Genomic DNA, 72,089 nt, shown 5'->3' with positions numbered 1-72,089 from the left:
ACCTCAGGTACATGAGGTTACAGCCTGGGCTACAGGCTAGGACCAGCATGTTCCTATTCTGGAACATCTATTAGGTAGTTCCTGGCACATATTTAACCACTCATAACATACTTTTATCATGCTGGCAATACAAACAAAGAATAAGCTGATATTTGTTGTGAATAAGGAGGTCTGTCTAGGGCAGTATTTCATGAAATACCATGCAGCTTTAAACAACACTGATCTGTGGTCTGTTATGGCTGTTATCAGCACAACATTGGGTGGCAGGTAGCCTCGTAGTTAGAGCGTTGGGCCAGTAACCAAAAGGTTGCTAGATCAAATCCCCGAGCTGACCAGGTAAAAATCTGTCGTTCTGCCCCTGAACAAGGCAGTTAACCCACTGTTCCTAGGCCATCATTATAAATACGAATTTGTTCTTAACTGACCTGACTAGATAAATAAAGGTTAAATAAAAAACATTTAATCAAGGTAATGAAATAATCAATAGATGTACAAAGACCATTTTATAAGGTACATTTGGGGACAATTTGATAAGCTGATCAGTCTCTTTGGTTAGTTGGTACATCATTAGGTTTGCTCTAAATGACTCTGTGTCAAAGGCCTGGTCATAGAGAGGCTTTTATTCTCTATTTTGGTCAGGAGAGGATGTGACTAGGGGGGGGGGGCATTCTATGTTCATTTTCTATGTTTTATATTTCGTTGTGGTTTGGCCGGGTGTGGTTCTCAATCAGAGGCAGCTGTCTATCGTTGTCTCTGATTGAAAACCATACTTAGCCTTTTCACACTGGGTTTTTGTGGGTAGTTCATTTCTGTTTAGTGTTTTTCACCTTGCAGGACTGTTTAGTGTTTTTCACCTTGCAGGACTGTTTAGTGTTTTTCACCTTGCAGGACTGTTTAGTGTTTTTCACCTTGCAGGACTGTTTAGTGTTTTTCACCTTGCAGGACTGTTTAGTGTTTTTCACCTTGCAGGACTGTTTAGTGTTTTTCACCTTGCAGGACTGTTTAGTGTTTTTCACCTTGCAGGACTGTTTAGTGTTTTCACCTTGCAGGACTGTTTAGTGTTTTCCCTTTGGTGTGTTTGTTAACTCAGTGTTCAGTTCAATAAAGAAATATGAACGCTTTCCACGCTGCGGTTTGGTCCGACTACTCTTCCTCATCCGACGACAAAAGCCGTTACACTGTGCTTTGCCCTTGTGTCCACATGTTAACACCAACAACCAGCTTTCCTCAGTTATCACAGCTATTTCTCAAGATGTCTGGTGTTTCAGTTCATTAACTGGTGTTTCAGTTCATTAACTGGTGTTTCAGTTCATTAACTGGTGTTTCAGTTCGTTAACTGGTGTTTCAGTTCATTAACTGGTGTTTCAGTTCTTTAACTGGTGTTTCAGTTTTAACTGGTGTTTCAGTTCATTCATTAACTGGGTTTCAGTTCAACTCAGTTCATTAACTGTGTTTCAGTTCATTAACTGGTGTTTCAGTTCAAACTGGTGTTTCAGTTCATTAACTGGTGTTTCAGTTCATTAACTGGTGTTTCAGTTCATTAACTGGTGTTTCAGTTCAAACTGGTGTTTCAGTTCAACTGGTGTTTCAGTTCATTAACTGGTGTTTCAGGTCATTAACTGGTGTTTCAGGTCATTAACTGGTGTTTCAGGTCATTAACTGGTGTTTCAGTTCAACTGGTGTTTCAGTTCTTTAACTGGTGTTTCAGTTCTTTAACTGGTGTTTCAGTTCTGTAACTGGTGTTTCAGTTCTTTAACTGGTGTTTCAGTTCTGTAACTGGTGTTTCAGTTCTGTAACTGGTGTTTCAGTTCTGTAACTGGTGTTTCAGTTCTTTAACTGGTGTTTCAGTTCTTTAACTGGTGTTTCAGTTCATTAACTGGTGTTTCAGTTCTTTAACTGGTGTTTCAGTTCTTTAACTGGTGTTTCAGTTCTTTAACTGGTGTTTCAGTTCATTAACTGGTGTTTCAGTTCTGTAACTGAGGTTTCAGTTCATTAACTGGGTTTCAGTTCTTTAACTGGTGTTTCAGTTCATTAACTGTTTTTCAGTTCTTTAACTGGTGTTTCTGTTCTTTAACTGGTGTTTCAGTTTAACTGGTGTTTCAGTTCTTTAACTGGTGTTTCAGTTCTTTAACTGGTGTTTCAGTTCTTTAACTGGTGTTTCAGTTCATTAACTGGTGTTTCAGTTCTTTAACTGGTGTTTCAGTTCTTTAACTGGTGTTTCAGTTCTTTAACTGGTGTTTCAGTTCTTTAACTGGTGTTTCAGTTCATTAACTGGTGTTTCAGTTCATTAACTGGTGTTTCAGTTCATTAACTGGTGTTTCAGTTCATTAACTGGTGTTTCAGTTCATTAACTGGTGTTTCAGTTCTTTAACTGGTGTTTCAGTTTAACTGGTGTTTCAGTTTAACTGGTGTTTCAGTTCTTTAACTGGTGTTTCAGTTCTTTAACTGGTGTTTCAGTTCTTTAACTGGTGTTTCAGTTCATTAACTGGTGTTTCAGTTCTTTAACTGGTGTTTCAGTTCTTTAACTGGTGTTTCAGTTCTTTAACTGGTGTTTCAGTTCTTTAACTGGTGTTTCAGTTCATTAACTGGTGTTTCAGTTCATTAACTGGTGTTTCAGTTCATTAACTGGGGTTTCAGTTCATTAACTGGTGTTTCAGTTCTTTTAACTGGTGTTTCAGTTCTTTAACTGGTGTTTCAGTTCATTAACTGGTGTTTCAGTTCTTTAACTGGTGTTTCAGTTGTTTAACTGGTGTTTCAGTTCTTTAACTGGTGTTTCAGTTCATTAACTGGTGTTTCAGTTCATTAACTGGGGTTTCAGTTCATTAACTGGGGTTTCAGTTCATTAACTGGGGTTTCCAGTTCATTAACTGGGGTTTCAGTTCATTAACTGGGGTTTCAGTTCATTAACTGGTGTTTCAGTTCATTAACTGGTGTTTCAGTTCTTTAACTGCTGTGTTCAACTGGTGTTCAGTTCTTTAACTGGTGTTTCAGTTCTTTAACTGGTGTTTCAGTTCTTTAACTGGTGTTTCAGTTCTTTAACTGGTGTTTCAGTTCATTAACTGGTGTTTCCGACCTTTCTGTTAAAATTGGTGTCTGTCTGTTGGATGTTTTATTTACAAAAACAACAAGGATAATTTACTTATTTTATTGATAGACCAAAACAGAAATGACAGCTGGTGTTTATTTGTTGTGTTAGAAAAGTTATTTCCATGGTGTCAGAAAACGTGTGGATCTAGAGCCTGCATGCTGAACAAGGCCCTGGACTAATAACTGGCAGCTTTAGCGTCAGTCGCCAGCATGGAGAATGTTATTCATTATTCATGCTCATTAAATTCTGGGCTTCATATGAACAGCGACTGCCAGCTTGATGCCAAACTGTGTTGGTTTTGTGATGTTCCCACTTGAGACCAGTCCTTTGGGGATTTAAATCCAGAACACCACTTCTGAATAACCAGCAGACAAACACAGAATCATTCTGCTTCCAGTTTCATTTGATCACATTTAACAAAATACACCTCTATTCTTTCCTTGAATAGGATTTGGAATTAATAAAACTGGCAGTGAGTTCTGTCTCTGTGTGAAAGGGATTTAGGGGAAATGGATCTGCTGTAATGTGTCATTCACATTTCTCTGTAATTCCTCCATACACCGTAGCTCATTGGTTGTTTCGCTAGAAAACGGCACTTGTCAACATACCCACTTTGTGAAATAGACCTCTGCTCCAACGTGCTAACATCCACCAGGTATTGCATCATATCCTATTCAACCCTCTCCTTCACACACATCTACTACAGCACTTAAATGGGCATCAGACCTGCCAGATTCTATGTAGAAATTTGGAAAACAAACTGAATCTCCCTTCACTTTAGCTACAGCAGACCAGTCCTTTGTTAGAGGAACAAAACAAACTTCTCCCTTCACTTTAGCTAAAGACCAGTCCTTTGTTAGAGGAACACTTGGAAAACAAACTGAATCTCCCTTCACTTTAGCTACAGCAGACCAGTCCTTTGTTAGAGGAACACTTGGAAAACAAACTGAATCTGCCTTCACTTTAGCTACAGCAGACCAGTCCTTTGTTAGATTAACACTTGGAAAACAAACCAAACTGAATCTCCCTTCACTTTAGCTACAGCAGACCAGTCCTTTGTTAGAGGAACACTTGGAAAACAAACCAAACTGAATCTCCCTTCACTTTAGCTACAGCAGACCAGTCCTTTGTTAGAGGAACACTTGGAAAACAAACCAAACTGAATCTCCCTTCACTTTAGCTACAGCAGACCAGTCCTTTGTTAGAGGAACACTTGGAAAACAAACCAAACTGAATCTCCCTTCACTTTAGCTACAGCAGACCAGTCCTTTGTTAGAGGAACACTTGGAAAACAAACCAAACTGAATCTCCCTTCACTTTAGCTACAGCAGACCAGTCCTTTGTTAGAGGAACACTTGGACTGTCATCCTCCAGACGTGTTAATACTCTGTGATGTCACTACTAGTCCTAAATGCTACATTGATATGATTCCCAATACATTTGAACATCTACAGCAGACAAGGGTTTAGATGGAGATTTGAGATGACTGTGACAAGTGGGACCTGGAATACATATGGAAACACTATAAATACAAAGCCATGTCCAATGTTTTACCAGTGCAGAGCATTTTAATAGAGACCTCTTAGATTCCTCATCCATTTAACGGCCTGGTGAAAAGTGGTTCTGACGGACTGGAAGCTATCACTTATCAGGACACAAAGCATGAGCAGCTAGGAGTCTCCAGCCTATTACTACTTCTGTCTCTTAGCCAGAATCCTGTAGAAAGATGACCTGTGACTTCCAGGGACTGCATAGAAGGAGGATTAATGCTATCCCATATGTCCCTGTGGGAGGACAGAATAAACTATACTATGAAACAAAGAGAAATGATGTAAAGAATGATAGCAAATTGTAAAAAAAAAAACTCTGGAACACCTTAAGTTACATTTTGGGTAAGAAGGCAAACTCAGCTCTATCATTCATTGAATCATATGGCTCATTCATCACAAAACCAACTGATATTGCCAATTACCTTAATTATTTTTTTTTATTGGCAAGATTAGCATTTATGCATGACATGCCAGCAACAGACACTGACACTACACATCCATGTACAACTGATCAAATTATGAAAGACAAGCATTGTATTTTTGAATTCTGTAAAGTGAGTGTGCAAGAGGTGAAAACATTTTTGTTGTCTATCAACAATGAAAACTTGGATGGATGGATGGAAATCAATGAAAACTTGGATGGAAATCAATGAAAACTTGGATGAAAAATGACTGAGAATAATAGCGGACGATATTGCCACTCCTATATTTAAGCCTACTAGAAATTGTGGGCCCTCAGGCCTGAAGGGAAGTAAAAGTCATTCCGCTACCTAAGAATAGTAAAGCCCCCTACTCAAATAGCCGACCAATCAACCTGTCACACACCGTTACTTTGACCAGATGCAATGCTATTTTACAGTAAATAAATTGAAACAGACTTGACATTTAAAAATGTATAAAACCAGCCTTTCAGCATCCCTCTGTTATAGCTTAACATAGCATCCTCTGTTATAGCCAGCTAGCTAACATTTAAAAATGTATAAAACCATCCTCTGTTAAATCCCTCTGTTATAGCCAGCTAGCAACATAGCCCTCTGTTAGCCAGCTAACATAGCATCCCTCTGTTAACAGCATCCATCCCTCTGTTATAGCCAGCTAGCTAACATAGCATCCCTCTGTTATAGCCAGCTAGCTAACATAGCATCCCTCCAGCTGCTTTCCCTCTGATCCGGGTGCTCGAGTTGGCTAAACTAGATAGCTGCATTTGCTAGCTTCACTTGGCACACTGTATCATCGGCATATTCAACAGCGTTTAAGAAATATATTACCTTCAACAGAGCCATCTTGTGATCAAGCCATCAATGTTTTGTGATTATTGGTGTCGTAAAAATGTTGGCTAACGGGCTAGCAATTAGCATGTTTGACATTTCAGTGGAAATATGACTTCTATCAGCTAAGCGCTTTAGCAAAAAAAATACATCCTGTATCATTGGCATACGGTCCCCAGTTATTGGCCACCTTACTATTTTCAATTACCAGATATATACCAGATATATACCAGATATATACCAGATATATCCATTTAATTTAGTTTAAAAAAGAGACACCAACCTCGTATCCGAAGTGTTTACTAGATAGTTGACTAGTTGACTAGTTGACTAGTTGACTAGTTGGCCTTCCGGTAAAAAGCAATGACTAGTTGGCCTTCCGGTAAGAAGCAATGACTAGTTGGCCTTCCGGTAAGAAGCAATGACTAGTTGGCCTTCCGGTAACATTTACATTTTACATTTAAGTCATTTAGCAGAGACGCTCTTATCCAGAGCGACTTACAAATTGGTGCATTCACCTTATGACATCCAGTGGAACAGCCACTTTACAATAGTGCATCTAAATCTTTTTAGGGGGGGAGAAGGATTACTTACCCTATCCTAGGTATTCCTTGAAGAGGTGGGGTTTCAGGTGTCTCCGGAAGGTGGTGATTGACTCCAGACTGTCCTGGCGTCGTGAGGGAGTTTGTTCCACCATTGGGGGCCAGAGCAGCGAACAGTTTTGACTGGGCTGAGCGGGAACTGTACTTCCTCAGTGGTAGGGAGGCGAGCAGGCCAGAGGTGGATGAACGCAGTGCCCTTGTTTGGGTGTAGGGCCTGATCAGAGCCTGGAGGTACTGAGGTGCCGTTCCTCACAGCTCCGTGAGGCAAGCACCATGGTCTTGTAGCGGATGCGAGCTTCAACTGGAAGCCAGTGGAGAGAGCGGAGGAGCGGGGTGACGTGAGAGAACTTGGGAAGGTTGAACACCAGACGGGCTGCGGCGTTCTGGATGAGTTGTAGGGGTTTAATGGCACAGGCAGGGAGCCCAGCCAACAGCGAGTTGCAGTAATCAAGACGGGAGATGACAAGTGCCTGGATTAGGACCTGCGCCGCTTCCTGTGTGAGGCAGGGTCAGTACTCTGCGGATGTTGTAGAGCATGAACCTACAGGAACGGGACACCGCCTTGATGTTAGTTGAGAACGACAGGGTGTTGTCCAGGATCACGCCAAGGTTCTTTTTTTTTAGCGCTCTGGGAGGAGGACACAATGGAGTTGTCAACCGTGATGGCGAGATCATGGAACGGGCAGTCCTTCCCCGGGAGGAAGAGGAGCTCCGTCTTTCTGAGGTTCAGCTTGAGGTGGTGATCAATCATCCACACTGATATGTCTGCCAGACATGCAGAGATGCGATTGCCACTCCACCTGGTCATCAGAAGGGGAAAGGAGAAGATTAATTGTGTGTCCCCTCTGCATAGCAATGATAGGAGAGACCATGTGAGGTTATGACAGAGCCAAGTGACTTGGTGTATAGCGAGAATAAGAGAGGGCCTAGAACAGAGCCCTGGGGACACCAGTGGTGAGAGCGCGTGGTGAGGAGACAGATTCCTCGCCACGCCACCTGGTAGGAGCGACCTGTCAGGTAGGACGCAATCCATTTGCGTGGGCCGTATCATCGGAGATGCCCAACTCGGAGAGGGTGGAGAGGAGGATCTGATGGTTCACAGTATCGAAGGCAGCCGATAGGTCTAGAAGGATGAGAGCAGAGGAGAGAGAGTTAGCTTTAGCAGTGCGGAGCGGAGCGCCTCCGTGATACAGAGAAGAGCAGTCTCAGTTGAATGACTAGTCTTGAAACCTGACTGATTAGGATCAAGAAGGTCATTCTGAGAGAGATAGCGGTAGAGCTGGCCAAGGACGGCACGCTCAAGAGTTTTGGAGAGAAAAGAGAGAAGGGATACTGGTCTGTAGTTGTTGACATCGGAGGGATCGAGTGTAGGTTTTTCAGAAGGGGTGCAACTCTCGCTCTCTTGAAGATGGAAGGGACGTAGCCAGCGGTCAGGGATGAGTTGATGAGCGAGGTGAGGTAAGGGAGAAGGTCTCCGGAAATGGTCTGGAGAAGAGAGGAGGGGATAGGGTCAAGCGGGCAGGTTGTTGGGCGGCCGGCCGTCACAAGACGCCTCCAGGATTTCATCTGGAGAGAGAGGGGAGAAAGAGGTCAGAGCATAGGGTAGGGCAGTGTGAGCAGAACCAGCGGTGTCGTTTGTACCTTGACTTAGCAAACGAGGATCGGATGTCGTCGACCTTCTTTTCAAAATGGGTTGAACGAAGTCATCTGCAGAGAGGAGGAGGCGGGGGGGAGGATTCAGGAGGGGAGGAGAAGGTGGCAAAGAGCTTGCTTGGAATTTAGAATGGTAGAAAGTGGCTTTAGCAGCAGAGACAGAGGCAGAGGAGGAAAATGTAGAGAGGAGGGAGTGAAAGGATGCCAGGTCCGCAGGAAAGACTTACTTTATGAGGCGAGTTTTCCTCCATTTCCGGCTGGCTGCCCGGAGCCCTGTAAGAAGCAATGACTTGGCTGAAATTCGTTAGCTATATTTCAGAGGTAAAACGTTGGATATTAAATGATGTGTGGTCTGTCGCGCAGGCACATTTTACAATATACAACATGTCCCACAAAATGTGTGTATATATATATATATATATATACTTTGTTGAAAACTTAAACTACATAAACTGCAATGGAAATCGGTGGTCAGTTAGCTAGAAGAGTATCTTTAGTCGCAAAACGTGGACCCGTTATTTTACAGTGCGTTTAAATGTTGAGCTCCAGGTGATTCAACCCTCCAACTGCTAGAGCGTGTTCAAAGTTATGTTGGGGGAAAATTTGTGAAAGTGAAAGTTTTAAAAAAACTACAACAATCTCATCCTCTTGCTCTCTCTCTCCTTAACTTGGGAAGAAATTAACTTGTTCAAACTGTTTAACTATTGTCAATCTTTCTCTTTGAGTCTACTCATCACATCGTATGCACTGCAGTGTTGGCTAAGCTTTAACTTATGCTTTTCGTACTAGATTCAATCTCTGATACTTTGATTGGGTGGACATTTTAATTTAATTGTACCTTTATTTTACTAGGCAAGACAGTTAAGAACAAATTCTTATTTTCAATGACGGCCTAGGAACAGTGGGTTAACTGCCTGTTCAGGGGCAGAACGACAGATTTGTACCTTGTCAGCTCGGGATTCATAACTTGCAAACCTTTGGTTACTAGTCCAACGCTCTAACCACTAGGCTACCCTGCCACCCCATGTCATTCCCCTGACATGTCAGTTCATGTTGCAAAATCTCTGATAGGTTGGACTTCCTCCGAAAGTTGTCATAATTACTCTGTAAGTCTATGGAAGGGGAAAGAACCATGAGCCTCCTAGGTTTTGTATTGAAGTCAATGTACACAGAGGAGGACGGAAGCTAGCTGTCCTCCGGCTACACCCTGGTGCTACCCTACAGAGTGCTGTTGAGGCTACTGTAGGCCTTTATTGCAAAACTGTGTTTTAATCAATTACTTGGTGACTTACTTTATGTAGTGTAGTTTTATCTAACGTTTTGTAATGTTTCACTAGGATGGTCCTCCCCTTCCTCCTCTGAGGATCCTCCACTGTGTAGTGGAAAGACTTCCAGTCTGATCCTGGTCGCTCCTTCATATACTCCTAATGTAGTGGAAAGACTTCCACAGTCTGATCCTGGTCACTCCTTCATATACTCCTAATGTAGTGGAAAGACTTCCAGTCTGATCCTGTCTCCTAATGATCCTGGTCACTCCTTCATATACTCCTAATGTAGTGGAAAGACTTCCACAGTCTGATCCTGGTCACTCCTTCATATACTCCTAATGTAGTGGAAAGACTTCCACAGTCTGATCCTGAGTAATTGTCTCTGGCCCCTCCCAGTTAGGGGAGTGATGAGCTCTACAGCAGAGTCTCACAACTCAATCGCTGGTTGAAAACTGTTTTCTGCCCCTCCCAAAAGATAGAATTTGTAGATAATTGGCCCTCTTTCTGGGACTCACCCACAAACAGGACCAAGCCTGACCTGCTGAGGAGTGACGGACTCCATCCTAGCTGGAGGGGTGCTCTCATCTTATCTGCCAACATAGACAGGGCTCTAACTCCTCTAGCTCCACAATGAAATAGGGTGCAGGCCAGGCAGCAGGCTATTAGCCAGCCTGCCAGCATAGTGAGTCTGCCACTAGCATAGTCAGTGTAGTCAGCTCAGCTATCACCATTGAGACCGTGTCTGTGCCTCGACCTAGGTTGGGCAAAACTAAACATGGCGGTGTTCGCCTTAGCAATCTCACTAGGATAAAGACCACCTCCATTCCTGTCATTACTGAAAGAGATCATGATACCTCACATCTCAAAATAGGGCTACTTAATGTTAGATCCCTTACTTCAAAGGCAATTATAGTCAATGAACTAATCACTGATCATAATCTTGATGTGATTGGCCTGACTGAAACATGGCTTAAGCCTGATGAATTTACTGTGTTAAATGAGGCCTCACCTCCTGGCTACACTAGTGACCATATCCCCGTGCATCCCGCAAAGGCGGAGGTGTTGCTAACATTTATGATAGCAAATTTCAATTTACAAAAAAAAATGACGTTTTCGTCTTTGAGCTTCTAGTCATGAAATCTATGCAGCCTACTCAATCACTTTTTATAGCTACTGTTTACAGGCCTCCTGGGCCATATACAGCGTTTCTCACTGAGTTCCCTGAATTCTATCAGACCTTGTAGTCATTGCAGATAATATTCTAATCTTTGGTGACTTTAATATTCACATGGAAAAGTCAACAGACCCACTCCAAAAGGCTTTTGGAGCCATCATCGACTCAGTGGGTTTTGTCCAACATGTCTCTGGACCCACTCACTGTCACAGTCATACGCTGGACCTAGTTTTGTCCCATGGAATAAATGTTGTGGATCTTAATGTTTTTCCTCATAATCCTGGACTATCGGACCACCATTTTATTACGTTTGCAATTGCAACAAATAATCTGCTCAGACCCCAACCAAGGAACATCAAAAGTCGTGCTATAAATTCACAGACAACACAAAGATTCCTTGATGCCCTTCAGACTCCCTCTGCCTACCCAAGGACGCCAGAGGACAAAAACCGTTAACCACCTAACTGAGGATCTCAATTTAACCTTGCGCAATACCCTAGATGCAGTTGCACCCCTAAAAACTAAAAAATGTCTCATAAGAAACTAGCTCCTGGTACACAGAAAAATACCCGAGCTCTGAAGCAAGCTTCCAGAAAATTGAACGGAAATGGCGCCACACCAAACTGGAAGTCTTCCGACTAGCTTGGAAGGGACGGCACCGGTGCAGTACCGAAGAGCTCCTTACTGCTGCTCGATCGTCCTATTTTTTCTAACTTAATTGGAGGAAAATAAGAACAATCCGAAATTCCTTTGATACTGTGGCAAAGCTAACTAAAAAGCAGCATTCCCCTAAGAGAGGATGACTTTCACTTTAGCAGTGATAAATTCATGAACTTCTTTGAGGAAAAGATTATGATTATTAGAAAGCAAATTACGGACTCCTCTTAAACCTGCGTATTCCTCCAAACCTCAGTTGTCCTGAGTCTGCACAACTCTGCCAGGACCTAGATCAAGAGAGACGCTCAAGTGTTTTAGTACTATATCTCTTGACACAATGATGAAAATAATCATGGCCTCTAAACCTTCAAGCTGTATACTGGACCCTATTCCAACTAAACTACTGAAAGAGCTGCTTCCTGTGCTTGGCCCTCCTATGTTGAACATAATAAACGGCTCTCTATCCACTGGATGTGTACCAAAACTCACTAAAAGTGGCAGTAATAAAGCCTCTCTTGAAAAAGCCAAACCTGACCCAGAAAATATAAAAACTATCGGCCTATACTCGAATCTTCCATTCCTCTCAAAGATTTTAGAGAAGGCTGCTTGCGCAGCAACTCACTGCCTTCCTGAAGACAAAACAATGTATACGAAAATGCTTCAGTCTGGTTTTAGACCCCATCATAGCACTGAGACGGCACTTGTGAAGGTGGTAAATGACATTTTAATGGCATCGGACCGAGGCTCTGCATCTGTCCTCGTGCTCCTAGACCTTAGTGCTGCTTTTGATACCATCGATCACCACATTCTTTTTGGAGAGATTGGAAACCCAAATTGGTCTACACGGACAAGTTCTGGCCTGGTTTAGATCTTATCTGTCGGAAAGATATCAGTTTGTCTCTGTGAATGGTTTGTCCTCTGACAAATCAACTGTACATTTCGGTGTTCCTCAAGGTCGGTTTTAGGACCACTATTGTTTTCACTATATATTTTACCTCTTGGGGATGTTATTCAAAAACATAATGTAAACCACTGCTATGGGATGACACACAGCTGTACATTTCAATGAAACATGGTGAAGCCCCAAAATTGCCCTCTCGCTAGAAGCATGTGTTTTCAGACATAAGGAAGTGGATGGCTGCAAACTTTCTACTATTAAACTCGGACAAAACAGAGATGCTTGTTCTAGGTCCCAAGAAACAAAGAGATCTTCTGTTGAATCTGACAATTAATCTTAATGGTTGTACAGTCGCCTCAAATAAAACTGTGAAGGACCTCGGCGTTACTCTGACCCTGATCTCTTGAAGAACATATCAAGACCATTTCGCGAGGACAGCTTTTTCCATCTACGTAACATTGCAAAAATCAGAAACTTTCTGTCCAAAAATGATGCAGAAAATTAATCCATGCTTTTGTCACTTCTAGGTTAGACTACTGCAATGCTCTATTTTCCGGGTACCCGGATAAAGCACTAAATAAACTTCAGTTAGTGCAACACGGCTGCTAGAATCCTGACTAGAACCAAAAATTTGATCATATTACTCCAGTGCTAGCCTCTCTACACTGGCTTCCTGTCAAAGCAAGGGCTGATTTCAAGGTTTTACTGCTAACCTACAAAGCATTACATGGGCTTGCTCCTACCTACCTCCTCTGATTTGGTCCTGCCGTACATACCTACACGTACGCTACGGTCACAAGACGCAGGCCTCCTAATTGTCCCTAGAATTTCTAAGCAAACAGCTGAGGCAGGGCTTTCCCTATAGAGCTCCATTTTTATGGAACGGTCTGCCTACCCATGTCAGAGACGCAAACTCGGTCTCAACCTTTAAGTCTTTACTGAAGACTCATCTCTTCAGTGGGTCATGATTGAGTGTAGTCTGGCCCAGGAGTGGGAAGGTGAACGAAAGGCTCTGGAGCAACGAACCGCCCTTGCTGTCTCTGCCTGGCCGGTTCCCTCTTCCACTGGGATTCTCTGCCTCTAACCCTGTTACGGGGGCTGAGTCACTGGCTTGCTGGGGCTCTCTCGTGCCGTCCCTGGGGGGTGCGTCACCTGGGTGGGTTGATTCACTGTTGTGGTCGGCCTGTCTGCTGCCCCCCCCCTTGGGTTGTACCGCCGTGGGCGGAGATCTTTGTGGGCTATACTGGCCTTGTCTCAGGATGGTAAGTTGGTGGTTGAAGATATCCCTTTAGTGGTGTGGGGGGATGTGCTTTGGCAAAGTGGGTGGGGTTATATCCTTCCTGTTTGGCCCTGTCCGGGGTGTCCTCGGATGGGGCCACAGTGTCTCCTGACCCTCCTGTCTCAGCCTCCAGTATTTATGCTGCAGTAGTTTATGTCGGGGCTAGGGTCAGTTTGTTATATCTGAGTACTTCTCCTGTCCTATTCGGTGTCCTGTGAATCTAAGTGTGCGTTCTCTAATTCTCTCCTTCTCTCTTTCTTTCTTCTCTCGGAGGACCCTGAGCCCTAGGACCATGTCCCAGACTACCTGACATGAGGACTCCTTGCTGTCCCCAGTCCACCTGGCCATGCTCCTGCTCCAGTTTCAACTGACCTGAGCCCTAGGACCGTGCCCCAGGACTACCTGACATGAAGGCTCCTTGCTGTCCCCAGTCCACCTGACTGTGCTGCTGCTCCAGTTTCAACTGTTCTGCCTTATTATTATTCGACCATGCTGGTCATTTATGAACATTTGAACATCTTGGTCATGTTCTGTTATAATCTCTACCCGGCACAGCCAGAAGAGGATGGCACACCCCACATAGCCCGGTTCCTCTCAGGTTTCTTCCTAGGTTTTTGGCCTTCTAGGGAGTTTTTCCTAGCCACCGTGCTTTTACACCTGCATTGTTTGCTGTTTGGGGTTTTAGGCTGGGTTTCTGTACAGCACTTTGAGATATCAGCTGATGTACGAAGGGCTATATAAATAAATTTGATTTGATTTGATTTGATTTGGTCACTCCTTCATATACTCCTAATGTAGTGGAAAGACTTCCACAGTCTGATCCTGGTCACTCCTTCATATACTCCTAATGTAGTGGAAAGACTTCCACAGTCTGATCCTGGTCACCTTCATATACTCCTAATGTAGTGGAAAGACTTCCACAGTCTGATCCTGGTCACTCCTTCATATACTCCTAATGTAGTGGAAAGACTTCCACAGTCTGATCCTGGTCACTCCTTCATATACTCCTAATGTAGTGGAAAGACTTCCACAGTCTGATCCTGGTCGCTCCTTCATATACTCCTAATGTAGTGGAAAGACTTCCACAGTCTGATCCTGGTCACTCCTTCATATACTCCTAATGTAGTGTAAGGGAATACCCCTGTATTGGACAAAAATGAATGGCATGTCATTGGCATCGGACAAACCATATACACATTGGCCAATACCACCCACCGGCGTTGATTCATCCAAAGTGTATTGCAAATGCCATATGGTAATTGCCAGTTGTAACACTTTAAAAATTCAACAGGGGGCAAATGCGCTCCACCGGGTTTTTCATATTGGATATGTAACCCAAATTAATGTCCAAAAGTAAAATTTTGAAAATGAAATTTTTTTCAAAACTTATCACCCCTTAAAAAAGTGCTTTCTGGACCGCTTTTCAAATTCTTTCGATTTTTTTGTCAATTACACATGTGTAAGAACTGTATGAATATACTTTTGTCCAATTTTATTATCATAATTTTTTAAATTTTTTTATATGCGCATAAGGAATATGTTTTGTCCAATTCCAATATGATTTCATAGGAAGTCAAAGTCAAAAGTCAAAATGTCAAAATTTTGTAAAAACTTCACACACCCATAAAAAGTGCTTTCTGGACCGTTTTTCGAAATTCTTTCGATTTTTTTTGTCAATTACACATGTGTAAGAACTGTATGAATATACTTTTGTCCAATTTTATTATCATAATTTTTTAATTTTTTTTATATGCGCATAAGGAATATGTTTTGTCCAATTCCAATATGATTTCATAGGAAGTCAAAAGTCAAAAGTCAAAAATGTCAAAATTTTGTAAAAACTTCACACACCCATAAAAAAGTGCTTTCTGGACCGTTTTCGAAATTCTTTCGATTTTTTGTCAATTACACATGTGTAAGAACTGTATGAATATACTTTTGTCCAATTTTATTATCATAATTTTTTTTTTTTTTTTTTACATGCGCATAAGGAATATGTTTTGTCCAATTCCAATATGATTTCATAGGAAGTCAAAGTCAAAAGTCAAAAATGTCAAAATTTTGTAAAAAACTTCACACACCCTTAAAAAAGTGCTTTCTGGACCGTTTTTGAAATTCTTTCAATTTTTTTGTCAATTACACATGTGTAAGAACTGTATGAATATACTTTTGTCCAATTTTATTATCATATTTTTTTATATATTTTTTTTATTGTGCATAAGGATTTTTTTGTGGGCCAAATGACGTAAGAAACATCCTCGGATGGGGCCACAGTGTCTCCTGACCTCCTGTCTCAGCCTCCAATTTATGCTGCAGTAGTTTATGTGTCGGGGGGCTAGGGTCAGTTTGTTATATCTGGAGTACTTCTCCTGTCCTATTCGGTGTCCTGTGAATCTAAGTGTGCGTTCTCTAATTCTCTCCTTCTCTCTTTCTTTCTCTCTCGGAGGACCTGAGCCCTAGGACCATGTCCCAGGACTACCTGACATGATGACTTTTTGTCCCTAGTCCACCTGGCCATGCTCCTGCTCCAGTTTGCAATGACCTGAGCCCTTTCAGGACTGTGACATGAAGGCTCCTTACTGTCCCCAGTCCACCTGAAAGTTTCAACTGTTCTGCCTTATTATTGACCATGCTGGTCATTTATGAACATTTGAACATCTTGGTCATGTTCTGTTATAATCTCTGCCCGGCACAGCCAGAAGAGGACTGGCACCCCACATAGCCGGTTCCTCTCTAGGTTTCTTCCCTAGGTTTTGGCCTTTCTAGGAGTTTTCCTAGCCACCGTGCTTTTACACCTGCATTGTTTGCTGTTTGGGGTTTTAGGCTGGGTTTCTGTACAGCACTTTGAGATATCAGCTGATGTACGAAGGGCTATATAAATAAATTTGATTTGATTTGATTTGATTTGACATGCTCAAAATCCTGCAGAAATGCAAAATTGACTGGCCTGATGAACTGGGATGGCCGGGCAGTGATAGTTGTTCCTTTCCATCACTCGTTGTGTTGACTTCATCATGTCCATTTTGTGATGTTTTTTCACTATATAATCATATTGCAAGTGCACGTGCATTTGCAATATGTTTCAATGTGCATTTACCATATGAAATTTGACCTTGCTCAAAAATGCAAAATTGACTGGTCTGATGAACACAGGATGGCCGAGCAGTGATAGTTGTACATTTCCATCACTCGTTGTGTTGATTTCATCATCTCCGTTAGGTGATGTTTTTACACTATAGAATCATATTGCAAGTGCACGCGCATTTGCAATATGTTTCAATGTGCATTTACCATATGAAATTTGACATGCTCAAAAATGCAAAATTGACTGGTCTGATGAACACAGGATGGCCGAGCAGTGATAGTTGTACATTTCCATCACTCGTTGTGTTGATTTCATCATGTCCATTAGGTGATGTTTTTACACTATAGAATCATATTGCAAGTGCGCGCGCATTTGCAATATGTTTCAATGTGCATTTACCATATGAAATTTGACCTGCTCAAAAATGCAAAATTGACTGGTCTGATGAACACAGGATGGCTGAGCAGTGATAGTTGTACATTTCCATCACTCGTTGTGTTGATTTCATCATGTCCATTTGTTTATGTTTTCTCACTTTTGCAAAGTCACTGTGCATTTGCAATATGGTTCAATGGGCAGGTACCATCACGAATTTGTCATGCTATAAAATCCTGCAGGAATGTGAAATTGACTGGCCTGATGAACACAGGATGGCCTGGCAGTGATAGTTGTTCCTTTCCATCACTCGTTGTGTTGATTTCATCATGTCCATTAGGTGATGTTTTTCACTATAGAATCATATTGCAAATGCACGTGCATTGTTGTGCAACTGGTAACCCAAAAATAAAAATATGGTTGTAAATGCATTTACCGGTCATTCTGATATTAATGCTCGCTATGGGAACACAGGATGGCCGGGCAGTGATAGTTGTACATTTCCATCACTCGTTGTGTTGATTTCATCATGTCCATTAGGTGATGTTTTTACACTATAGAATCATATTGCAAGTGCGCGCATTTGCAATATGTTTCAATGTGCATTTACCATATGAAATTTGACATGCTCAAAAATGCAAAATTGACTGGTCTGATGGACACAGGATGGCCGAGCAGTGATAGTTGTACATTTCCATCACTCGTTGTGTTGATTTCATCATGTCCATTAGGTGATGTTTTTCACTATAGAATCATATTGCAAATGCACGTGCATTGTTGTTTCAATGGCATTTACCATATGAAATTTTGTAAATGCATTTAAATGCAAAATTGACTCGCTGATGAACACAGGATGGCTGAGCAGTGATAGTTGTACATTTCCATCACTGTTGTGTTGATTTCATCATGTCCATTTGTTGATGTTTTTACACTATAGAATCATTTGCAAGTGCTGTGCATTTGCAATATGTTTCAATGTGCATTTACCATATGAAATTTGACATGCTCAAAATGCAAAATTGACTGGTCTGATGGACACAGGATGGCCGAGCAGTGATAGTTGTACATTTCCATCACTTGTTGTGTTGATTTCATCATGTCCATTAGGTGATGTTTTTTCACTATAGAATCATATTGCAAATGCACGTGCATTGTTGTGCAACTGGTAACCCAAAAATAAAAATATGGTTGTAAATGCATTTACGGTCATTCTGATATTAATGCTCGCTATGGGAACACAGGATGGCCGGGCAGTGATAGTTGTACATTTCCATCACTCGTTGTGTTGATTTCATCATGTCCATTAGGTGATGTTTTTACACTATAGAATCATATTGCAAGTGCGCGCATTTGCAATATGTTTCAATGTGCATTTACCATATGAAATTTGACATGCTCAAAAATGCAAAATTGACTGGTCTGATGGACACAGGATGGCCGAGCAGTGATAGTTGTACATTTCCATCACTCGTTGTGTTGATTTCATCATGTCCATTAGGTGATGTTTTTTCACTATAGAATCATATTGCAAATGCACGTGCATTGTTGTGCAACTGGTAACCCAAAAATAAAAATATGGTTGTAAATGCATTTACCGGTCATTCTGATATTAATGCTCGCTATGGGAACACAGGATGGCCGGGCAGTGATAGTTGTACATTTCCATCACTCGTTGTGTTGATTTCATCATGTCCATTAGGTGATGTTTTTACACTATAGAATCATATTGCAAGTGCGCGCGCATTTGCAATATGTTTCAATGTGCATTTACCATATGAAATTTGACATGCTCAAAAATGCAAAATTGACTGGTCTGATGGACACAGGATGGCCGAGCAGTGATAGTTGTACATTTCCATCACTCGTTGTGTTGATTTCATCATGTCCATTAGGTGATGTTTTTCACTATAGAATCATATTGCAAATGCGCGCGCATTTGTATGTTTCAATGCATTTACCATAAAAATAAAAATTTGAAATGCATTTAAAATGCAAAATTGACTGGTCTGATGGAACACAGGATGGCCGAGCAGTGATAGTTGTACATTTCCATCACTCGTTGTGTTGATTTCATCATGTCCATTAGGTGATGTTTTTTCACTATAGAATCATATTGCAAATGCGCGTTTGCAATGTTGTGCAACTGGTTTACCATATGAAATTTGACATGCTAAAAATGCAAATTGACTGGTCTGATGGACACAGGATGGCCGAGCAGTGATAGTTGTACATTTCCATCACTTGTTGTGTTGATTTCATCATGTCCATTAGGTGATGTTTTTCACTATAGAATCATATTGCAAATGCGTGCATTGTTGTGCAATATGTTAACAAAAATAAAAATATGGTTTACCAATGAATTTGACATGCTCAAAAATGCAAAATTGACTGGTCTGATGGGAACACAGGATGGCCGGGCAGTGATAGTTGTACATTTCCATCACTCGTTGTGTTGATTTCATCATGTCCATTAGGTGATGTTTTTTTTACACTATAGAATCATATTGCAAGTGCGCGCGCATTTGCAATATGTTTCAATGTGCATTTACCATATGAAATTTGACATGCTCAAAAATGCAAAATTGACTGGTCTGATGGACACAGGATGGCCGAGCAGTGATAGTTGTACATTTCCATCACTCGTTGTGTTGATTTCATCATGTCCATTAGGTGATGTTTTTCACTATAGAATCATATTGCAAATGCACGTGCATTGTTGTGCAACTGGTAACCCAAAAATAAAAATATGGTTGTAAATGCATTTAAATGCGGTCATTCTGATATTAATGCTCGCTGATGGGAACACAGGATGGCCGGGCAGTGATAGTTGTACATTTCCATCACTCGTTGTGTTGATTTCATCATGTCCATTAGGTGATGTTTTTCACTATAGAATCATATTGCAAGTGCGCGCATTTGCAATATGTTTCAATGTGCATTTACCATATGAAATTTGACATGCTCAAAAATGCAAAATTGACTGGTCTGATGGACACAGGATGGCCGAGCAGTGATAGTTGTACATTTCCATCACTCGTTGTGTTGATTTCATCATGTCCATTAGGTGATGTTTTTTCACTATAGAATCATATTGCAAATGCGCGCGCATTTGCAATATGTTTCAATGTGCATTTACCATATGAAATTTGACATGCTCAAAAATGCAAAATTGACTGGTCTGATGGACACAGGATGGCCGAGCAGTGATAGTTGTACATTTCCATCACTCGTTGTGTTGATTTCATCATGTCCATTAGGTGATGTTTTTACACTATAGAATCATATTGCAAGTGCGCGTGCATTTGCAATATGTTTCAATGGGCATTACCATATGAAATTTGACATGCTCAAAAATGCAAAATTGACTGGTCTGATGGACACAGGATGGCCGAGCAGTGATAGTTGTACATTTCCATCACTCGTTGTGTTGATTTCATCATGTCCATTAGGTGATGTTTTTCACTATAGAATCATATTGCAAATGCACGTGCATTTGCAATATGTTTCAATGTGCATTTACCATAAATGAAATTTGACATGCTCAAAAATGCAAAATTGACTGGTCTGATGGACACAGGATGGCCGGGCAGTGATAGTTGTACATTTCCATCACTCGTTGTGTTGATTTCATCATGTCCATTAGGTGATGTTTTTACACTATAGAATCATATTGCAAATGCGCGTGCATTTGCAATATGTTTCAATGTGCATTTACCATATGAAATTTGACATGCTCAAAAATGCAAAATTGACTGGTCTGATGGACACAGGATGGCCGAGCAGTGATAGTTGTACATTTCCATCACTCGTTGTGTTGATTTCATCATGTCCATTAGGTGATGTTTTTACACTATAGAATCATATTGCAAGTGCGCGCGCATTTGCAATATGTTTCAATGTGCATTTACCATATGAAATTTGACATGCTCAAAAATGCAAAATTGACTGGTCTGATGGACACAGGATGGCCGAGCAGTGATAGTTGTACATTTCCATCACTCGTTGTGTTGATTTCATCATGTCCATTAGGTGATGTTTTTACACTATAGAATCATATTGCAAGTGCGCGCGCATTTGCAATATGTTTCAATGTGCATTTACCATATGAAATTTGACATGCTCAAAAATGCAAAATTGACTGGTCTGATGGACACAGGATGGCCGAGCAGTGATAGTTGTACATTTCCATCACTCGTTGTGTTGATTTCATCATGTCCATTAGGTGATGTTTTTCACTATAGAATCATATTGCAAGTGCGCGCGCATTTGCAATATGTTTCAATGTGCATTTACCATATGAAATTTGACATGCTCAAAAATGCAAAATTGACTGGTCTGATGAACACAGGATGGCTGAGCAGTGATAGTTGTACATTTCCATCACTCGTTGTGTTGATTTCATCATGTCCATTTGTTTATGTTTTCTCACTTTTGCAAAGTCACTGTGCATTTGCAATATGGTTCAATGGGCAGGTACCATCACGAATTTGTCATGCTATAAAAATCCTGCAGGAATGTGAAATTGACTGGCCCGATGAACTCGGGATAGCTGGGCAGTGATTCTGGTTCATCTCCATGGCTCGTTAGGGTTGATTTCAGAATGTCACTTTTGGTGATGGTCCCTCTCCGTTTAAACATATTGCTAATGTACAAAAGTCAACTAGCAAGTCAGTGTCCATCAGTCAATTAGATGTCATTTTGACACCAAACTGATACCAATTGACACCAAACCCACTTTTTCCAACTCATTTAGAAGCCAACTATCATATATGTCAGAGCAGGCCCATAATTCACAGCGCCTTTAGTTTAAAACATAATAAAAACGTAAAACACATAGTTACGTTCTAGCTGCGGGTCCAGGTCAGACATTATGTGAAGGCCTATGTGAGGCGACCCCGAATCCCGAGTTTCGGCTCGATAGGTCCTTCGGTGCCCGAGTAAAACCCTAATTGGTGCTGAAAATCCACTTTTTCCATGCCTTGCTATGGGGTCCTTGAATGAGCTATCGGACCGAAACGTTGGGGTCCGTCTCTATGGGCCGAGCCGGTTCCAATGCACCTAGTCTTGTGTCTCTGAGACTTTTCTAAATGTCGCCATTTTCGTAATGGTCAAAATGAATTGAAATCATTGCAAATGTACGAGGCTATTTCTCGGTCCGAGAACCTTCTAGAGCCACCTAACTCACCACGCACTATCGACCCGAGGTCTAGAACAGGTTTCTAAAGTTTGAACTCTAGGTCTGACGGTTCTTTTTAGCTCGAACAAAGCTAACTATTGGAGGCACTGTCTGTCTCTACAACCCCAATACGTCCCTCCTTCCAAGTTGTGTGTCTGTGTGATTTAGTTTTCCTTTGAAATTTTATGGGAAAAATGACTGATTTACAGTTCATGGGGGTTGCCTAATCACACATATGAAGTTTTGGACAGATCTGACTTTTTTAACCCCTCGAAACAGCCCCTGAGACACCAATTAAGGCACTTCCGGTTGGCACAGGAAGCTATAAGTCAACACATATCCTCACTGGGCTATGCTTTTACAGAATCCTGTGTTTTAAGTCCTTACGTTAAGAATTGACTGATTTACACAGGGTTGAATGCACTATGTCTATCAAACTGCAGGCAGGTAATGGAAAAACACTTTTAGGGTGATTTTAACCACTTCCGGTTGGTCCAGGAAGCCTAGAATCAACACAGGTAGACCTCATACTGGCCTGATGGACTGTTATCAAAGACAGGTTCATACGGCATTCATAACCCATATAGACTTCAGGTTGAATTTAGGGGTGCAGGCAATGTATTCCTATGGGGAGAGAAATCAATGCAAACTATTTGAAGTAAACACCTTCTTTTAACTATTAAGGGTTAATGCCACACGGTCAACGTTAGGCTTGCACGGATCGGAAGGACCTTAGGAACGTACCTGAGGTCGAATTGTGCTTCTCACCCTAACGGTTCTCTCACTGTCACCCAAAAGCAAATGACGTTGTGGGGCAGGCTTCATTTTGGGCCTACTTTTCTAATGGTCGCTGCGCTCAGACCGAGCGAGCTACGGTCAAGCGGGATATCTCGTTGAACTCGGCACGGCCTAGACATTATGTTTATGCCATTGCCTGCTCTCTGTGTCTTTGAGAACCACACTTTTTCACTCCATCCTTGCTGTGTGTGCGTGTGAGAGCTTTTCTTTGACATCTGTTGGGAGAGATGACTGATTTACAGTTCATGAGGGTTACCTAGTCACACATATGAAGTTTTGAAAAGATCTGACTTTTTAACCCCTCGAAACAGCCCCTGAGACACCAATTAAGGCACTTCCGGTTGTCACAGGAAGCTATAAGTCAACATATATCCTCACTGGGCTATGCTTTTACAGAATCCTGAGTTTTAAGTCCTTACGTTAAGAATTGACTGATTTACACAGGGTTGAATGCACTATGTCTATCAAACTGCAGGCAGGTAATGGAAAAACACTTTTAGGGTGATTTTAACCACTTCCGGTTGGTCCAGGAAGCTTAGAATCAACACAGGTAGACCTCATACTGGCCTGATGGACTGTTACCAAAGACAGGTTCATACGGCATTCATAACCCATATAGACTTCAGGTTGAATTTAGGGGTAAAGGCAATGTATTCCTATGGGGAGAGAAGTCAATGCAAACTCTTTGAAGTAAACACCTTCTTTTAACTATTAAGGGTTAATGCCACACGGTCAAGGTTAGGCTTGCACGGATCGGAAGGACCTTAGGAACGTACCTGAGGTCGAATTGTGCTTCTCACCCTAACGGTTCTCTCACTGTCACCCAAAAGCAAATGACATTGAGGGCCAGGCTTCCTTTGCGCCTTCTTTTTTTCAAGGTCGCTGCACTCAGAGCGAGCTACGGTCAAGCGGGCGTCTCGTTGAACTCTGCACAGCCTGGAGACTATGGTGATGCCATTTTTGTGTTGATTTCAGAATGCCATTTTGGTGATGGTCCCTCTCCGTTTAAACATATTGCTAATGTACAAAAGTCAACTAGCAAGTCAGTGTCCACCAGTCAATTAGATGTCATTCTGACACCAAACTGATACCAATTGACACCAAACCCACTTTTTCCAACTCATTTAGAAGCCAACTATCACATATGTCAGAGCAGGCCCATAATTCACAGCGCCATTAGTTTAAAACATAATAAAACGTAAAACACATAGTTACGTTCTAGCTGCGGGTCCAGGTCAGACATTATGTGAAGGCCTATGTGAGGCGACCCCGAATCCCGAGTTTCGGCTCGATAGGTCCTTCGGTGCCCGAGTAAAACCCTAATTGGTGCTGAAAATCCACTTTTTTCCATGCCTTGCTATGGGGTCCTTGAATGAGCTATCGGACCGAAACGTTGGGGTCCGTCTCTATGGGCCGAGCCGGTTCCAATGCACCTAGTCTTGTGTCTCTGAGACTTTTCTAAATGTCGCCATTTTCGTAATGGTCAAAATGAATTGAAATCATTGCAAATGTACGAGGCTATTTCTCGGTCCGAGAACCTTCTAGAGCCACCTAACTCACCACGCACTATCGACCCGAGGTCTAGAACAGGTTTCTAAAGTTTCGGAACTCTAGGTCTGACGGTTCTTTTTAGCTCGAACAAAGCTAACTATTGGAGGCACTGTCTGTCTCTACAACCCCCAATACGTCCCTCCTTCCAAGTTGTGTGTCTGTGTGATTTAGTTTTCCTTTGAAATTTTATGGGAAAAATGACTGATTTACAGTTCATGGGGGTTGCCTAATCACACATATGAAGTTTTGGACAGATCTGACTTTTTAACCCCTCGAAACAGCCCCTGAGACACCAATTAAGGCACTTCCGGTTGTCACAGGAAGCTATAAGTCAACACATATCCTCACTGGGCTATGCTTTTACAGAATCCTGAGTTTTAAGTCCTTACGTTAAGAATTGACTGATTTACACAGGGTTGAATGCACTATGTCTATCAAACTGCAGGCAGGTAATGGAAAAACACTTTTAGGGTGATTTTAACCACTTCCGGTTGGTCCAGGAAGCTTAGAATCAACACAGGTAGACCTCATACTGGCCTGATGGACTGTTACCAAAGACAGGTTCATACGGCATTCATAACCCATATAGACTTCAGGTTGAATTTAGGGGTAAAGGCAATGTATTCCTATGGGGAGAGAAATCAATGCAAACTTTTGAAGTAAACACCATCTTTTAACTATTAAGGGTTAATGCCACACTGTCAACGTTAGGCTTGCACGGATCGGAAGGACCTTAGGAACATACCTGAGGTCGAATTGTGCTTCTCACCCTAACGGTTCTCTCACTGTCACCCAAAAGCAAATGACGTTGTGGGGCAGGCTTCATTTTGGGCCTACTTTTCTAATGGTCGCTGCGCTCAGACCGAGCGAGCTACGGTCAAGCGGGATATCTCGTTGAACTCGGCACGGCCTAGACATTATGTTTATGCCATTGCCTGCTCTCTGTGTCTTTAAGAACCACACTTTTTCACTCCATCCTTGCTGTGTGTGCGTGTGAGAGCTTTTCTTTGACATCTGCTGGGAGAAATGACTGATTTACAGTTCATGAGGGTTACCTAGTCACACATATGAAGTTTTGAAAAGATCTGACCTTTTTAACCCATGGAAACTGCCACTGTGACACCATTAAAGGCACTTCCGGTTGGCACAGGAAGCTATAAATAAACTCATATCATGATTGGGGTATGCCTTTACAGAATCCCGAGTTTTAAGTCTTTACGTTAAGAACTGAGTTATTTACGGAGGGTTTAGTGAGTGTGTGTTATTTCAGAAAATCATAGAAAATCACAGAAATCTCGCAGAGCTCCGCAGCACACTTTAAAAAGATTCGTAAGAACAACCTGCAACTGGATCTGTAACCGTTGAAAAAAAAAACACCTATCCGTGAACATCACCAAGGTGTCGTTGTACGATTTCTCTTAAATGACGATAGATAAATGGCTGGTTCTTTTTTTTTATTGACACCGGAGGCTCCTTGACTTTGACGTGAAGTGGAAAAATAATTTCTCTATTTTCATTTTGGACCTTTAATCCCAGATAAATGGCCATAACTCAAAAACCGTTGAGGCCTAGACGCCATCTTGTTCGGGGCCAACTGCCCATTATGCCGCCCTACGCTCACCGAGTTTCGGCTTCTAAATATTTTCAGTTTTCGAGATAAGGCCCCGTCGTGAATTTGCTTATGCCCTCTTGTGGGAATTTCCGGGACATGGGAAAAATGACATAAATCTTATTATTTTTGTAAAACGGAAACCGAATGTCCGACAACGTTCATTTGATGACTTCCTGGTAGGTCCGGCCCTGCCGCTCGGCCCGACGCCGTCCGAATTTTACAAACGATTTCGGACGTCTAGTAAGGGACCGTACATTTGCAATATGGACTTTCTCACTAACCATACAGGTACTGCCGAATTCTTCCCTTAAGGTATGAAAAGACTTCCACAGTCTGATCCTGGTCACTCCTTCATATACTCTGTAGTGGAAAGACTTCCACAGTCTGATCCTGGTCACTCCTTCATATACTCCTAATGTAGTGGAAAGACTTCCACAGTCTGATCCTGGTCACTCCTTCATATACTCCTAATGTAGTGGAAAGACTTCCACAGTCTGATCCTGGTCACTCCTTCATATACTCCTAATGTAGTGGAAAGACTTCCACAGTCTGATCCTGGTCACTCCTTCATATACTCCTAATGTAGTGGAAAGACTTCCACAGTCTGATCCTGGTACAGTCTGATCGCTCCTTCATATACTCCTAATGTAGTGGAAAGACTTCCACAGTCTGATCCTGGTCACTCCTTCATATACTAATGTAGTGGAAAGACTTCTAATGTAGTGGAAAGACTTCCACAGTCTGATCCTGGTCACTCCTTCATATACTCCTAATGTAGTGGAAAGACTTCCACAGTCTGATCCTGGTCACTCCTTCATATACTCCTAATGTAGTGGAAAGACTTCCACAGTCTGATCCTGGTCACTCCTTCATATACTCCTAATGTAGTGGAAAGACTTCCACAGTCTGATCCTGGTCACTCCTTCATATACTCCTAATGTAGTGGAAAGACTTCCACAGTGTGATCCTGGTCACTCCTTCATATACTCCTAATGTAGTGGAAAGACTTCCACAGTCTGATCCTGGTCGCTCCTTCATATACTCCTAATGTAGTGGAAAGACTTCCACAGTCCGCTACGCTCGCTGCTGATCCAGAACAGGCGCTGACCTTTCCTTCTCTCCTCCCTCATCCCTCGCTCCTCTCCTCCCTCCACAACAGTCTGCCTTTCAGACTGAAAACCCCAGTTGACTGATCTTTGTCAGGGTGGGTTATGTTTTAATAGCAGACACTTCAATGGTGGTTCTGTTGAAAAGTGTCAGTAACATGAGGTCTAAGTAAACATACGGCCACTGGAGTCCCTTCATTCATCATGGCTAAGAGACAGACAAATATGTCCCAAATGGCTCCCTATTCCCTATGTAGCACAGTACTGTGCACTGTGGGCCCTGGTCAGAAATAGTGCACTAAATAGGGAATAGGGGACCATTTGGGCTGCAGCTCTGTGGCCCTCTGAAGATCAGCTCTGTGGCCCTCTGACAGAGATGGAGATGTTCTACATAATCCGTCATCTGCCTCCTGACACAGACCTGACTTCAACTCATCTGGAATAACTGTCCTCTGCAGGCGAGCCGGCCTGACACAGACCTGACTTCAACTCATCTAACCCTAACCCTGACACACTGCCAGAACACACAAACACATCACGTGTATTTTTATTTATTTTACCTTTATTTAACCAGGCAAGTCAGTTAAGAGCAAATTCTTCTTTCAATGACGGCCTGGGAACAGTGGGTTAACTGCCTGTTCAGGGGCAGAACGACAGATTTGTACCTTGTCAGCTCGGAGGTTTGAACTTGCAACCTTCCGGTTACTAGTCCAACGCTCTAACCACTAGGCTACTACATACTACATCTTATCATTACATTACCATCTGTCAACGTTTAGGACAGGAGGGCCAAAGAGCACAGATATTGAAAGGCCCCACTCCATGTTACCTAACTCACACTTTACAATGTCAACCTGATCACTAAACATCCCATGGAGAAATGTCAACCTGATCACTAAACATCCCAAGGAGAAATGTCAACCTGATCACTAAACATCCCATGGAGAAATGTCAACCTGATCACTAAACATCCCAAGGAGAAATGTCAACCTGATCACTAAACATCCCATGGAGAAATGTCAACCTGATCACTAAACATCCCAAGGAGAAATGTCAACCTGATCACTAAACATCCCATGGAGAAATGTCAACCTGATCACTAAACATCCCAAGGAGAAATGTCAACCTGATCACTAAACATCCCAAGGAGAAATGTCAACCTGATCACTAAACATCCCATGGAGAAATGTCAACCTGATCACTAAACATCCCAAGGAGAAATGTCAACCTGATCACTAAACATCCCATGGAGAAATGTCAACCTGATCACTAAACATCCCAAGGAGAAATGTCAACCTGGTCACTAAACATCCCAAGGAGAAATGTCACCCTGATCACTAAACATCCCAAGGAGAAATGTCAACCTGGTCACTAAACATCCCAAGGAGAAATGTCACCCTGATCACTAAACATCCCAAGGAGAAATGTCAACCTGATCACTAAACATCCCAGGAGAAATATCACCCTGATCAATAAACATCCCATGGAGAAATGTCAACCTGATCACTAAACATCCCAAGGAGAAATGTCACCATGATCACTAAACATCCCAAGGAGAAATGTCACCCTGATCACTAAACATCCCACGGAGAAATGTCACCCTGATCACTAAACATCCCATGGAGAAATATCACCCTGATCACTAAACATCCCAAGGAGAAATATCACCCTGATCACTATACATCCCATGGAGAAACATCAACCTGATCACTAAACATCCCATGGAGAAATGTCACCCTGATCACTAAACATCCCAGGGAGAAATATCACCCTGATCACTAAACATCCCATGGAGAAATGTCAACCTGATCACTAAACATCCCAAGGAGAAATGTCACCATGATCACTAAACATCCCAAGGAGAAATGTCACCCTGATCACTAAACATCCCATGGAGAAATATCACCCTGATCACTAAACATCCCATGGAGAAATGTCACCCTGATCACTAAACATCCCATGGAGAAATGTCACCCTGATCACTAAACATCCCAAGGAGAAATATCACCCTGATCACTAAACATCCCATGGAGAAATGTCAACCTGATCACTATACATGCCAAGGAGAAATGTCACCCTGATCACTAAACATCCCAAGGAGAAATGTCACCCTGATCACTAAACATCCCATGGAGAAATATCACCCTGATCACTAAACATCCCATGGAGAAATGTCAACCTGATCACTAAACATCCCAAGGAGAAATGTCAACCTGATCACTAAACATCCCAAGGAGAAATGTCAACCTGATCACTAAACATCCCATGGAGAAATGTCAACCTGATCACTAAACATCCCAAGGAGAAATGTCAACCTGATCACTAAACATCCCATGGAGAAATGTCAACCTGATCACTAAACATCCCAAGGAGAAATGTCAACCTGGTCACTAAACATCCCAAGGAGAAATGTCACCCTGATCACTAAACATCCCAAGGAGAAATGTCACCCTGATCACTAAACATCCCATGGAGAAATGTCACCCTGATCACTAAACATCCCATGGAGAAATGTCACCCTGATCACTAAACATCCCAAGGAGAAATATCACCCTGATCACTAAACATCCCATGGAGAAATGTCAACCTGATCACTATACATGCCAAGGAGAAATGTCACCCTGATCACTAAACATCCCAAGGAGAAATGTCACCCTGATCACTAAACATCCCACGGAGAAATGTCACCCTGATCACTAAACATCCCATGGAGAAATATCACCCTGATCACTAAACATCCCAAGGAGAAATATCACCCTGATCACTATACATCCCATGGAGAAATATCAACCTGATCACTAAACATCCCATGGAGAAATATCACCCTGATCACTAAACATCCCATGGAGAAATATCACCCTGATCACTAAACATCCCATGGAGAAATGTCACCCTGATCACTATACATCCCATGGAGAAATATCAACCTGATCACTAAACATCCCAAGGAGAAATGTCACCTTGATCACTAAACATCCCATGGAGAAATATCACCCTGATCACTAAACATCCCATGGAGAAATATCACCCTGATCACTAAACATCCCAAGGAGAAATATCACCCTGATCACTATACATCCCATGGAGAAATATCAACCTGATCACTAAACATCCCATGGAGAAATATCACCCTGATCACTAAACATCCCATGGAGAAATATCACCCTGATCACTAAACATCCCATGGAGAAATGTCACCCTGATCACTATACATCCCATGGAGAAATATCAACCTGATCACTAAACATCCCATGGAGAAATATCACCCTGATCACTAAACATCCCATGGAGAAATGTCACCCTGATCACTATACATCCCATGGAGAAATATCACCCTGATCACTAAACATCCCATGGAGCAATGTCAACCTGATCACGAAACATCCCAGGGAGAAATATCAACCTGATCACTAAACATCCCATGGAGAAATGTCACCCTGATCACTAAACATCCCATGGAGAAATATCACCCTGATCACTAAACATCCCAGGGAGAAATATCACCCTGATCACTAAACATCCCATCGATAAATGTCAACCTGATCACTATACATCCCAGGGAGAAATGTCACCCTGATCACTATACATCCCATGGAGAAATATCAACCTGATCACTAAACATCCCATGGATAAATGTCAACCTGATCACTATACATCCCAAGGAGAAATATCACCCTGATCACTAAACATCCCATGGAGAAATGTCACCCTGATCACTATACATCCCATGGAGAAATATCACCCTGATCACTAAACATCCCAGGGAGAAATGTCACCCTGATCACTAAACATCCCATGGATAAATGTCAACCTGATCACTATACATCCCAGGGAGAAATGTCACCCTGATCACTATACATCCCATGGAGAAATATCACCCTGATCACTATACATCCCATGGAGAATTGTCACCCTGATCACTAAACATCCCATGGAGGTGATTCTTATTTTCAATGTTCTCTTCGGTATAATTCTAGAACAATATTGCTGTTGTTTCTGTTCTTAGCCTGTGATTGGCTAGTGTAGATCGTAGCTAATCATAATGAAGGACTAGTCTGGTTAGGAGCTAGAACTGGTCTGAACTCAGTGAACTGGGACTGTTTCCCAACCAACAGAAAGACTGTGTGTTCTGCAGAATAAGATTATGTTGATGCAAACACACATTCATTTAACTAAATTCCCGTCTTTCCCCTCAAAGCATCTGCTAGCTCAGATCAAAAGCTTAACCTTGTGACCGTAGAAAATGATCTGACTGAGTTTGGTTTCATAAAGCAACGTTGAGTGGAGTGGTAGTTGAGTCCAGAGACTCTGGAGGGCAAATGGCTGACAAGAGAGAGAACTAAAGCCACATGTTGGGAGATTGAAGGGAATAAGTTATAACTTCTAATACAACAGCAGACAAATAACTCTCCAGTCACAGGGTTTAATACAAACTGTGTTCAACCTGACAACTCACATCACTGACTACAAATAACTCTCCAGTCACAGGGTTTAATACAAACTGTGTTCAACCTGACAACTCACATCACTGACTACAAATAACTCTCCAGTCACAGGGTTTAATACAAACTGTGTTCAACCTGACAACTCACATCACTGAATACAAACACTAACTGAAGCTCACATCTAAAACACACAGGTCATTAGTAGTCCATTAAGACGTCAATTAAGAAGTCAGATGACTTCGTCAACCATTTTGAAAAGAAGGTCGACAACATCCGATCCTCGTTTGCTAAGTCAAACGACACCGCTGGTTCTGCTCACACTGCCCTACCCTGTGCTCTGACCTCTTTCTCCCCTCTCTCTCCAGATGAAATCTTGCGTCTTGTGACGGCCGGCCGCCCAACAACCTGCCCGCTCGACCCTATCCCCTCCTCTCTTCTCCAGACCATTTCCGGAGACCTTCTCCCTTACCTCACCTCGCTCATCAACTCATCCCTGACCGCTGGCTACGTCCCTTCCGTCTTCAAGAGAGCGAGAGTTGCACCCCTTCTGAAAAAACCTACACTCGATCCCTCCGATGTCAACAACTACAGACCAGTATCCCTTCTTTCTTTTCTCTCCAAAACTCTTGAACGTGCCGTCCTTGGCCAGCTCTCCCGCTATCTCTCTCAGAATGACCTTCTTGATCCAAATCAGTCAGGTTTCAAGACTAGTCATTCAACTGAGACTGCTCTTCTCTGTATCACGGAGGCGCTCCGCACTGCTAAAGCTAACTCTCTCTCCTCTGCTCTCATCCTTCTAGACCTATCGGCTGCCTTCGATACTGTGAACCATCAGATCCTCCTCTCCACCCTCTCCGAGTTGGGCATCTCCGGCGCGGCCCACGCTTGGATTGCGTCCTACCTGACAGGTCGCTCCTACCAGGTGGCGTGGCGAGAATCTGTCTCCTCACCACGCGCTCTCACCACTGGTGTCCCCCAGGGCTCTGTTCTAGGCCCTCTCCTATTCTCGCTATACACCAAGTCACTTGGCTCTGTCATAACCTCACATGGTCTCTCCTATCATTGCTATGCAGACGACACACAATTAATCTTCTCCTTTCCCCCTTCTGATGACCAGGTGGCGAATCGCATCTCTGCATGTCTGGCAGACATATCAGTGTGGATGACGGATCACCACCTCAAGCTGAACCTCGGCAAGACGGAGCTGCTCTTCCTCCCGGGGAAGGACTGCCCGTTCCATGATCTCGCCATCACGGTTGACAACTCCATTGTGTCCTCCTCCCAGAGCGCTAAGAACCTTGGCGTGATCCTGGACAACACCCTGTCGTTCTCAACTAACATCAAGGCGGTGGCCCGTTCCTGTAGGTTCATGCTCTGCAACATCCGCAGAGTACGACCCTGCCTCACACAGGAAGCGGCGCAGGTCCTAATCCAGGCACTTGTCATCTCCCGTCTGGATTACTGCAACTCGCTGTTGGCTGGGCTCCCTGCCTGTGCCATTAAACCCCTACAACTCATCCAGAACGCCGCAGCCCGTCTGGTGTTCAACCTTCCCAAGTTCTCTCACGTCACCCCGCTCCTCCGCTCTCTCCACTGGCTTCCAGTTGAAGCTCGCATCCGCTACAAGACCATGGTGCTTGCCTACGGAGCTGTGAGGGGAACGGCACCTCAGTACCTCCAGGCTCTGATCAGGCCTTACACCCAAACAAGGGCACTGCGTTCATCCACCTCTGGCCTGCTCGCCTCCCTACCACTGACGAAGTACAGTTCCCTCTCAGCCCAGTCAAAACTGTTCGCTGCTCTGGCTCCCCAATGGTGGAACACACTCCCTCACGACGCCAGGACAGCGGAGTCAATCACCACCTTCCGGAGACACCTGAAACCCCACCTCTTTAAGGAATACCTAGGATAGGATAAAGTAATCCTTCTCACCCCCCTTAAAAGATTTAGATGCACTATTGTAAAGTGGCTGTTCCACTGGATGTCATAAGGTGAATGCACCAATTTGTAAGTCGCTCTGGATAAGAGCGTCTGCTAAATGACTTAAATGTAAATGTAAATGTAAGACATCAGAATGGATGTGATATGAAGCTCACATCTAAAACACACAGGTCATTAGTAGTCCATTAAGACATCAGAATGGATGGGATAAGAAGCTCACATCTAAAACACACAGGTCATTAGAAGTCCATTAAAGTCCATTATAAAAACCCAGACATACAAACATAGAATGCCCACCCACATCACACCCTGACCAAACACATAGAAACACAACACCTAGACCTACAACATAGAATGCCCACCCACATCACACCCTGACCAAACAAAAATAGAAACATACAAAGCAATCTACGGTCAGGGCGTGACACCTAGAGAGGTTTAAGAAATATTTAAGAAGAGCAATGTTGTAGTGGCATTGACTAAAAATACAGTAGAATATAATGTAGTATATGCATATTATTTGAGTAAAGCAGTATGTAAACATTATGTAAAGCAGTATGTAAACATTATGTAAACATTATGTAAAGCAGTATGTAAACATTATGTAAAGCAGTTTGTAAACATTATGTAAAGCAGTTTGTAAACATTATGTAAACATTATGTAAAGCAGTATGTAAACATTATGTAAACAGTATGTAAAGCAGTATGTAAACATTATGTAAACATTATGTAAACAGTATGTAAACATTATGTAAAGCAGTATGTAAACATTATGTAAACATTATGTAAAGCAGTATGGAAACATTATGTAAACATTATGTAAACATTATGTAAACAGTATGTAAAGCAGTATGTAAACATTATGTAAAGCAGTATGTAAACATTATGTAAAGCAGTATGTAACCATTATGTAAACAGTATGTAAACAGTATGTAAGCATTATGTAAACAGTATGTAAACAGTAGGTAAACAGTATGTAAACATTATGTAAACATTATGTAAAGCAGTATGTAAACATTATGTAAACATTATGTAAAGCAGTATGGAAACATTATGTAAACATTATGTAAACATTATGTAAAGCAGTATGTAAACATTATGTAAACAGTATGTAAAGCAGTATGTAAACATTATGTAAACAGTATGTAAACAGTATGTAAAGCAGTATGTAAACATTATGTAAACATTATGTAAAGCAGTATGGAAACATTATGTAAACATTATGTAAACATTATGTAAACAGTATGTAAAGCAGTATGTAAACATTATGTAAAGCAGTATGTAAACATTATGTCAACATTATGTAAAGCAGTTTGTAAACATTATGTAAAGCATTATGTAAAGCAGTATGTAAAGCAGTATGTAAACATTATGTAAACATTATGTAAAGCATTATGTAAGCATTATTTAAACAGTATGTAAACATTATGTAAACATTATGTAAATCATTATGTAAACAGTATATAAACAGTATGTAAACATTATGTAAAGCATTATGTAAACAGTATGTAAACATTATGTAAACATTATGTAAACTTAATAATAATATTATTATATATTATAAACTTAATGAAAGGGACAGGTGTTCCATTATTCAAGTGGACAGTGATTCCACGTCTATGTGCACTACCGTTCAGTTTGGAGTCACTTAGAAATGTCCTTGTTTTTAAAGAAAGCACATTTTTTATCCATTAAAATAGCATCAAATTGATCAGAAATACAGTGAAGGCATTGTTAATGTCGTAAATGACTATTGTAACTGGAAACTACTGATTTTTAATGGAATATCTACATAGGCGTACAGAGGTCCCTCCCGTCTTCAAGAGAGCGAGAGTTGCACCCCTTCTGAAAAACCTACACTCGATCCCTCCGATGTCAACAACTACAGACCAGTATCCCTTCTCTCTTTTCTCTCCAAAACTCTTGAGCGTGCCGTCCTTGGCCAGCTCTACCGCTATCTCTCTCAGAATGACCTTCTTGATCCAAATCAGTCAGGTTTCAAGACTAGTCATTCAACTGAGACTGCTCTTCTCTGTATCACGGAGGCGCTCCGCACTGCTAAAGCTAACTCTCTCTCCTCTGCTCTCATCCTTCTAGACCTATCGGCTGCCTTCGATACTGTGAACCATCAGATCCTCCTCTCCACCCTCTCCGAGTTGGGCATCTCCGGCGCGGCCCACGCTTGGATTGCGTCCTACCTGACAGGTCGCTCCTACCAGGTGGCGTGGCGAGAATCTGTCTCCTCACCACGCGCTCTCACCACTGGTGTCCCCCAGGGCTCTGTTCTAGGCCCTCTCTTATTCTCGCTATACACCAAGTCACTTGGCTCTGTCATAACCTCACATGGTCTCTCCTATCATTGCTATGCAGACGACACACAATTAATCTTCTCCTTTCCCCCTTCTGATGACCAGGTGGCGAATCGCATCTCTGCATGTCTGGCAGACATATCAGTGTGGATGACGGATCACCACCTCAAGCTGAACCTCAGCAAGACGGAGCTCCTCTTCCTCCCGGGGAAGGACTGCCCGTTCCATGATCTCGCCATCACGGTTGACAACTCCATTGTGTCCTCCTCCCAGAGCGCTAAGAACCTTGGCGTGATCCTGGACAACACCCTGACGTTCTCAACTAACATCAAGGCGGTGTCCCGTTCCTGTAGGTTCATGCTCTACAACATCCGCAGAGTACGACCCTGCCTCACACAGGAAGCGGCGCAGGTCCTAATCCAGGCACTTGTCATCTCCCGTCTTGATTACTGCAACTCGCTGTTGGCTGGGCTCCCTGCCTGTGCCATTAAACCCCTACAACTCATCCAGAACGCCGCAGCCCGTCTGGTGTTCAACCTTCCCAAGTTCTCTCACGTCACCCCGCTCCTCCGCTCTCTCCACTGGCTTCCAGTTGAAGCTCGCATCCGCTACAAGACCATGGTGCTCGCCTACGGAGCTGTGAGGGGAACGGCACCTCAGTACCTCCAGGCTCTGATCAGGCCCTACACCCAAACAAGGGCACTGCGTTCATCCACCTCTGGCCTGCTCGCCTCCCTACCACTGAGGAAGTACAGTTCCCGCTCAGCCCAGTCAAAACTGTTCGCTGCTCTGGCCCCCAATGGTGGAACAAACTCCCTCACGACGCCAGGACAGCGGAGTCAATCACCACCTTCCGGAGACACCTGAAACCCCACCTCTTCAAGGAATACCTAGGATAGGGTAAGTAAGGGTAAGTAATCCTTCTCACCCCCCTTCTCCCCCAACAAGATTTAGATGCAAGTGGCTGTTCCACTGGTTGTCATAAGGTGTATGCACCAATTTGTAAGTCGCTCTGGATAAGAGCGTCTGCTAAATGACTTAAATGTTAAATGTAACTTGTACCCCGCACATTAACTCGGTACCGTTACCCCTGTATATAGCATTGTTATTGTTATTTTATTGTTACTATTACTATTGTTACTATTGTTACTACGCCAGGACAGCGGAGTCAATCACCACCTTCCGGAGACACCTGAAACCCCACCTCTTCAAGGAATACCTAGGATAGGGTAAGTAATCCTTCTCACCCCCCCTAAAAGATTTAGATGCACTATTGTAAAGTGGCTGTTCCACTGGATGTCTTAAGGTGTATGCACCAATTTGTAAGTCGCTCTGGATAAGAGCGTCTGCTAAATGACTTAAATGTAATGTAATGATCAGCAACCATCACTCCTGTGTTCCAATGGCACGGTGTGTTAGCTAATCCAAGTTTATCATTTCAAAAGACTAATTGATCATTAGAAAACCCTTTTTCAATTATGTTAGCACAGTTGAAAAATGTTGTCCTGATTAAAGAAGCAATAAACCTGGTCTTCTTTAGACTAGTTGTGTATCTGGAGCATCAGCATTTGTGGGTTCGATTACAGGCTCGAAATGGCCAGAAACAAAGACCTTTCTTCTGAAACTCATCAGTCTATTCTTGTTCTGAGATATGAAGGCTATTCCACCCGAAAAATTGCCAAAAAACGAAAGATCTCATACAACTCTGTGTACTACTCCCTTCACAGAACAGCGCAAACTGTCTCTAACCAGAAAAGAAAGAGGAGTGGTAGGCCCCGGTGCACAACTGAACAAGAGGACAAGTGGCAGCTTCATAAAATAGTACCCGCAAAACACCATTCTCAATGTCAACAGTGAAGAGGCGACTCCGGGAGTTCCTCTGTCCAGTGTCTGTGTTCTTTTGCCCATTTTAAATATTTTCTTTTTATTGGCCAGTCTGAGATGTGGCTTTTTCTTTGCAACTCTGCCTCGACGGCCAGCGTCCCTGAGTCGCCTCTCCCCTGTTGACGTTGAGACTGGTGTTTTGCAGGTACTATTTAATGAAGCTGCTATTTGTGGACTGGGCAGCAGCCTCTAAGGTGCAGATATGAGTAACCGGGTGGAAGCCGGCTAGTGATGGCTATTTAACAGTCTGATGGCCTTGAGATGGAAGCTGTTTTTCAGGATCTTAGTCCCAGCTTTGATGCAGCTGTACTGACCTCGCCTTCTGGATGATAGCGGGGTGAACAGGCAGTGGCTCAGGTGATTGTTGTCCTTGATTATCTTTTTGTCCTTCCTGTGACATCAGGTGCTGTAGATGTCCTGGAAAGCAGGCAATATGCCCCGGTGGAGTGTATCACCCTCTAGAGAGCCCTGTGGTTAAGGGCGGTGCAGTTGCCGTATCAGGCGGTGATACAGCCCGACAGGATGCTCTCAATTGTGCATCTGTAAAAGTTTGTGAGGGTCCTAGGGGCCAAGACTAATTTCTTCAGCCTACTGAGGTTGAAGATGCGCTGTTGCGCCTTCTTCACCACACGGTCTGTGTGGGTCGACCATTTCAGATTGTCAGTGATGGGAACACCGCGGAACTTGAAGCTTGCCACCTTGTCCAAAGCAGGATAGGGGTGAATTTATTATGGTTGAATTAATCTCCAGTCAAACACAGATCCCAGAGTCTCAGATCAATCAAACACAGATGAATCCTCAGATCAGTCAAACACAGATGAATCCTCAGATCAGATGAATCCTCAGATCAGTCAAACACAGATGAATCCTCAGATCAGTCAAACACAGATGAATCCTCAGATCAGTCAAACACAGATGAATCCTCAGATCAGTCAAACACAGATGAATCCTCAGATCGGTCAAACACAGATGAATCCTCAGATCGGTCAAACACAGATGAATCGATCAGTCAAACACAGATGAATCCTCAGATCAGTCAAACACAGATGAATCCTCAGATCGGTCAAACACAGATGAATCCTCAGATCGGTCAAACACAGATGAATCCTCAGATCAGTCAAACACAGATGAATCCTCAGATCAGTCAAACACAGATGAATCCTCAGATCAGTCAAACACAGATGAATCCTCAGATCGGTCAAACACAGATGAATCCTCAGATCGGTCAAACACAGATGAATCCTCAGATCGGTCAAACACCGATGAATCACAGATGAAACACAGATGAATCCTCAGATCAGTCAAACACAGATGAATCCTCAGATCAGTCAAACACAGATGAATCCTCAGATCAGTCAAACACAGATGAATCCTCAGATCAAACACAGATGAATCAGATCAAACACAGATGAATCCTCAGATCAGTCAAACACAGATGAATCCTCAGATCAGTCAAACACAGATGAATCCTCAGATCGGTCAAACACAGATGAATCCTCAGATCGGTCAAACACCTCAGATGAATCCTCAGATCAGTCAAACACAGATGAATCCTCAGATCGGTCAAACACAGATGAATCAAACACAGATGAATCCTCAGATCGGTCAAACACAGATGAATCCTCAGATCGGTCAAACACAGATGAATCCTCAGATCAGTCAAACACAGATGAATCCTCAGATCAGTCAAACAGATGAATCAGATGAATCCTCAGATCAGTCAAACACAGATGAATCCTCAGATCAAACACAGATGAATCCTCAGATCGGTCAAACACAGATGAATCCTCAGATCAGTCAAACACAGATGAATCCTCAGATCAGTCAAACACAGATGAATCCTCAGATCAGTCAAACACAGATGAATCCTCAGATCAGTCAAACACAGATGAATCCTCAGATCAGTCAAACACAGATGAATCCTCAGATCAGTCAAACACAGATGAATCCTCAGATCAGTCAAACACAGATGAATCCTCAGATCAGTCAAACACAGATGAATCCTCAGATCAGTCAAACACAGATGAATCCTCAGATCAGATGAATCCTCAGATCAGTCAAACACAGATGAATCCTCAGATCAGTCAAACCCAGATGAATCCTCAGATCAGTCAAACACAGATGAATCCTCAGATCAGTCAAACACAGATGAATCCTCAGATCAGTCAAACCCAGATGAATCCTCAGATCAGTCAAACACAGATGAATCCTCAGATCAGTCAAACACAGATGAATCCTCAGATCAGTCAAACACAGATGAATCCTCAGATCAGTCAAACACAGATGAATCCTCAGATCGGTCATACACAGATGAATCCTCAGATGGTCCATATGGAGGGATATTACACTCTTATCCGTACAAGTCCAGGATGTGTTTCTCTCATAGACCATACTCCTGTCACATTGGTACATTTGGATGTCTTTGTTTTACAGGACACGCTAGAGAGGATTCAAAACAGGGCTTTGTTTTACAGGACACGCTAGAGAAGATTGAAATGTGTGTGGTTCTGAGGAAGGTCTCAGTCACTACACTACTGATGCCTACAGAACCACTCAGAGACAATGTGGTTCTGAGGAAGGTCTCAGTCACTATACTACTGATGCCTTCAGAACCACTCAGAGACAATGTGGTGCTGAGGAAGGTCTCAGTCACTATACTACTGATGCCTTCAGAACCACTCAGAGACAATGTGGTTCTGAGGAAGGTCTCAGTCACTATACTACTGATGCCTTCAGAACCACTCAGAGACAATGTGGTGCTGAGGAAGGTCTCAGTCACTATACTACTGATGCCTTCAGAACCACTCAGAGACAATGTGGTTCTGAGGAAGGTCTCAGTCACTATACTACTGATACCTTCAGAACCACTCAGAGACAATGTGGTTCTGAGGAAGGTCTCAGTCACTATACTACTGATGCCTTCAGAACCACTCAGAGACAATGTGGTTCTGAGGAAGGTCTCAGTCACTATACTACTGATGCCTTCAGAACCACTCAGAGACAATGTGGTTCTGAGGAAGGTCTCAGTCACTATACTACTGATGCCTTCAGAACCACTCAGAGACCATGTGGTTCTGAGGAAGGTCTCAGTCACTATACTACTGATGCCTTCAGAACCACTCAGAGACAATGTGGTTCTGAGGAAGGTCTCAGTCACTATACTACTGATGCCTTCAGAACCACTCGGAGGCAATGTGGTTCTGAGGAAGGTCTCAGTCACTATACTACTGATGCCTTCAGAACCACTCAGAGACAATGTAGTTCTGAGGAAGGTCTCAGTCACTATACTACTGATGCCTTCAGAACCACTCAGAGACCATGTGGTTCTGAGGAAGGTCTCAGTCACTACACTACTGATGCCTTCAGAACCACTCAGAGACAATGTGGTTCTGAGGAAGGTCTCAGTCACTATACTACTGATGCCTTCAGAACCACTCAGAGACCATGTGGTTCTGAGGAAGGTCTCAGTCACTATACTACTGATGCCTTCAGAACCATTCAGAGACAATGTGGTTCTGAGGAAGGTCTCAGCCACTATACTACTGATGCCTTCAGAAACCCTCAGAGACAATGTGGTTCTGAGGAAGGTCTCAGTCACTATACTACTGATGCCTTCAGAACCACTCAGAGACCATGTGGTTCTGAGGAAGGTCTCAGTCACTATACTACTGATGCCTACAGAACCACTCAGAGACAATGTGGTTCTGAGGAAGGTCTCAGTCACTACACTACTGATGCCTTCAGAAACCCCTCAGAGACAATGTGGTTCTGAGGAAGGTCTCAGTCACTATACTACTGATGCCTTCAGAACCACTCAGAGACAATGTGGTGCTGAGGAAGGTCTCAGTCACTATACTACTGATGCCTTCAGAACCACTCAGAGACAATATGGTTCTGAGGAAGGTCTCAGTCACTATACTACTGATGTCTTCAGAACCCCTGGGAGACAATGTGGTTCTGAGGAAGGTCTCAGTCACTATTGTGTGTCTGACATCATTCATGCCTTCATTAATGAGGATTCACAGCAGTGGGATAATAATAATAATAATAATATATGCCATTTAGCAGACGCTTTTATCCAAAGCGACTTACAGTCATGTGTGCATACATTCTACGTATGGGTGGTCCCGGGAATCGAACCCACAACCCTGGCGTTACAAGCGCCATGCTCTACCAACTGAGCCACAGAAGGACCACACAATAATACTGTACAAGCTGTGGACATCAGCCACAGCACATTAGGGGTTTTAAAATGTGTTTCTATGCTCTCCTGACCTCTAGGTCATCTAGGATGCATCCCAAATGACACCCTATTATCTAGTGCACTACTTTTGACCAAGGTCCGCAGTGCTCTGGTCAAAAGAAGTGCGCTATGTAGGGAATAGGAAGGCATTTGGGACCCAGACCTAGTCTCCATTTATCCATCCGTATGCATCAGTGAGTGAGTGTATGAACTGTGATAACAGTATGATAAGATCTGCCACTGTGGAAGGATGTGTCCTTGTAAATACACCAGTCAGCTGATCTCCATCGTTCTGATTGGAGGAACACAGACTGTGTTGCTTTATGAGCCGTATAAAAACCCATTCAGATGGATGGCAATACAATTATGCTCGCATCCCAAATGCCACCCTTTTCCCTTATATAGTGCACTATTCCTTATGGGTCCCAGTCAAAAGTAGTGCACTATATAGGGAATAGGGAACCATTTGGGACGCATTAATGTCATTACTGATAAAACACCTTACTGCTCACTGAGGCAAGATAATCACCTGGACGTTGGATAATAATATAGTAATGTTGGAGCTCCTCCAGCCTAGCTAGATTAATATATTAATATGCAGTGGGAATAACAATAGACAGACTCAGCTGCATGTATTATAATGTGGTGTGAATTAAATATATTGACGAGGCGTGACAAAGCAATACAAACGGATGGATGTGTTTCTTCATGATATTATAGAACTAAATATGGGCAAGTCCCCCGTGATGTTTCTGAGACTCGTTCTCCTGTTCAGTACAGTACTAAATATGGGCAAGTCCCCCGTGATGTTTCTGAGACTCGTTCTCCTGTTCAGTACAGTACTAAATATGGGCAAGTCCCCCGTGATGTTTCTGAGACTCGTTCTCCTGTTCAGTACAGTGTTGTCTAAACCGTCTACAGTATAAAGACCTGTAGTCACTGATGACCTCTTCCTTAATCAGGTCTCACCACTGCTGTCAGGGGAGAGCTTTGTAAAACCAGGGTTGACAAGAACTAATGGCATCTTCTTTTCATCCCTCACCAACCCTAACCTCAACCCTCACTAACCCTAACCCCAACCCTCAATAACCCTAATCCCAACCCTCACTAACCACAACCCTCACTGACCCTAACCCCCCCAACCCTCACTAACCCCAACCCTCACTAACCATAACACTCACTAACCCTAACCCCAACCCTCAATAACCCTAATCCCAACCCTCACTAACCACAACCCTACCAACCCTAACCCCAACCCTCACTAACCCTAATCCCAACCCTCAATAACCCTAACCCCAACCCTCAATAACCCTAACCCCAACCCTCACTAACCGCAACCCTCACTGACCCTAACCCCAACCCTCACTAACCCCAACCCTCACTAACCCTAACCCCAACCCTCACTAACCCTAACCCCAACCCTCACTAACCCTAACCCCAACCCTCACTAACCCCAACCCTCACTGACCCTAACCCCAACCCTCAATAACCCTAATCCCAACCCTCACTAACCCCAACCCTCACTAACCCTAACCCCAACCCTCAATAACCCTAATCCCAAACCTCACTAACCGCAACTCTCACTGACCCTAACCCCAACCCTCACTAACCATAACCCTCACTAACCCTAACCCCAACCCTCACTAACCCTAACCCCAACCCTCAATAACCCTAACCCCAACCCTCACTAACCGCAACCCTCACTGACCCTAACCAAACCCACACTAACCCCAACCCTCACTAACCCTAACCCCAACCCTCACTAACCCCAACCCTCACTAACCCTAACCCCAACCCTCACTAACCCTAACCCCAACCCTCACTAACCCCAACCCTCACTAACTGTCTCTGTATTTATGTTCCCTAACCCCAACCCAGTCACTAACCCTAACCCCAACCCTCACGAACCCTAACCCCAACCCTCACTAAACCTAACCCCAACCCTCACGAACCCTCTAACCCCAACCCTCACTAACCCTAACCCCAACCCTCACTAACCCCAACCCCAACCCTCAGGTCTAACCCTAACCCCAACCCTCACTAACCCGAACCCCAACCCTCACTAACCCTAACCCAAACCCTCCCTAACCCCAACCCTCACTAACCTTAACCCCAACCCTAACTAAACCTAACCCCAACCCTCACTAACCCTAAACCTAACCCTCACTAACCCCAACCCTCACTAACCCAAACCCCAACCCTCACTAACCCTTACCCCAACCCTCACTAACCCCAACACTCACTAACCTTAACCCCTCCCTGAACTAAACCTAACCCCAACCCTCACTAACCTAAACCTAACCCTCACTAACCCCAACCCTCACTAACCCAAACCCCAACCCTCACTAACCCTAACCCCAACCCTCACTAACCCTAACCTCAACCCTCACTAACCCTAACCCCTACCCCAACTCCATATGATCTGACTGATCCAGCAGAGAGGAGACAACATCAAAGATACTGAACCATTTCTTTCACTTTCTCCTGCTAGGGATTGTTCAGTTCTTACCAGGTCTCTTTGAGGTCTTTATGTTCAGTTCTTACCAGGTCTCTGAAGTCTTTATGTTCAGTTCTTACCAGGTCTCTGAAGTCATTATGTTCAGTTCTTACCAGGTCTCTGAAGTCTTTATGTTCAGTTCTTACCAGGTCTCTGAAGTCTTTATGTTCAGTTCTTACCAGGTCTCTGAAGTCTTTATGTTCAGTTCTTACCAGGTCTCTTTATGAAGTCTTTATGTTCAGTTCTTACCAGGTCTCTCTGAAGTCTTTATGTTCAGTTCTTACCAGGTCTCTGAAGTCTTTATGTTTAGTTCTTACCAGGTCTCTCTGAAGTCTTTATGTTCAGTTCTTACCAGGTCTCTGAAGTCTTTATGTTCAGTTCTTACCAGGTCTCTGAAGTCTTTATGTTCAGTTCTTACCAGGTCTCTGAAGTCTTTATGTTCAGTTCTTACCAGGTCTCTGAAGTCTTTATGTTCAGTTCTTACCAGGTCTCTGAAGTCTTTATGTTCAGTTCTTACCAGGTCTCTCTGAAGTCTTTATGTTCAGTTCTTACCAGGTCTCTGAAGTCTTTATGTTCAGTTCTTACCAGGTCTCTGAAGTCTTTATGTTCAGTTCTTACCAGGTCTCTGAAGTCTTTATGTTCAGTTCTTACCAGGTCTCTGAAGTCTTTATGTTCAGTTCTTACCAGGTCTCTGAAGTCTTTATGTTCAGTTCTTACCAGGTCTCTGAAGTCTTTATGTTCAGTTCTTACCAGGTCTCTCTGAAGTCTTTATGTTCAGTTCTTACCAGGTCTCTTTGAGGTATTTATGTTCAGTTCTTACCAGGTCTCTGAAGTCTTTATGTTCAGTTCTTACCAGGTCTCTGAAGTCTTTATGTTTAGTTCTTACCAGGTCTCTTTGAAGTCTTTATGTTCAGTTCTTACCAGGTCTCTTTGAGGTCTTTATGTTCAGTTCTTACCAGGTCTCTGAAGTCTTTATGTTCAGTTCTTACCAGGTCTCTGAAGTCTTTATGTTCAGTTCTTACCAGGTCTCTGAAGTCTTTATGTTTAGTTCTTACCAGGTCTCTGAAGTCTTTATGTTCAGTTCTTACCAGGTCTCTGAAGTCTTTATGTTCAGTTCTTACCAGGTCTCTGAAGTCTTTATGTTCAGTTCTTACCAGGTCTCTCTGAAGTCTTTATGTTTAGTTCTTACCAGGTCTCTTTGAGGTCTTTATGTTCAGTTCTTACCAGGTCTCTGAAGTCTTTATGTTCAGTTCTTACCAGGTCTCTGAAGTCTTTATGTTTAGTTCTTACCAGGTCTCTTGAGGTCTTTATGTTCAGTTCTTACCAGGTCTCTTTGTTCTTAGGTCTTTATGTTCAGTTCTTACCAGGTCTCTGAAGTCTTTATGTTCAGTTCTTACCAGTCTCTGAAGTCTTTATGTTTAGTTCTAAAACTGAGCAATGGTGAAACTATGGTAACCAATAATGTGTTTGAGTTCAATAGAAAGTATGTCTGATGGTGGGAGACAAAGCTGAGGATCAACATTAGACAGGCTGAACAATGGACCTCAGCAGGCGCAGGGCCAATCCTTCACTCTCCTCCGCGCTCTGCACCGCACCTCACTGAGCCGGGCTGAGCCTCGCTGCCATCCCTCCATCCCTCCCTCACTCTATCCCTGCTGCTGTGTGGGACTGGAAACACACGCTGTTCCCAAAATTAACCAAACACATCGCTGCCGTTTTAATGCATAATACAATTACTGCCCTTCATACAAACATCCACAACAAATGTATGTCATTGTCCCCACATTCCAATCTCATTCTGAGCCATGCAACGTGAGGACCTACATATATCCATTCTCACTGAGCTAATTAACCAGGAAGGATAAACCTGCATGAGCTTTTCAGGCATGTCTCTCTCTGCCTGTTCTCCTTCCTGTTCTCCTTCCTGTTCTCAGGACTTCCTGTTCTCCCAGCAGGCTTCCTGTTCTCCTTCCTGGATCTCCTGCCTGATGAAGAGCAGGGAGGAAAGGTAGAAACACTGATGATGGGAGAAATGAGGAGACTAATGGTGAGCAGGATTCCCAGTCGGCTCAGGACATGAAGAGGCTAATGGTGAGCAGGATTCCCAGTCGGCTCAGGACATGAATAGACAAATGGTGAGCAGGATTCCCAGTAGGCTCAGGACATGAAGAGACTAATGGTGAGCAGGACTCCCAGTCGGCTCAGGACATGAAGAGGCTAATGGTGAGCAGGATTCCCAGCAGGCTCAGGACATGACGAGACAAATGGTGAGCAGGATTCCCAGTCGGTTCAGAACATGAAGAGATGAATGGTGAGCAGGATTCCCAGTCGGTTCAGAACATGAAGAGACGAATGGTGAGCAGTATTCCCAGCAGGCTCAGGACATGAAGAGACTAATGGTGAGCAGGATTCTCAGGGCTCAGGACAGAGGCTCAGGACATCTCAGTTGGCTCAGGACATGAAGAGACTAATGGTGAGCAGGATTTCCAGTAGGCTCAGGACATGAAGAGACTAATGGTGAGCAGGATTCCCAGCAGGCTCAGGACATGAAGAGACTAATGGTGAGCAGGATTTCCAGTAGGCTCAGGACATGAAGAGACTAATGGTGAGCAGGATTCCCAGCAGGCTCAGGACATGAAGAGACTAATGGTGAGCAGGATTTCCAGTAGGCTCAGGACATGAAGAGACTAATGGTGAGCAGGATTCCCAGCAGGCTCAGGACATGAAGAGACTGACACAGGGACCCAGCTCCTTTAGAGAGGACTATGACACAGGGACAGCTCCTTTAGAGTTTCTATTGTTTCTCATGGTTTCATTGTTTCCTACACTATATAGACATAAGAAAACTAGGGATTCAATTACTGCACATTTAAATAAGACAAATCTATATAACAAAAAGCAAACACTTGCTACATACAACACAAATGATCCACATTGTTAAAAAGCTATGACCGATCATTCTAGGGGCGGGGAACAAAAAGGAAGAAATCCCACAAAATCCCCAAAGGAAATCCCCAAATGATATTAGCCGTGAGTTTCTGTATTGCAGCAGTATCCAGTCTTACAGTACACCTGCTTAGCTTAGTGTGACTAAAGCCTGCAGCTTGCAGAATAAGCAGAGGAGAGGCAGTGGTGTTCTGCTGAATGGCCCCTAACTGAATCTGAGGAGCAGGACAGACACTCCACCAGAGAGAAGACTGCAGAATATCTAGACATTTACAAATGGACTTAAAAGTGTCGACAGAAGCACATCATCTATAAGAAAGGCTTATTTTTACAGCAATGCAGCCTTCCTGTGGTGTAATTTAATTCTCTACAAGAGTTATGTTTCTGTCCCTGTCCTTCCATCTTCTATCTCATGGAGGGAACAGAAGGACCAAGCCAATTTCTACACCGGCAGCAAACTGCCCACTCTTCTTCCCCATCAAATTAGAAAAGCTGTTTGTGTTTTTATCTTTCAGATTTCCTGGGTTTTATGGCTAAATACTGAAGCACTGGAGGCTGGTCATGCTTTAAGCTACTAGAAAAAGTTAAGCTTCAGCATTGGCTAGCCGAGATATCGGCAGTAAGCCGACAAGTAATTAAAGCAGCATATCTGTAACAACTGTCATCTCTTATTTCTGCTCAGCTTGGACGGAAACCAAAGGAGAGAACAGCCAGGAAGGAGCAGGGAGAAAAAGAGACTTGACATTACTGGGCAGTGTGCTGGGTAACTCTCTCTCGTCCTCTCTCTCTCTCTCTCTCTCTCTCTCTCTCTCTCTCTCTCTCTCTCTCTCTCTCTCTCTGTCTCTCTCTCTCTCTCTCTCTCTCTCTCTCTCTCTCTCTCTCTCTCTCTCTCTCTCTCTCTCTCTCTCTGTCTCTCTCTGTCTCTCTCTCTCTCTCTCTCTCTCTCTGTCTCTCTCTCTCTCTCTGTGTCTGTCTCTCTCTGTCTCTCTCTCTCTGTCTCTCTCTCTCTCTCTCTCTCTCTCTCTCTCTCTCTCTGTCTCTCTCTCTCTCTCTCTGAACAGTTTAGCAAACGGGGCGTTTAGGGATTGGGGGAGCAGATCAAAAGGCCCTTCACCAATTAACAGCAGGGGAAGAGCATCAAATAAGGTATACATTTCAGTTCAGCACGTTTCAGTGAGCCAAGCAGGAAATGCATTCTAATACTCCTGAGTGGTGGAAGCTTGGAACCCTCAGTGATGTCACCACGGGTTCTCTAAATAGGCTCAACGGCTCTCAGAATGGTTTGGTGCACTACTGTAGAAGTCTTGTTGAGTATAGTGTTGAGTCGGTCAGATAACAGTGGAACATTGATACTGTAGGTTCTGCTCTGTAGGAAGAACAGGAAACATGCCCCGGGTCTGAAGGAGGTCAGAGCTGTGTGAAGCCATTCTATTTCTATGGTTGCAGAAAGCTTCTGCACAATTTTCAACAATCTTTGACAATAAGATGTTCTCAAATGCATGGTGCAATATACACTCTATAGACACAGTTTATTAGGTACACCACCCCAACATGGATCGCTCCTACAGACAGTATCACTTGGTCGTGCCTTGCTATATAATACAGATCCAGTATCTCAGAAATGGCTGCCCTCCTGGGATTTTAACGCAGGACAGTGTCTAAGATTTGCAAAGAATGGTGCCACAAACAAAATAAGTATCACTGAGGAGACTGATCACTGAGGAGCATCACTGAGGAGCATCACTGAGGAGACTGATCACTGAGGAGACATCACTGAGGAGCATCACTGAGGAGCGTCACTGAGGAGCGTCACTGAGGAGACTGATCACTAAGGAGCATCACTGAGGAGCATCACTGAGGAGACTGATCACTAAGGAGCATCACTGAGGAGCATCACTGAGGAGACTGATCACTAAGGAGCATCACTGAGGAGCATCACTGAGGAGACTGATCACTAAGGAGCATCACTGAGGAGCATCACTGAGGAGACTGATCACTGAGGAGCATCACTGAGGAGCGTCACTGAGGAGCATCACTGAGGAGCATCACTGAGGAGACTGATCACTAAGGAGCATCACTGAGGAGCGTCACTGAGGAGCATCACTGAGGAGCATCACTGATGAGCATCACTGAGGAGCGTCACTGAGGAGCATCACTGAGGAGCATCACTGAGGAGCATCACTGAGGAGCATCACTGAGGAGCATCACTGAGGAGCATCACTGAGGAGCGTCACTGAGGAGACTGATCACTAAGGAGCATCACTGAGGAGCATCACTGAGGAGCATCACTGAGGAGCATCACTGAGGAGCATCACTAAGGAGCATCACTGAGGAGCATCACTGAGGAGACTGATCACTAAGGAGCATCACTGAGGAGCATCACTGAGGAGCATCACTGAGGAGCATCACTGAGGAGCATCACTAAGGAGCATCACTGAGGAGCATCACTGAGGAGCATCACTGAGGAGCATCACTGAGGAGCGTCACTGAGGAGCATCACTGAGGAGCATCACTGAGGAGCATCACTGAGGAGACTGATCACTAAGGAGCATCACTGAGGAGCATCACTGAGGAGACTGATCACTAAGGAGCATCACTGAGGAGCATCACTGAGGAGCATCACTGAGGAGCATCACTGAGGAGCATCACTGAGGAGACTGATTACTACTGAGGAGGAGCATCACTGAGGAGCGTCACTGAGGAGCGTCACTGAGGAGACTGATCACAAAGGAGCATCACTGAGGAGCATCACTGAGGAGCATCACTGAGGAGCATCACTGAGGAAACTGATCACTAAGGAGCATCACTGAGGAGCATCACTGAGGAAACTGATCACAAGGAGCATCACTGAGGAAACTGATCACTAAGGAGCATCACTGAGGAGCGTCACTGAGGAGACTGATCACTGAGGAGCATCACTGAGGAGTATCACTGAGGAAACATCACAAAGGAGCATCACTGAGGAAACTGATCACTAAGGAGCATCACTGAGGAGCATCACTGAGGAACATCACTGAGGAGCATCACTGAGGAGCATCACTGAGGAGCATCACTGATGAGCATCACTGAGGAGAGCGTCACTGAGGAGACTGATCACTGATGAGCATCACTGAGGAGCGTCACTGAGGAGCATCACTGAGGAGCATCACTGAGGAACATCACTGAGGAGCATCACTGAGGAGCACTGAGGAGCGTCACTGAGGAGCATCACTGAGGAGCATCACTGAGGAGCATCACTGAGGAGCATCACTGAGGAGACTGATCACTAAGGAGCATCACTGAGGAACATCACTGAGGAGCATCACTGAGGAGCATCAGTGAGGAGACTGATCACTAAGGAGCATCACTGAGGAGCATCACTGAGGAGCATCACTGAGGAGCATCACTGAGGAGACTGATCACTAGGAGCATCACTGAGGAGCATCACTGAGGAGCATCACTGAGGAGCATCACTGAGGAGCATCACTGAGGAGCATCACTGAGGAGCATCACTGAGGAGCATCACTGAGGAGCATCACTGAGGAGCATCACTGAGGAGCATCACTGAGGAGCATCACTGAGGAGCATCACTGAGGAGCATCACTGAGGAACATCACTGAGGAGCATCACTGAGGAGCGTCATCACTGAGGAGCATCACTGAGGAGCATCACTGAGGAGCATCACTGAGGAGACTGATCACTAAGGAGCATCACTGAGGAACATCACTGAGGAGCATCACTGAGGAGCATCAGTGAGGAGACTGATCACTAAGGAGCATCACTGAGGAGCATCACTGAGGAGCATCACTGAGGAGACTGATCACTAAGGAGCATCACTGAGGAGCGTCACTGAGGAGCATCACTGAGGAGCATCACTGATGAGCATCACTGAGGAGCGTCACTGAGGAGCATCACTGAGGAGCATCACTGAGGAGCATCACTGAGGAGCATCACTGAGGAGCATCACTGAGGAGCATCACTGAGGAAACTGATCACAAAGGAGCATCACTGAGGAAACTGATCACTGAGGAGCATCACTGAGGAAATGGATCACTGAGGAGCATCACTGAGGAAATTGATCACTGAGGAGCATCACTGAGGAAACTGATCACTGAGGAGCATCACTGAGGAAACTGATCACTGAGAATCATCACTGAGGAGCATCACTGAGGAAATGGATCACTGAGGAGCATCACTGAGGAAACTGATCACTGAGGAGCATCACTGAGGAAACTGACACTGAGGAGCATCACTGAGGAGCATTACTGAGGAAACTGATCACTGAGGAGCATCACTGAGGAAACTGATCACTGAGGAGCCTGATCACTGAGGAGCCTGATCACTGAGGAGCCTGTCAATGAGTAATGTCCATTTATTTTTATTTTTTTATTTTACCTTTATTTTACTAGGCAAGTCAGTTAAGAACAAATTCTTATTTTCAATGACAGCCTAGGAACAGTGGGTTAACTGCCTGTTCAGGGGTAGAACGACAGATTTTGTACCTTGTCAGCTCGGGGATTTGAACTTGCAACCTTTTGGTAACTAGTCCAATGCTCTAACCACTAGGCTACCCTGCCGCCCTAGTGTCACTGAGTGAACATGATCACTGAGGAGCCTGATCACTGAGGAGCCTGATCAGTCAGGATTCTGATCACCGAGGAGCCTAATCTCTGAGGAGCATCATTGAGGAGCCTGATAACTGTGGAGCCTGATCACTGAGGAGCATCATTGAAGAGCTTCACTGAGGAGCCTGATCACTGAGGAGACTGATCACTGAGGAGCATCACTGGGGAGTCTGATCATCACTGAGGAGCATCACTGGGGAGTCTGATCATCACTGAGGAGCATCACTGATGAGCCTCACTGAGGAGCCTGATCACTGAGGAGCCTGATCGGTATGTTCCCATTAATAGCTGCCTGTTAGAGAACAATTCATTAAATACACTTTAATTTGAGAATCATCACTGAGGAGTGTCACTGAGGAGCCTGATCACTGAGGAGCTTCACTGAGGAGCCTAATCAATGATGAGGATGGTCACTGATGGGCCTTATCGCTGCAGAACCTGATCACTGAAGAGTATCTCTGAGGAGCATCACTGAGAAGCCTGATCTCTGAGAATCCTGATAAACCTGGAGCCTGATCACTAATGAGCATCACTGAAGATCATCACTGAGGAACGTGATCACTGAAAGCCTGATAACTGAGGATCATCACTGAGGAGCCTGATAACTGAGGAGCATCACTGAAGAGCCTGATAACTGAGGATCATCACTGAGGAGCCTGATAACTGAGGATCATCACTGAGGAGCCTGATAACTGAGGATCATCACTGAAGAGCCTGATAACTGAGGATCATCACTGAAGAGCCTGATAACCGAGGATCATCACTGAGGAGCCTGATCACTGAGGATCATCACTGAGGAGCCTGATAACTGAGGAGCATCACTGAAGAGCCTGATAACTGAGGATCATCACTGAGGAGCCTGATAACTGAGGATCATCACTGAGGAGCCTGATCACTGAGGATCATCACTGAGGAGCCTGATAACTGAGGAGCATCACTGAAGAGCCTGATCACTGAGGATCATCACTGAGGAGCCTGATAACTGAGGATCATCACTGAGGAGCCTGATAACTGAGGATCATCACTGAAGAGCCTGATAACTGAGGAGCATCACTGAAGAGCCTGATAACTGAGGAGCATCACTGAGGAGCCTGATAACTGAGGAGCATCACTGAGGAGCCTGATAACTGAGGATCATCACTGAAGAGCCTGATAACTGAGGAGCATCACTGAGGAGCATGATAACTGAGGAGAATCACTGAAGATCCTGATAACCGAGGAGCATCACTGAAGAGCCTGATCACTGAGGAGCATCACTGAAGAGCCTGATCACTGAGGAGCATCACCGAGGAGCCTGATCACTGAGGATCATCACTGAGGAGCATCACTGAAGAGCCTGATCACTGAAGAGCATCACTGAGGAGCATCACTAATGAAGCATCACTCACTGAAGATCATCACTGAGGAACATCACTGAAAGCCTGATAACTGAGGATCATCACTGAGGAGCCTGATAACTGAGGAGCATCACTGAAGAGCCTGATAACTGAGGAGCATCACTGAGGATCATGAAGAGCATAACTGAGGAGCCACTGAGGATCATCACTGAGGAGCCTGATAACTGAGGATCATCACTGAAGAGCCTGATAACTGAGGATCATCACTGAAGAGCCTGATAACTGAGGATCATCACTGAGGAGCCTGATAACTGAGGAGCATCACTGAGGAGCATCACTGAGGAGCCTGATCACTGAGGAGCCTGATAACTGAGGAGCATCACTGAAGAGCCTGATAACTGAGGATCATCACTGAGGAGCCTGATAACTGAGGAGCATCACTGAGGAGCCTGATAACTGAGGATCATCACTGAGGAGCCTGATAACTGAGGAGCATCACTGAAGAGCCTGATAACTGAGGAGCATCACTGAGGAGCCTGATAACTGAGGAGCATCACTGAAGAGCCTGATAACTGAGGAGCATCACTGAGGAGCATGATAACTGAGGAGAATCACTGAAGATCCTGATAACCGAGGAGCATCACTGAAGAGCCTGATCACTGAGGAGCATCACTGAAGAGCCTGATCACTGAGGAGCATCACCGAGGAGCCTGATCACTGAGGATCATCACTGAGGAGCATCACTGAAGAGCCTGATCACTGAGGAGCATCACTGAGGAGCATCACTGAGGAGCATCACTGAAGAGCCTGATAACTGAGGAGCATCACTGAAGAGCCTGATAACTGAGGAGCATCACTGAGGAGCCTGATAACCGAGGAGCATCACTGAGGAGCCTGATAACTGAGGATCATCACTGAGGAGCATCACTGAGGAGCCTGATCACTGAGGAGCATATCATCACTGAGGAGCATCACTGAGGAGCCTGATAACTGAGGAGCATCACTGAGGAGCCTGATAACTGAGGAGCATCACTGAGGAGCCTGATCACTGAGGAGCATCACTGAAGAGCCTGATCACTGAGGAGCATCACTGAGGAGCCTGATCACTGAGGAGCATCACTGAAGAGCCTGATCACTGAGGTGCATCACTGAGGAAGAGCCTGATCACTGAGGAGCATCACTGAAGAGCCTGATCACTGAGGAGCATCACTGAGGAGCCTGATAACTGAGGAGCATCACTGAAGAGCCTGATCACTGAGGAGCATCACTGAAGAGCCTGATCACTGAGGATCATCACTGAGGAGCCTGATCACTGAGGATCATCACTGAAGAGCCTGATAACTGAGGATCATCACAGAAGAGCCTGATCACTGAGGATCATCACTGAGGAGCCTGATCACTAAGGAGCAACACTGAAGAGCCTGATCACTGAGGATCATCACTGAGGAGCATCACTGAGGAGCCTGATCACTGAAGGAGCATCACTGAAGAGCCTGATCACTGAGGAGCATCACTGAGGAGCCTGATCACTGAGGATCATCACTGAGGAGCCTGATCACTGAGGAGCCTGATCACTAAGGAGCATCACTGAGGAGCCTGATCACTGAGGAGCATCACTGAGGAGCATCACTGAAGAGCCTGATCACTGAGGATCATCACTGAGGAGCCTGATCACTGAGGAGCATCACTGAGGAGCCTGATCACTGAGGAGCATCACTGAGGAGCCTGATCACTGAGGATCATCACTGAGGAGCCTGATAACTGAGGAGCATCACTGAAGAGCCTGATCACTGAGGAGCATCACTGAGGAGCCTGATCACTGAGGAGCATCACTGAGGAGCCTGATCACTGAGGATCATCACTGAGGAGCCTGATCACTGAGGATCATCACTGAGGAGCCTGATCACTGAGGAGCCTGATAACTGAGGAGCATCACTGAAGAGCCTGATCACCAAGGAGCCTGGTCATTGAAGACCATAACTGAGGAGCCTGATCACTGATGAGCCAGATCCTTGAGGAGCCTGATCACTGAGGAGCCTGATCACTGTGGCGCCTGATCACCGAGGAGCCTGATCACCGAGGAGCCTGATCAATGAGGAGCCTGATAACTGTGGAGCCTGATCACTGAGGAGCCTGATCAGTGTGCTCACATTAATAACTGCCTGTTAGTGATCAACTCATTAAAGACATCTGTTTCCAGTATTCAAAGTCTTGAGCATTGATTCTGTATTTTATGTAACCCTAAAAGCCCTGAAAGGGTACATTTTGACCCCTAAAGCCTCAGTAGGGGTACATTTTGACCCCTAAAGCCTCAGTAGGGGTACATTTTGACCCCTAAAGCCTCAGTAGGGGTACATTTTGACCCCTAAAGCCTCAGTAGGGGTACATTTTGACCCCTAAAGCCTCAGTAGGGGTACATTTTGACCCCTAAAGCCTCAGTAGGGGTACATTTTGACCCCTAAAGCCTCAGTAGGGGTACATTTTGACCCCTAAAGCACCAACAGGGGTACATGTTTTATCACCACAGCCCCCCCATATACTACCCACCACTGCAACCTGTATGCTCTTGTTGCTATCATGTCAGTAACTAGTTGATGGCAAAGTCACAACATTACAAAAGGATTATTATTTATTATTTTCTTATTTCACATTTATTTAACCAGGTTGGCAAGTTGAGAGCAGCTTCTCATTTACAACTGGGACCTGGCCAAGATAAAGCAAAGCAGTGCGACCAAAACAACAACACAGAGTTACACATAAACAAATGTACAGTGAATAAAACAAAATAAAATAAAAATAGAAGCATCTATGTACAGTGTGTGCAAATGTTGAAGATTAGGGAGGAGGGCAATACATTGTCCCTAGTGCTGAAAATAATTACAATTTAGCATTAATACTGGAGTGATAGATGTGCAGATGATGATGTGCAGGTAGAGATACTGGGATGCAAAAGAGCAAGAGGGTAAGTAATAATATGGGGATGAGGTAGTGTGCTATTTACAGATTGTCACGACTTTCACCGAGATAGGTCCCTCTCCTTGTTCGGGCGGCGTTCGGCGGTCGACGTCAGCGGTCTTCCAGCCATCGCCGATCCACCTTTCATTTTCCGTTTGTTTTGTCTTGTTTTCCCGCACACCTGGTTTGCATTCCCTCATTATTCGTCTTGCATATAACCCTCTGTTTCCCCATGTCTGTGTGTGGAGTTGTTCTATGTAAATGTATGTGTACTCCAGGCTGGTTATTGTAACCCTTGTGTGTGGAGTTGTTCTATGTAAATGTATGTGTACTCCAGGCTGGTTATTGTAACCCTTGTGTGTGGAGTTGTTCTATGTAAATGTATGTGTATTCCAGGCTGGTTATTGTAACCCTTGTGTGTGGAGTTGTTCTATGTAAATGTATGTGTATTCCAGGCTGGTTATTGTAACCCTTGTGTGTGGAGTTGTTCTATGTAAATGTATGTGTATTCCAGGCTGGTTATTGTAACCCTTGTGTGTGGAGTTGTTCTATGTAAATGTATGTGTATTCCAGGCTGGTTATTGTAACCCTTGTGTGTGGAGTTGTTCTATGTAAATGTATGTGTACTCCAGGCTGGTTATTGTAACCCTTGTGTGTTTAGTTCTCTTGGTACCGTGTTATTATTATTTTTGTTCGCCTCAATAAAGCGCTCTGTTTGCAACCCATTTCTGCTCCCCTGCGCCTGACTTCCCTGCAGACAGTCACTCCTTTACACAGATGGGCTGTGGACAGTGTACAGTGATCGGCAAGCTGCTCAGACAGCTGATGCTTAAAGTTAGAGAGGGAGATATAAGTCTCCAGCTTCAGATATTTTTGCAATTTGTTCCAGTCATTGGCAGCAGAGAACTGGAAGAAAAGGCGGCCAAAGGAAGTGCTGGCTTTGGGGATGACCCGTGCAATATTCCTGCTGGAGCACGTGCTACTGGTGGGTGTTGCTATGGTGACCAGTGAAATGAGATAAGGCGGGGTTTCACCTAGCAAAGACTTGCAGATGACATGCAGCCAGTGGGGTTGGCGACATGAGTGAAGAAGGCTTTGTTGCGAAATAGGAAGCCGATTCTAGATTTCACTTTGGATTGGCGATGTTTAATGTGAGTCTGGAAGGAGAGTTTACAGTCTAACCAGACACCTAGGTATTCGTAGGTGTCCACATATTTTAGGTCAGAACCGTTCAGAGTAGTGATGCCAGTCAGGTGGGCGGGTGCGGGCAGCGAATGGTTGACAAGCATGCATTTAGTTTACTAGCTTAGAGAGCAGTTGGAGGCCACGGAAGGAGTGTTGTATGGCATTGAAGCTCGTTTGGAGGTTTGTTAGCACAGTGTCCAAAGAAGGGCCAGATGTATACAGAATGGTGTCACCTGCGTAGAGGTGGATCAGAGAATCACCAGCAGCAAGAGCGACATCATTGATATATACAGAGCAAAGAATCAACCCGAGAATTGAACCCTGTGACACCCCCATAGAGACTGCCAGAGGACCGAACAACAGTCCCTCCGATTTGACACACTGAACTCTATCTGAGAAGTAGTTGGTGAACCAGGTGAGGCAGTCATTTGAGAAGCCAAGGCTATTGAGTCTGCCGATAAGAATGCGGTGATTGTCAGCGTCAAAAGCCTTGGCCAGGTCAATGAAGACGGCTGCACAGTACTGTATTTTATCGATGGCGGTTATGATATCGATTAGTACCTTGAGCATGGCTGAGGTGCACCCGTGACCAGCTCGGAAACCAGATTGCACAGGGGAGAAGACACGGTGGGATTCGAAATGGTCGGTGATCTGTTTATTAACCTGGCTTTCGAAGATTTTCAAAAGGCAGTGCAGGATGGATATAGGTCTATATCAGTTTGGGTCTAGAGTGTCTCCCCCTTTGAAGAGGAGGATGACCTCGGCAGCTTTACAATCTTTGGGGTTCTCAGACAATACAAAAGAGAGGTTGAATTGGATAGTAATAGGGGTTGCAACAATTTTGGCGGATCATTTTAGAGAGGGTGCAGATTGTCTAACCCAGCTGATTTGTTGAGATCCAGATTTTGCAGTTCTTTCAGAACATCAGCTGTCTGGATTTCAGCTAGCCGGGAGAAGGGCCTAGCTTGAGGCTAGCTCCAGGCTAACTGGTGCTTTCTTCAGGACAGAAACCCCCTTGGACGGTTACGTCGGTAGACCAGTCATGATGGATCGGTGAGGCTCCCTGTCGGAAGCAAAGGGTCATGGCCAATTGGCAAAAGAGTAATCTCTTCGGCTAGCTGGGAGATGGGCCTAGTTCGAGGCTAGCTCCAGGCTAACTGGTGCTTGCTTCAGGACAGAGACGTTAGACAGGAGTAGCCATTCGGATAGCAGCTAGCTAGCTAGCTAAGGTTCAGAGATGGCGGTAGGAATCCGGAGATGTGGTAGAGAAAAGCAGTCTGATATGCTCTGGGTTGATATTGTGCTGTGCAGGCTAGCAGGAATTGACTGGGTTGAGGCTGGCAGTCCTGGTTAACGGTGATGACCGCTAGCAGTGGCTAACTGACTACTAGCTATGAGCTAGTTAGCTTGCTAGCTTCTGAACGGGCTTCCGGTTCTAAAGTGTAAAAATAGCAGATCCGTACCACATTGGGTGAGGCGGGTTGTAGGAGAGCATGTTCAGTCCGTAGATGGAAAATGAGATTTAAAAAATAATACAAATATATAACGATATATACAATCAAAACAGACATCACCACTGCTACGCCATCTTGGATCTCTGAAACGATGCAATTTTTGACCCCTTGGAGTCAGAATTGACCCCTGTTGGTGGTTTTATGGAATTGCAATGTTGCAGAGTAAAATGTATTCTGTGTAATGTGTTTAATGTCTTCCGTGTGAGATTTCTTCTTCCAATATATTTGTTGCGGGTTACTACCGCTCCCTCGCTCTCCATCTCTCCTCAACTCGTTATGCAAGCAGCAGTAAGAGTAAGTCAAATAATGGTTTGTAATTCAATAGAGCAATCTTAACTCATTTAGTTGTGCTAAGGGCTGACTGAGGGAGACAAAGAGCTCAAAATGTTGCCGCTGTGCTCATTATGTATATTTAAAACAATTAGCAATTCAAGGCCACACAGTGTGGTGGTGGGGGGAGAGGAGAGGAGAGGAGGGGAGGAGAGAGGAGTAGGGAGGGGAGAGCATTAGCTTCAAAGCCTGCTGCTAGGACTAACCCTGTAGCCCAGTTACCAGGTCATTCTCCTGAAGAGGACGGGAAGATGCAATTAAAATCATTTAAAAACTATGTGGAACCACAGACGGCTGCATATTACTGTGTGTTGCTGTACAATACTAGTGACCTCAGCGTCCCTGTTCTCTCCCTGGGTTAGTCTAACCACAGACGGCTGCATATTACTGTGTGTTGCTGTACAATACTAGTGACCTCAGCGTCCCTGTTCTCTCCCTGGGTTAGTCTAACCACAGACGGCTGCATATTACTGTGTGTTGCTGTACAATACTAGTGACCTCAGCGTCCCTGTTCTCTCCCTGGGTTAGTCTAACCACAGACGGCTGCATATTACTGTGTGTTGCTGTACAATACTAGTGACCTCAGCGTCCCTGTTCTCTCCCTGGGTTAGTCCAATCATTAGAGCTCAGGGCTCCAGAATGGTGCAGTGGTCTAAGGCACTGCATCTCAGTGCTAGAGGCCTCAACACAGGCACTTTGGTTCGAATCCAGGCTGTATCACAACCGGCCGTGATTGGGAGTCCCAAAGGGTGGCGCACAATTGGCCCGACGTCGTCCTTGTTTGACCGGTGAAGGCTGTCATTGTAAATAAGAATCTGTTCTTAACTGACTAGCCTAGTTAAATGAAGGTTAAATTAAACATCATTTAAAGAAGAACAGACCTTCAGTTCTCTCCCTGGGTTAGGACAGCCCTGCAGAGCAGGTAGAATCCTCTTCTAAATGAATCACATTGTAATTGCTGCAGGAGGTTTTTCCACTAACTATTAACTCTGTCATGGGAAGACGTTCACAATCACATCATCTTGGTTTCATTAATAGAAAATAAAATACTTTTGAAAATGTTTGATATTTCTCTATCAGTATGAAAATGTAGATCAGGTTGTGTACAACTGTAGGACAATACATCTACTGTAATGCCTTCTGAGATGTCTTTATGAGGCAGCTAAATGTACAACAGGGCAAGGGGTGTGTAGACTTTTACTAGTCACAACTGAAGTCTACTGGTCAATATACTACCACAACACTGATATCTGTTAATACAACTGAAGTCTACTGGTCAATATACTACCACAACACTGATATCTGTTAATACAACTGAAGTCTACTGGTCAATATACTACCACAACACTGATATCTGTTAATACAACTGAAGTCTACTGGTCAATATACTACCACAACACTGATATCTGTTAATACAACTGAAGTCTACTGGTCAATATACTACCACAACACTGATATCTGTTAATACAACTGAAGTCTACTGGTCAATATACTACCACAACACTGATATCTGTTAATACAACTGAAGTCTACCGGTCAATATACTACCACAACACTGATATCTGTTAATACAACTGAAGTCTACTGGTCAATATACTACCACAACACTGATATCTGTTAATACAACTGAAGTCTACCGGTCAATATACTACCACAACACTGATATCTGTTAATACAACTGAAGTCTACCGGTCAATATACTACCACAACACTGATATCAATTACCCAATCACCACAACACTGTCTCTCAGTCCTGCTGAAATATACCTAATTACCCAATTACCACAACACTGTCTCTCAGTCCTGCTGAAATATACCCAATCACCACAACACTGTCTCTCAGTCCTGCTGAAATATACCCAATTACCACAACACTGTCTCTCAGTCCTGCTGAAATATACCCAATCACCACAACACTGTCTCTCAGTCCTGCTGAAATATACCCAATTACCCAATCACCACAACACTGTCTCTCAGCCCTGCTGAAATATACCCAATCACCACAACACTGTCTCTCAGCCCTGCTGAAATATACCCAATCACCACAACACTGTCTCTCAGCCCTGCTGAAATATACCCAATCACCACAACACTGTCTCTCAGCCCTGCTGAAATATACCCAATCACCACAACACTGTCTCTCAGCCCTGCTGAAATATACCCAATCACCACAACACTGTCTCTCAGCCCTGCTGAAATATACCCAATCACCACAACACTGTCTCTCAGCCCTGCTGAAATATACCCAATTACCCAATCACCACAACACTGTCTCTCAGTCCTGCTGAAATATACCCAATCACCACAACACTGTCTCTCAGTCCTGCTGAAATATATCCAATTACCACAACACTGTCTCTCAGCCCTGCTGAAATATACCCAATTACCCAATCACCACAACACTGTCTCTCAGTCCTGCTGAAATATACCCAATCACCACAACACTGTCTCTCAGTCCTGCTGAAATATACCCAATCACCACAACACTGTCTCTCAGTCCTGCTGAAATATACCCAATCACCACAACACTGTCTCTCAGTCCTGCTGAAATATACCCAATCACCACAACACTGTCTCTCAGTCCTGCTGAAATATACCCAATCACCACAACACTGTCTCTCAGTCCTGCTGAAATATACCCAATCAAATTGTCATTAGGAAATGAAAGAACCTGTTTCAAAATGTATCAGTGTGAGGTCATTAATTCAGCTCATGCTACAACAGCTCAGCCGTGCTGAAATATACTTTAAGACTTTACATTCTCTACGTCCTTATCTGCTTAGTGTCATTTCCCAATTATCTGCTGTTCACCAGGACATCAGGGGAGAGCTTAATGCTGAAAATACCCATTTAACACAATTCACCAGACACTGTCTAGAATATGATGAGAAGACAATGAGAGAATGAAATAATACAAATTAGAATCATGAGAACACAATTAGAATACGATGAGAACACAATTAGAATACGATGATAACACAATTAGAATACGATGAGAACACAATTAGAATACGATGAGAACTGAATACGATGAGAACACAATTAGAATACGATGAGAACACAATTAGAATACAATGAGAACAACAATTAGAATACGATGAGAACACAATTAGAATACGATGAGAACACAATTAGAATACGATGAGAACACAATTAGAATACGATGAGAACACAATTAGAATACGATGAGAACACAATTAGAATACGATGAGAACACAATTAGAATACGATGAGAACACAATTAGAATACGATGAGAACACAATTAGAATACTGAGAACACAATTAGAATACGATGAGAACACAATTAGAATACGATGAGAACACAATTAGAATACTGAGAACACAATTAGAATACGATGAGAACACAATTAGAATACTGATAACACAATTAGAATACGATGAGAACACAATTAGAATATGATGAGAACACAATTAGAATATGATGAGAACACAATTAGAATACTGATAATCCAATTAGAATATGATGAGAACACAATTAGAATATGATGATAATACAATTAGAATACGATGAGAACACAATTAGAATATGATGATAATACAATTAGAATACGATGAGAACATAATTAGAATATGATGAGAACATAATTAGAATATGATGAGAACACAATTAGAATATGATGAGAACACAATTAGAATATGATGAGAACACAATTAGAATATGATGATAATCAATTAGAATACATGATAACACAATTAGAATATGATGATAATACAATTAGAATACATGAGAATACAATTAGAATACGATGAGAACACAATTAGAATATGATGATAATCAATTAGATATGAGAACACAATTAGAATACAATGAGAACACAATTAGAATATGATGAGAACACAATTAGAATATGATGAGAACACAATTAGAATACGATGAGAACACAATTAGAATACGATGAGAACACAATTAGAATACGATGATAATACAATTAGAATACGATGATAATACAATTAGAAACACAATTAGAATACGATGAGAACACAATTAGAATATGATGAGAACACAATTAGAATACGATGAGAACACAATTAGAATATGATGAGAACACAATTAGAATATGATGATAATACAATTAGAATACGATGAGAACACAATTAGAATATGATGATAATACAATTAGAATACGATGAGAACACAATTAGAATACGATGAGAACACAATTAGAATACGATGAGAACACAATTAGAATATGATGAGAACACAATTAGAATACGATGAGAACACAATTAGAATACGATGATAACATAATTAGAATATGATGAGAACACAATTAGAATATGATGAGAACACAATTAGAATATGATGAGAACACAATTAGAATACGATGATAACACAATTAGAATACGATGAGAACACAATTAGAATATGATGAGAACACAATTAGAATACGATGAGAACACAATTAGAATACGATGAGAACACAATTAGAATATGATGAGAACACAATTAGAATATGATGAGAACACAATTAGAATACGATGATAATACAATTAGAATACGATGAGAACATAATTAGAATATGATGAGAACACAATTAGAATATGATGAGAACACAATTAGAATATGATGAGAACACAATTAGAATACGATGATAATACAATTAGAATATGATGAGAACACAATTAGAATATGATGATAATACAATTAGAATACGATGAGAACACAATTAGAATATGATGATAATACAATTAGAATACGATGAGAACATAATTAGAATATGATGAGAACATAATTAGAATATGATGAGAACACAATTAGAATATGATGAGAACACAATTAGAATATGATGAGAACACAATTAGAATATGATGATAATACAATTAGAATACGATGAGAACACAATTAGAATACGATGATAATACAATTAGAATACGATGAGAATACAATTAGAATACGATGAGAACACAATTAGAATATGATGATAATACAATTAGAATACGATGAGAATACAATTAGAATACGATGAGAACACAATTAGAATATGATGAAAATACAATTAGAATACGATGAGAACACAATTAGAATATGATGAGAACACAATTAGAATATGATGAGAACACAATTAGAATATGATGAGAACACAATTAGAATACGATGAGAACACAATTAGAATACGATGAGAACACAATTAGAATACGATGAGAACACAATTAGAATATGATGAGAACACAATTAGAATATGATGATAATACAATGAGAATCCGATGAGATTACAATTGGAATATGATGAGAATACAATGAGAACACAATAAGAATATGATGAGAATACAATTGTAATATGATGAGAACACAATGAGAATACAATGAGAGTGCAATGAGAACACAATTCGAATACAATGAGAACAGAATGAGAACGTAAACACTCATTTTTCATCAAAATGTGTTTTTGTGCAGAAATTGTACTTTTATGTGCCTTAATAACAAATCAGTATTCCATCCAGAAACACGAATAAACTTGTTAAATTACGAGTCTCGTTGGTTTAGCCATGGAAAAAAATAGAAACGTTCCCGCTAGTCAGATTGGCTGAGATAATGAATGGGCTGGACATGCCAGGAGAGGAGTTTGGATTGGTCCACCAAGCCACATGCTTCTGTCTATAACGTGAGCTGTTCAGTATGTGATGACAGTCCTTTCTACCACACCGTTTTTTGAAAGATATAACATTAGCCATTGAGAACTACCAATGTTTTTCTACTTTTCTCAACAACATTGAAACCCTGAATGTAGCAGGCGCTATCGACAGATCAGTTGGAACAAGTGATGGGCTACTTTCTCCACAGGCCACAGTCAGTGTGAACCTGGAGTGACTTGACACAACGCCGGCCAAACAGGATGTAGCTACAACCAAACCTGAGGTAAACATGGTTCCAGTCTGCTGTGAACCTGGAGTGACTTGACACAACGCTGGCCAAACAGGATGTAGCTACAACCAAACCTGAGTTAAACATGGTTCCAGTCTGTGTGAACCTGGAGTGACTTGACACAACGCTGGCCAAACAGGATGTAGCTACAACCAAACCTGAGTTAAACATGGTTCCAGTCTGCTGTGAACCTGGAGTGACTTGACACAACGCCGGCCAAACAGGATGTAGCTACAACCAAACCTGAGTTAAACATGGTTCCAGTCTGCTGTGAACCTGGAGTGACTTGACACAACGCCGGCCAAACAGGATGTAGCTACAACCAAACCTGAGTTAAACATGGTTCCAGTCTGCTGTGAACCTGGAGTGACTTGACACAACGCTGGCCAAACAGGATGTAGCTACAACCAAACCTGAGTTAAACATGGTTCCAGTCTGCTGTGAACCTGGAGTGACTTGACACAACGCCGGCCAAACAGGATGTAGCTACAACCAAACCTGAGTTAAACATGGTTCCAGTCTGCTGTGAACCTGGAGTGACTTGACACAACGCCGGCCAAACAGGATGTAGCTACAACCAAACCTGAGTTAAACATGGTTCCAGTCTGCTGTGAACCTGGAGTGACTTGACACAACGCTGGCCAAACAGGATGTAGCTACAACCAAACCTGAGTTAAACATGGTTCCAGTCTGCTGTGAACCTGGAGTGACTTGACACAACGCCGGCCAAACAGGATGTAGCTACAACCAAACCTGAGTTAAACATGGTTCCAGTCTGCTGTGAACCTGGAGTGACTTGACACAACGCTGGCCAAACAGGATGTAGCTACAACCAAACCTGAGGTAAACATGGTTCCAGTCTGCTGTGAACCTGGAGTGACTTGACACAACGCCGGCCAAACAGGATGTAGCTACAACCAAACCTGAGTTAAACATGGTTCCAGTCTGCTGTGAACCTGGAGTGACTTGACACAACGCCGGCCAAACAGGATGTAGCTACAACCAAACCTGAGGTAAACATGGTTCCAGTCTGCTGTGAACCTGGAGTGACTTGACACAACGCTGGCCAAACAGGATGTAGCTACAACCAAACCTGAGTTAAACATGGTTCCAGTCTGTGTGAACCTGGAGTGACTTGACACAACGCTGGCCAAACAGGATGTAGCTACAACCAAACCTGAGTTAAACATGGTTCCAGTCTGCTGTGAACCTGGAGTGACTTGACACAACGCTGGCCAAACAGGATGTAGCTACAACCAAACCTGAGTTAAACATGGTTCCAGTCTGTGAACCTGGAGTGACTTGACACAACGCTGGCCAAACAGGATGTAGCTACAACCAAACCTGAGGTAAACATGGTTCCAGTCTGCTGTGAAACGTTCCTCCATGTATACAGGTAAGAGTCAGATATAAATTTATGTTTTTATTGCAAGTTAGTAAAGCATACTGTTAGTTAGCTAGCAAACGTTGATTTGCTGGCTCAATAGCTAACATTACGGGCATGATCTGTGTGGTAATGTTGTTCGAATCAGAAACCATTTGCAGGTTATGGACTGATGTTAGCTAGCCGACATTGACCCTAGTCTGTTAGCTTTAGCTACCTGCAGATACATACTACAGCTATGACAATGTTTGTATTGGTAGTAGAACGAGCTGGGATTATGCTGGTTCATTGTTTAGCTAGCTAGTTACCTAGTTACCTAGCTAGCTACATGTCTAAATACCTAGGATAGGATAAGTAATCCTTCTCACCCCCCTTTAAGATTTAGATGCACTATTTTAAAGTGACTATTCTACTGGATGTCATAAGGTGAATGCACCAATTTGTAAGTCGCTCTGGATAAGAGCGTCTGCTAAATGACTTAAATGTAATGTAAATGTAAATAAATGACTCCACTTCGGCCGGATTATTACATGACTCATCAGGTGTGTCTGGTGGTGACCTATCCACTTAGCTAGATGTGGCTGGGAGGGAGGTGGTTATACCATTTCCTTCACATGACTCATCAGGTGTGTCTGGTGGTGACCTATCCACTTAGCTAGATGTGGCTGGGAGGTGGTGGTTATACCATTTCCTTCACATGACTCATCAGGTGTGTCTGGTGGTGACCTATCCACTTAGCTAGATGTGGCTGGGAGGTGGTTATACCATTTCCTTCACATGACTCATCAGGTGTGTCTGGTGGTGACCTATCCACTTAGCTAGATGTGGCTGGGAGGTGGTTATACCATTTCCTTCACATGACTCATCAGGTGTGTCTGGTGGTGACCTATCCACTTAGCTAGATGTGGCTGGGAGGGAGGTGGTTATACCATTTCCTTCACATGACTCATCAGGTGTGTCTGGTGGTGACCTATCCACTTAGCTAGATGTGGCTGGGAGGGAGGTGGTTATACCATTTCCTTCACATGACTCATCAGGTGTGTCTGGTGGTGACCTATCCACTTAGCTAGATGTGGCTGGGAGGGAGGTGGTTATACCATTTCCTTCACATGACTCATCAGGTGTGTCTGGTGGTGACCTATCCACTTAGCTAGATGTGGCTGGGAGGGAGGTGGTTATACCATTTCCTTCACATGACTCATCAGGTGTGTCTGGTGGTGACCTATCCACTTAGCTAGATGTGGCTGGGAGGGAGGTGGTTATACCATTTCCTTCACATGACTCATCAGGTGTGTCTGGTGGTGACCTATCCACTTAGCTAGATGTGGCTGGGAGGGAGGTGGTTATACCATTTCCTTCACATGACTCATCAGGTGTGTCTGGTGGTGACCTATCCACTTAGCTAGATGTGGCTGGGAGGTGGTTATACCATTTCCTTCACATGACTCATCAGGTGTGTCTGGTGGTGACCTATCCACTTAGCTAGATGTGGCTGGGAGGGAGGTTATACCATTTCCTTCACATGACTCATCAGGTGTGTCTGGTGGTGACCTATTCACTTAGCTAGATGTGGCTGGGAGGGAGGTGGTTATACCATTTCCTTCACATGACTCATCAGGTGTGTCTGGTGGTGACCTATCCACTTAGCTAGATGTGGCTGGGAGGTGGTTATACCATTTCCTTCACATGACTCATCAGGTGTGTCTGGTGGTGACCTATCCACTTAGCTAGATGTGGCTGGGAGGGAGGTGGTTATACCATTTCCTTCACATGACACATCAATTTCCCATTGAGGAGGTGGTTATCCCATTTCCTTCAAGTGTGTCAGGAAAATGCCATTTATTGATAATAATAATAATAATGATAAAATATTTATAAAATATATTTTTCTTGGCACTTTCTGTTTTTGATATTGCTACTATGCCAGTAACCACTTGACTGTACCGTCTACACCTTCTGTATCCTGTGCATGTGACAAAACATGTTGATTTGATTTGACATAGCATGTGTTTACCACATGGCCTCAAATGTGGATCCGTAAAGAAATGGGCGGGGCTAGAGCTTAAGAGGGTGTGAGCAATGCTGAAGGGATGTAGACAAAGAAGAGCTCTCCAGTAGGTGAACCAAAACATTCAAGGGATGTGGGGTTACAGGTTTATCAACCCTCCTAATCAGAATGACTTTCCCATTGTTCATCTTCTGTAGTGTATCATTTGCCATTCTCTAGATCAGAGTCTCGACTTTTATCAATGTAAATGACACCATATCAAGCTATATGATATCAATGCTAAACAAGCCTGTCTACGCAGTGGGAGTAAGCTATATGATATCAATGCTAAACAAGCCTGTCTACGCAGTAGGGAGTAAGCTAGATGATATCAATGCTAAACAAGCCTGTCTACGCAGTAGGGAGTAAGCTATATGATATCAATGCTAAACAAGCCTGTCTACGCAGTAGGGAGTAAGCTATATGGTATCAATGCTAAACAAGCCTGTCTAGCAGGGAATTAACTGTATGATATCAATGCTAAACAAGCCTGTCTACGCAGTAGGGAGTAAGCTATATGATATCAATGCTAAACAAGCCCACTAGCAGGGAATACACTGTATGATATCAATGCTAAACAAGCCTGTCTACGCAGTAGGGAGTAAGCTATATGGTATCAATGCTAAACAAGTCCACTAGCAGGGAATTACACTGTATGATATCAATGCTAAACACGCCTGTCTACGCAGTAGGGAGTAAGCTATATGATATCAATGCTAAACAAGCCCACTAGCAGGGAATTACACTGTATGATATCAATGCTAAACAAGCCTGTCTACGCAGTAGGGAGTAAGCTATATGGTATCAATGCTAAACAAGTCCACTAGCAGGGAATTACACTGTATGATATCAATGCTAAACAAGCCTGTCTACGCAGTAGGGAGTAAGCTATATGATATCAATGCTAAACAAGCCCACTAGCAGGGAATTACACTGTATGATATCAATGCTAAACAAGCCCACTAGCTGGGAATACACTGTATGGTATCAATGCTAAACAAGCCCACTAGCAGGGAATACACTGTATGATATCAATGCTAAACAAGCTATATGATATCAATGCTAAACAAGCCCACTAGCAGGGAATCAATGCAAACTGCTGGGAATGTATGGTATCAATGCTAAACAAGCCACTGTGTGATATCAATGCTACAAGCCCAGCAGGGAATACACTGTATGGTATGGTATCAATGCTAAACAAGTCCACTAGCAGGGAATACACTGTATGGTATCAACGCTAAACAAGCCCACTAGCAGGGAATTACACTGTGTGATATCAATGCTGAACAAGTCCACTACGGAGTTGACCTCTACCACACCTTGATGTGCACTTCCAGACACCTGGGATGGATATCACTAACATGCAACATGCTAAACATACATACACACTGAGCAATCCATTTCCCACCAACTGACTGATGGAACCTGGAATTCCATATTCATCATTAATAACAAAAACAAAAGACATCAGGGTGTCATGAATATCAGATGCTGAGCGACAGGCAGAGTTATTCATCCCAGCTGCTGCTTCAATAAAGAAGAAGAACAGGCTGTGTTACTCTGAGGTAGAGGAGAGGAGAGAGGAGAGGAGAGAAAAGAGGAGAGGAGAGGAGTGGAGAGACGGGAGGAGAGGGGAGAGACGAGAGGAGAAACGAGAGGAGAAGAGAGGAGTGGAGAGAGTAATGGAGAGAAGAGGAGAGGGAGAGGAGAGTGGGAGAGAGGAGAGGAGAGGGAGAGGAGGAGAGAGGAGAGGAGAGGGAGAGGAGAGAGAGAGGAGAGAGAGGAGAGAGGAGAGAGGAGAGACGAGAGGAGAGGGGAGGAGAGGAGTGGAGAGAGGAGGGAGGGAGAGACGAGAGGAGAGGAGAGAGAGAGGGGAGAGAGAGTAATGGAGAGAGAGGAGAGGGGAGGAGAGGAGAGGAGAGAGGGAGGAGAGGGGAGAGAGAGAGAGGAGAGGGGAGAGAGGAGAGAGAGAGGATGGGAGGAGAGGAGAGAGGAGAGGGGAGGAGGAGAGGGAGAGAGGAGTTGAGAGAGAGGAGAGGAGGAGAGGAGAGAGAGAGAGGGAGAGGAGGAGAGAGGAGAGGGGGGGAGAGGAGTGGAGAGACGAGAGGATAGGGGAGGAGAGGAGTGGAGAGACGAGGAGAGGGGAGGAGAGGAGTGGAGAGACGAGAGGAGAGGGGAGGAGGGAGAGACGAGAGGAGAGGGAGGGAGAGACGGGAGGAGAGGGGAGGAGAGGGAGAGGAGAGACGAGAGGAGAAGAGAGGAGTGGAGAGAGTAATGGAGAGAAGAGGAGAGGAGAGGAGAGTGGGAGAGAGAGGAGAGGGGAGAGAGGAGAGAGAGAGAGAGAGGAGAGAGGAGAGAGGAGAGGAGAGAGGAGAGAGGAGATGAGAGAGGAGATGAGAGAGGAGAGGAGAGAGAGACGAGAGGAGAGGGGAGGAGAGGAGTGGAGAGACGGGAGGAGAGACGAGAGGAGAAGAGAGGAGTGGAGAGAGTAATGGAGAGAAGAGGAGAGGAGAGGAGAGTGGGAGAGAGGAGAGGAGAGGGAGAGAGGAGAGGAGAGGGGAGAGAGGAGAGGAGAGAGGAGAGGAGGAGAGGAAAGAGGAGAGAGGAGATGAGAGAGGAGTGGAGAGGAGAGGAGTGGAGAGAGGAGAGGAGAGGAGAGGAGAGGAGAGGGGAGTGGAGAGAGGAGGGGAGTTGAGAGGGGCTGAGGCGAGTCTGTTATCACTAGCAGACTGATCATGACTGTACTGACAGAGACACCAGACATTCATCATGTCATCAGAGGTCTGAGTGATGGAGCAGGGCCTCATCCTCAGCTCTATCTGTGTGCAGAAGGGTGTAAAGAAGCACTATATGAGGGGGTGACCAGCCATGTCCTGCGGAGGCCTCCTGCATCCTCCTGCGGAGGCCTCCTGCTTCCTCCTGCTGAGGACTCCATCCAACTCCTGCTGAGATCTCCATCCAACTCCTGCTGAGGTCTCCATCCAACTCCTGCTGAGGTCTCCATCCAACTCCTACTGAGGTCTCCATCCAACTCCTACTGAGGTCTCCATCCAACTCCTGCTGAGGTCTCCATCCAACTCCTGCTGTGGACTCCATCCAACTCCTGCTGAGGTCTCCATCCAACTCCTGCTGAGGTCTCCATCCAACTCCTGCTGAGGACTCCATCCAACTCCTACTGAGGTCTCCATCCAACTCCTACTGAGGACTCCATCCAACTCCTGCTGAGGACTCCATCCAACTCCTGCTGAGGTCTCCATCCAACTCCTGCTGAGGACTCCATCCAACTCCTGCTGAGGACTCCATCCAACTCCTGCTGAGGTCTCCATCCAACTCCTGCTGAGGTCTCCATCCAACTCCTGCTGAGGTCTCCATCCAACTCCTGCTGAGGTCTCCATCCAACTCCTGCTGAGGACTCCATCCAACTCCAGGACTCCTGCTGAGGT

The 72,089-nt window shown here is 43.8% G+C and overlaps 1 protein-coding gene across 1 annotated transcript; it reads left to right on the top strand.

Moving 5' to 3' along the window:
* The first annotated feature begins 38,580 nt into the window (after positions 1–38,580).
* Positions 38,581–39,111, top strand: LOC127919998 (coagulation factor V-like). The gene is made up of 2 exons (XM_052503839.1): positions 38,581–38,704; positions 38,993–39,111. The coding sequence occupies exons 1-2, from the start codon at positions 38,581–38,583 to the stop codon at positions 39,109–39,111; spliced, it is 243 nt and encodes an 80-aa protein (XP_052359799.1).
* The last annotated feature ends 32,978 nt before the right edge of the window (positions 39,112–72,089 follow it).

This window comes from Oncorhynchus keta, unplaced genomic scaffold (genome assembly GCF_023373465.1).
Source record: "Oncorhynchus keta strain PuntledgeMale-10-30-2019 unplaced genomic scaffold, Oket_V2 Un_contig_18059_pilon_pilon, whole genome shotgun sequence".
NCBI classification, from domain to species: domain Eukaryota; kingdom Metazoa; phylum Chordata; class Actinopteri; order Salmoniformes; family Salmonidae; genus Oncorhynchus; species Oncorhynchus keta.
This window is presented reverse-complemented; position numbering and strand designations above follow the sequence as displayed.

Coding starts and splice junctions, on each gene's coding strand:
- LOC127919998 (XM_052503839.1), top strand. CDS start 38,581: ATGAATCCTCAGATCAGTCAAACACAGATGAATCCTCAGATCAGTCAA. Junction 38,705..38,992: donor ACAGATGAATCCTCAGATCG/GTCAAACACAGA, acceptor GATGAATCACAG/ATGAAACACAGATGAATCCT.